General features: G+C 37.7%; 1 protein-coding gene across 1 annotated transcript; it reads left to right on the top strand.

Moving 5' to 3' along the window:
• The first annotated feature begins 11,631 nt into the window (after positions 1–11,631).
• Positions 11,632–67,664, top strand: DCLK3 (doublecortin like kinase 3). The gene is made up of 4 exons (XM_053715781.1): positions 11,632–13,329; positions 24,255–24,387; positions 62,611–62,778; positions 67,513–67,664. Exons 1-4 carry the CDS (start codon positions 11,632–11,634, stop codon positions 67,620–67,622), a joined length of 2,109 nt encoding a protein of 702 aa, XP_053571756.1. The 3' UTR covers positions 67,623–67,664.
• Positions 67,665–72,089: the final 4,425 nt, after the last annotated feature.

Raw genomic sequence — 72,089 nt, 5'->3', positions numbered from 1 at the left:
TTTTGGCACGAGTGGTAGCGATAAATAGTGCTCCTCTCATATTCTAGCCCTTAATGGGCACATCGCCCAGCTGATTTTACTATCCACCTGGCTAAAATTTAAGCTAATATTAACCGGAAATTAGCTAATATTTATTTTTTTCCAAAATGATGCTATTAATGTGAGCTTTGGATAGCTTAACGAACATTTATAAATAACATTTTTTTTATAATATTGCAAACTATTAATCTTTCCCCACCGACTACTTCATAATAGCACCTGGCTGACAAGATTTTCTGTGGAGAACACTGTATTTTGTATTTACTGTATATATAGGAACTTGGAAAGTTTAAATGAACATGAAACCCAATTTTTTTTTTCATGATTTAGAAAGAGCTTTTAATTTTTAACAACTTTCCAATTTACTTCTTTCTTCTAATTAGCTTAATTCTGTTGATATCCTTGGTTGATTTGTGGCTGAACATATGATTGGCTCACCCATGTGCTATGCTTTTACTTCATCAAAGGATATCTGAAGACAAAAGCTAATTAAATAATAGAAGTAAAATGTAATGTTTAAAACTGCAATCTCTGTTCTCTATTTATCAAGCTGTCAACCGCAAATACGCTGGAATTCTGCAGCGTATTTGTAGCGAGCCTGATTCGCCGTAGTTATCAAACCCTACAGACTGGCAAAAGTAGAATATAGTGACGTAACATACGATCCGCCGGACTCAGTCCGACACAGATCGATGGTTATGTCAACGCAAGTTCGGCACAATCTTACTACTTTTGGAAGTTATCAAATAACTACCAGGTACGCTCACCACTATTCCGGCCCAACGTACCTGGTTTTCAATCCGCCGCCCTGAAGGCGGCGGATACCATAGGAATCAATGGGAGTCTGAAAGCAGCGAAAGCTTATGTTCGCTGCTGCCCGATATCCCATTTATTCCTATGGTAGTTTCTACACCTAACACCCTAACATGTACCCCGAGTCTAAACACCCCTAATCTGCGCCCCCCCTACACCGCCTCAACTAAATAAAGTGTTTAACCCCTAAACCGCCGCTCCCGGACCCCGCCGCCACCTACATTAAATTTATTAACCCCTAAACCTAAGTCTAACCCTAACCCTAACCCCCCTAACTTAAAGATAATTTAAATTAATCAAAATAAATATTCCTATCATTAACTAAATTATTCCTATTTAAAACTAAATACTTACCTATAAAATAAACCCTAAGCTAGCTACAATATAACTAATTGTAGCTATCTTAGGGTTTATTTTTATTTTACAGGCAACTTTGTATTTATTTTAACTAGGTACAATAGTTATTAAATAGTTATTAACTATTTAATAACTACCTAGCTAAAATAAATACAAAAGTACCTGTAAAATAAATCCTAACCTAAGTTACAATTACACCTAACACTACACTATCATTAAATTAATTACCTAAATTAAAATAAATTAATTGCAATTAAATAAAATTAACTAAAGTACAAAAAAACCCCACTAAATTACAGAAAATAAAAAAATAATTTTTCATCAGCCAATCGGAATTAAGGTAGGAAAAATCCTATTGGCTGATGCAATCAGCCAATAGGATTGAGCTTGCATTCTATTGGCTGTTCCAATCAGCCAATAGAATGCAAGCTCAATCCTATTGGCTGATTGGATCAGCCAATAGGATTTTTCCTACCTTAATTCCGATTGGCTGATAGAATTCTATCAGCCAATTGGAATTCAAGGGACGCCATCTTGGATGACGTCATATAAAAGGAATATTCATTCGTCAGGTAGTCGTCGGTCTGGATGGATGCTCCACGTCGGATGTCTTCAAGATGGAGCCGCTCCTCGCTGGATGGATGAAGATAGAAGATGTCGCCTGGATGAAGACTTCTGCCCATCTGGAGGTCCTCTTCTGCCCGGATCGGATGAAGACTTCTGCCCCACTGGAGGACCACTTGTGCCCGGCTGGTTGAAGTCGTCTCAAGGTAGGGTGATCTTCAAGGGGGTAGTGTTAGGTTTTATTAAGGGGGGATTGGGTGGGTTTTAGAGTAGGGTTGAGTGTATGGGTGGTGGGTTGTAATGTTGGGGGAGTATTGTCTTTTTTTTTTACAGGTAAAAGAACTGATTACTTTGGGGCAATGCCCCGCAAAAGGCCCTTTTAAGGGCTATTTGTAATTTAGTGTAGGGTAGGGATTTTTTTTATTTTGGTGGGCTTTTTATTTTATTAGGGGATTAGATTAGGTGTAATTAGTTTAAAAAACTTGTAATTATTTTATTATTTTCTGTAATTTAGTGTTTTTTTGTACTTTAGTTAATTTTATTTAATTGTAATTAATTTATTTTAATTTAGGTAATTAATTTAATGATAGTGTAGTGTTAGGTGTAATTGTAACTTAGGTTAGGATTTATTTTACAGGTTGTATTTATTCTTGCTAGGTAGTTTATTAAATAGTTAATAAGTATTTAATAACTATTGTACCTAGTTAAAATAAATACAAAGTTGCCTGTAAAATAAAAATAAATCATAAGATAGCTACAATGTAACTATTAGTTATATTGTAGCTATCTTAGGGTTTATTTTATAGGTAAGTATTTAGTTTTAAATAGGAATAATTTAGTTAATGATAGGAATATTTATTTTGATTAATTTAAATTATCTTTCAGTTAGGGGGTGTTAGGGTTAGGGTTAGAATTAGGTTTAGGGGTTAATAAATTTAATGTAGGTGGCGGCGGTGTAGGGGGGTCAGATTAGGGGTTAGTAAATTTAATGTAGGTGGTGGCAGGGTCCGTGAGCGGCAGTTTAGGGGTTAAACATTTTATTTAGTTGCGGCGGGGTCCAGGAGCAGCAGTTTAGGGGTTAATACATATAATGTAGGTGGCGGTGGGCTCCGGGAGAGGCGGTTTAGGGGTTAAACACTTTATTAGAGTTGCGGTCGGCTCCGGGAGCGGCGGTTTAGGGGTTAAACACTTTATTAGAGTTGCGGTGGGCTCCGGGAGTGGCGGTTTGGGGTTAAACACTTTTTTAGAGGTGTGGTGGGCTCCGGGAGAGGTGGTTTAGGGGTTAATAACTTTATTTAGGTGCGGTGGGCTCTGGGAGCGGCGGTATAGGGGAATTAAACAGTTTAGTATAGTGTGGGTGCTTAGTGACTCACTAAATTGATTTACCCCCCCCCCCCCCCCCCAGTATATAGGACCTATATCCAAAGCTGTATAACTTATTTAGGGCTAGACTTCAAGTGGATCGCTACCTTAATGTGCACATGTAAACGCACGTTAAATAACCAGCCATTACAAGTGGCTGGTTAATGCTCCCATAAGCATTAATGTTCGCTAGTATTACTGAGCAGAGAGTAAATATCATGCTCATGTAAGCACAATATTGCGCTCTACTCGTAATCTAGCCCTTAGCAAGAAATATTGTGAATATTATAACTTTAATGAGATAAAGGGAATTAAAATATTCCTGTTCTCTGTAATGGCATAGCTAAATAGCAGAATAATTGTGACTCATAATGATATATATATATATATATATATATATCCTATATAATAAATGGCCAAGTATGTTTGTCAGATGTAGTCATGCGCAGTAGAGACTGCACATGACAAACATACCTGACCGTTTGGATCCTGACACTCAGCACTCAGCACAGAGCAAGGCTGAAGCGGAGTGTCAGGGAGCGTGGCCGACGGGAGCGTTGCGATGGGGGCGTGGCCGGGCATTGTGAGGGGCGTGACCGTCGGGTGTCGCCGTGATGGGGCGTGGCCGGGCGGGGTGCCGCAATGAGGGCGTGGCCAGAGAGGCAAAGGCTTTCAATGAAGACAGAGGAGAGCCAGAGAGGGAGCAGGAGAGGGGGTGAGAAGGGCCAAAGAGGGGGGACGAAGGGCCAAAGAGGGGGGGAGAGAGAGAGAGCCAAAGAGGAAAGAGAGCCAAAGAGGAGAGAGAGCCAAAGAGGAAAGAGAGCCAAAGAGGAGAGAGAGCCAAAGAGGAGAGAGAGCCAAAGAGGGGGGAGAGCCAAAGAGGGGGGAGAGCCAAAGAGGGGGGAGAGCCAAAGAGGGGGGAGAGAGAGCCAAAGGGGGGGGGGAGAGAGCCAAAGAGGGGGGGAGAGAGCCAAAGAGGGGGGGGGAGAGAGAGCCAAAGAGGGGGGGGGGAGATCCAAAGGGGGGGGAGAGCCAAAGAGGGGGGGGGGGAGAGCCAAAGAGGGGGGAGAGAGAGAGCCAAAGAGGAAAGAGAGCCAAAGAGGAGAGAGAGCCAAATAGGGGGGAGAGAGAGCCCCAAGAGGGGGGAGAGAGAGCCAAAGAGGGGGGGAGAGAGCCAAAGAGGGGGGGAGAGAGCCAAAGGGGGGGAGAGCCAAAGAGGGGGGAGAGAGAGAGCCAAAGATTAAAGAGAGCCAAAGAGGAGAGAGAGCCAAAGAGGAGAGAGAGCAAAAGAGGGGAGAGAGCCAAAGAGGGGAGGGAGAGAGCCAAAGAGGGGGGGGAGAGAGCCAAAGAGGGGGGGGGAGAGAGCCAAAGAGGGGGGGAAGAGAGCCAAAGAGGGGGGAGAGAACAAAAGAGGGGGAGAGAGCCAAAGAGGGGAGAGAGATAGCAAAAGGGGGGGGGGAGAGCCAAAGAGAGTGGGGGAGAGAGCCAAAGGGGGGGGGAGAGAGCCAAAGGGGGGGAGAGCCAAAGAGGGGGGAGAGAGAGAGCCAAAGAGGAAAGAGAGCCAAAGAGGAGAGAGAGCCAAAGAGGAGAGAGAGCAAAAGAGGGGAGAGAGCCAAAGAGGGGGGAGAAAGAGCCAAAGAGGGGGGGGAGAGCCAAAGAGGGGGGGAGAGAGCCAGAGGTGGGGGGAGAGAGACAAAGGGGGGAAGAGTGCCAAAGGGGGGGGAGAGAGCCAAAGGGGGGGAGTCAAAGAGGGGGGAGAGAGAGAGCAAAAGAGGGGAGAGAGCCAAAGAGGGGGGAGAGCCAAAAAGGGGGGGAGAGCCAAAGAGGGGGGGGGAGAGCCAAAGAGGGGGGGGAGAGAGCCAAAGAGGGGGGGGAGAGAGCCAAAGAGGGGGGGAGAGAGCCAAAGAGGGGGGAGAGAACAAAAGAGGGGAGAGAGCCAAAGAGGGGAGAGAGAGAGCAAAAGGGGGGGGAGAGCCAAAGAGAGGGGGGGAGAGAGCCAAAGAGAGGGGGGGAGAGCCAAAGAGGGGGGAGAGAGAGAGAGCAAAAGAGGGGAGAGAGCCAAAGAGGGGGGAGAGAGAGCCAAAGAGGGGGGAGAGAGAGCCAAAGAGGGGGGGGAGAGCCAAAGAGGAGAGAGAGCCAAAGAGGAGAGAGAGCAAAAGAGGGGAGAGAGCCAAAGAGGAGAGAGAGCAAAAGAGGGGAGAGAGCCAAAGAGGGGGGAGAGAGAGCCAAAGAGGGGGGAGAGCGAGCCAAAGAGGGGGGGAGAGAGCCAAAGAGGGGGGGAGAGCCAAAGAGGGGGGGAAGAGAGCCAAAGAGGGGAGAGAGAGAGCAAAAGGGGGGGAGAGCCAAAGAGAGGGGGGGAGAGAGCCAAAGGGGGGGAGAGCCAAAGAGGGGGGAGAGAGAGAGCCAAAGAGGAAAGAGAGCCAAAGAGGAGAGAGAGCCAAAGAGGAGAGAGAGCAAAAGAGGGGAGAGAGCCAAAGAGGGGGGAGAGAGAGCCAAAGAGGGGGGAGAGAGAGCCAAAGAGGGGGGGAGAGCCAAAGAGGGGGGGGAGAGAGCCAGAGGTGGGGGGAGAGTGCCAAGGGGGGGGGGGGAGAGAGCCAAAGGGGGGGAGTCAAAGAGGAGGGAGAGAGAGAGCAAAAGAGGGGAGAGAGCCAAAGAGGGGGGGGAGAGACAAAGAGGGGGGGAGAGCCAAAGAGGGGGGGAGAGCCAAAGAGGGGGGGGAGAGAGCCAAAGGGGGGGGGGGAGAGCCAAAGAGGGGGGGGGAGAGAGCCAAAGAGGGGGGGGGAGAGAACAAAAGAGGGGGGAGAGAGAACAAGAGAGTTGGGAGAGAGAGCAAAAGAAAGGAGGGAGAGAGCCAAAGAGGGGAGAGAGAGAGCAAAAGAGGGGAGAGAGAGAGCAAAGGAGAGGGGGAGAGAAAGCAAAAGAGAGGGGGGAGAGAAAGCAAAAGAGAGGGGGGAAGAGAGAGCAAAAGAGAGGGGGGAGAGAGCAAGGGGTGGGACCGCTGTACTGCAAAAAATGGCCCGTGTACACGGCTTTAGTACTAGTATATATATATATATATATATATATATATATATATATATATATATATATATATATATTGTGACTACAAAATTATGGTGGACCATAAGGCAAAATATAGTTTTAAATTACTGAAAGTAATAAAGGTGCATGGGTTACTAGTTACCTTAAAGGGACATTATTCAGGAACATTTGTATCATGCATTTATTTGTTGCATACAATATGCCTTTAAAACAGTTACCCTAAACAATGGCACAATCACAAATGATTCCAGACTGGAGCCATTATCCTATAAAAATAGCAACATATATTTCTTCATACCAACTCCATTTTTTGGACTGTTTCACTGTCAGCTTGGTTTAATTTATTGGGAATAGTCTGCCTGTATTTGCTATATGATGAAGACAGCAAGTAATGTTAACACTTGGGGGCCGAATTATCAAGCTCCGAATGGAGCTGCTCCATAATTTGTCCGCTTGCTCTGAGGCGGCGGACAGAAATCAACCCGATCGAATACGATTGGGTTGATTGACACCCCTGCTAGAGCGAATCTGCAGGGGGCGGCATTGCACAAGCTGCTCTGATGAAAAGTTTGGAAAGCTCTGCTTTACACAAACAGGAACAAGCTAGAGTAGGTAGACAACAGTCTACTTCTAAAACATTGGGGCTTGGTTAAGAGTCTGAAAATCAACACAAAGTTATTTCAAAATAAGCAAAACTATACATGTTTACAAAGAAAAATACCTGTGTGGGCTATATAAATGGATAATCTACAAAACATTTATGCAAAGAAAAATCTAGTATACAATGTCCCTTTAAAGAGACAGTCTAGTCAAAATTAAACTTTTATGATTTAGAACATACCATCCAATGTACTTCTATTATAAATGTAATTCATTTTCTTTGTATCCTTTGTTGAAGAGTAAACTTAGCAATGCACCACTGTGAGACAGAAAAAAACTATGCGCTCGCCCACAAATATAAAATAATTAAAAAATGATTATGCAGTCATTAGAAAAAACCTAAGGGGTAGATTTATCAAGCAGCGGATGCTGCAATCTACCCCCAAAGTTTCAGGTCCTCCTGAAACTTAAGATAACTCATGGTGGCGGACAGCTATCATCCCGATCAGATACGATTGGGATGATTGACACGCCCTGCTAGCGTCCGATGGGCCGCAAATGTGCAAGGGGTAGCATTGCACAAGCATTTCACCAGAAATGCTTGTTCAATGATTTAGCTATGTCGGGCGGACATGATCCGCTACAGCGAGTCATGTCCGCCTGACATTTGATAAATCTACCCCAAAGGGATATATTTATCAAGCTCCGTACGGAGCTTGATGCCCCGTGTTTCCGGCGAGTCTGAAACAGAAGTTATGAAGCAGCGGTCTAAAGACCTGAAGCAGACGTCGCCAGAAATCAACCCGATCGAATATGATCGGGTTCATTGACACCCCTGCTAGCGGCCGATTGGCCGCGAATCTGCAGGGTGCGGCATTGCACCAGCAGTTCACAAGAACTGCTGGTGCAATGATAAATGCTGAGAACGTAGGCTGTCGGCATTTATCGATGTGCAGCAGACATGATCCGCAATATCGTATCGTGTCCGCTCGCACTATAATAAATAGGCCCCAGAGTATCAACATTAAAAGATGAACTACACCAAAATGTCATAAAATGAGAGTGCAGATGATATAATCACCAAAAGTTTCTTCCTATTCTATAGTGGAGAAGCAAATGAATCCTCTGTGTCCCAGAACAAATATCCCTTTTCGTCTGCTCCTTCTCAATGTTATAAGAATTCCCACTTCTAAACACGTAGTAACCAGATACCTAAAACAGAATGTGAGAAGCACAACTACAATTCAAGGGAGTTTATTAATAAAGAAGCAGCGCAAGAAAATATATTGCACTTATTTCACATAAAATCAAGAACAGCATATCGTAAGTCCTGGAAGTAACGCTTCTTGGCAAACAGTGTCCATCTCGGTTAGTTGGTATAGGAGTACTCCTCTTTATTTTACCGGCCGGTAACAAACTTGTCCCTTGAATCGGAGCCTGTATAGGTTTACTCTTCAACAAAGGATACCAAGAGAAAAATTACAAATTGGATAAAAGAAGTAAAATGGAAAGTTGTTTAAAATTCTGTGCTTCATCTGAAAAACAAATATTTCAATTCCATGTCCCTTTAACAGGAGATAAAAAGTTGAAATATGTTAACATAACAAACTCAACAGTATCATACATCTGTTTTAAATAAGTATTTCAAAATTTTTGCTTTTTTATTTTTATTTTAAAATGACCCCCACTTCAAGCCATTGATACTGGAACTGTAGATCAAACAGTGCTGTTGGTACATGACAGCCGTTACACGTTATCTGCCAATGAATTTAAATTTGCCATTAAACTTACATATGTTCTCATTCAACAATGTAACCTTTTAATTACAATTAATGGAAAAAAAAAGAATAATAAAAAGACATATCTCATGTGATCCATCGTGCTCCATAAATTCACTAAAGATTGTATTGTGTCCTGTAAGTTTCTGAAAAACAGTAATTGAGAAGTTTAAGGTATTGATATAAAAAAAAGTATGTTAACAGCCCTCAAAAATCCTCCTTCAATGCTTAATGGGTGAATAGGACTACATCTTTTATTATGTTAAAGGCACATGAAACCTAAACATTTTCTTTTATGATTCAGATAGAGAATACACTTTTAAACAACATTCCAATTTACTTCTATTATCTAATTTGCTTCATTCTTTAGATGTCCTTTGTTGAAGAAATAGCAATGCTCATGGGTGAGCCAATTACACAAGGCATATATGTGCAGCCACCAATCAGCAGCTACTATTTATATATTCTTTTCAACTAAGGATATCAAGAGACTGAAGCAAATTAGATAATAGAAGTACTTTGGAAAGTTGCTTAAAATTGCATGCTCTTTCTAAATCATGAAAGAAAAAATTTGGGTTTCATGTTCCTTTAAATATAAAGCCAAAGAGCATGACAGGCAACACAGATTCCATAAGAAGCAGATTACTTGACAACTGAGCACCACATTTTCAAATATATAGCTAGGCTCTAAAACTCCACATAAGAACTGACACTTTTAAAAATAGGGGTTTCTTTTACATTTTAATTAAATTAATTTTTTTAGATAATCTTTAGTAAGTAGTCTTATATACAATATATCCTTAATTCCCCACATCCAATTTCTCTCTTCATTCTGCCGCAACCACCTACACAATATCCCCAAAATGTGTCAGCTTCTGAGCGCTGAAACTACTAAACAGATAATCCACTCCCTAATTTCTCGACTTGACTACTGTAATAACCTACTAACTGGCCTTCCTCTCTCCGCCTCTACTCCCCTTCAATCCATCCTAAATGCCTCTGCCAGGCTAATCCACCTCTTCAGACGGTCTGTATCTGCTGCACCTCTCTGTGAGTCCCTTCACTGGCTCCCCATTCACAGCAGAGTTAAATTCAAAATTCTCACTCTGACCTACAAAGCCCCCCCGATACCTGTCCTCACTCACCAACAAATATTCTCCAGCCCGTCCCCTAAGATCCGACAATGACCTGCTCCTTGCATCCTCTACCATCACCTCCTCCCATTCTTGACTACAGGACTTCTCTCGTGCGGCACCAACCCTCTGGAACGCACTTCTTCAAGCTGTCAGACTTTCACCTAACCTCTCCTCCTTCAAACGTTCCCTAAAGACCTTTTTGTTCAGAGAAGCTAATCACCCGACTCAGTAACAAATTTATTTCACTTACCTAGCAGTTGCCCTCATCTATCTCCTCACTAATATCATTCTCACCTTTGCAGTCCCCACCTCCTGTTTCCCATCCTCCTACCCATCTAGATTGTAAGTTCCCACGGGAATAGGGCCCTCAATTCCCCCTGTATTTGTCTGTAAAATGTTGTCTCTTATTTTATTGTTTCTCCATTTTATCCTTGTACCCATGGGCAAGGCTACGGAATCTGTTGGCGCTTTATAAATAAAGAATAATAATAGACATCTTAAAACTGCATTGTTTCATTATTAAGGATGGCCTTAAAGGGATAGTGAACATTTAAAGGGACAATAAACGTTATCATTACTTCAACATTATTATGCATCCTGTGACATTGAAAGATTCTTACTGTGCACTCACTTTTGTATACTTTATTATTCAATGAGATTTTAGCCCCTGAAACTGCCATCGTTCCCCGTCTCAGTATTACAGCAATATCCTCTAGCTCCCACGCTGGATGAAGGGACCACCACAATGGATAGTATACCCTCATCCATCGTGGGAACACTCTACTTAAATTTATGGAAAATAATAAGGTTCTAACTCTAGTGTTTTTACAACAATATTGCTTTGCTAATGTAATCTGCAATATACATTTTTTTTTTTTTAAATCTTTGCTTTTTGTAATAAAAAATAAGTTTATATTCATACTAATATTTACATGATCTTATTATAGGACATTCTAATTGTTCATTGTTTACCATCACTTTAATAATGAATGACGAGCCGGATATTGCTGTAATTGGTCAAACTGCTTAGTAACATTCTTTCAAAAAAAGCTGCTTGCCGGCTATTATGAGGAAACAATTGCTATTTTAGGAGCTAAAATCCTATTAATTAATAAAGTTTACAAAAGTGAGTGCCAAATATGCATCTAATGATGTGCACATTGTCCACAATAATGGCTGTTTCTGTCCCGTTTAATAAATGCTAAATAGAATGATGTATTCCAAGCAGAGAATAGCCTGATATATAATGCCTAGATATATTTTTTAATTATATAAGTTTTAGGGGCCAAATTATTAAAGTATGAGCGGACCGCTACTTATTAACTTTCACTTCAGGCTGACCTCAAGTGGAGTGGTTCGGAAGCAGCATCCGCTGCTTCATAAATCGACCCCATAGTGTCCATAAAGCAATGTGCATCGCCATGTTGTAACCAAGGTTTCCTTCTCTGTTGAGGCCAATTAGGGACAGCTTTGAATTGGTCACTAGTATGTAGAACGAATAACTGAGTGCAATATAGCACTGTGGAGTCTGTAGTCGGCACTTCCACTTTTAAAAAGAATTGGAAAGACCGACATTTTTAAAATTAAATTACAGGAAAAGAGGGGAAATAAATAATGAAATTATATTGCAAAGATGTTTACTACGTATAGTTTTATATATATATATATATATATATATATATATATATATATATATACATGCATATGTGTGTGTGTGTATATATATATATATATATATATATATATATATATATGTATACATAATCTGTTTTTCACACCACATTTAAAGCAAGTGCTTCATTCCAGGTAAGGACACTCTCTCTTATTGTATTATAGATTTTTTTTTCCTTCCAATTTTTGTTATTATTCCTAGTTGTCATCATTATCAACATCTAATGCATGTCTTTAATATTTTAGGGCAGCATATTTTTGACCATCATATGAATATTATGAATTCAAGATCAACAGATAGAAAATCACAAATAACATGTCCAGGCAACAGTCTCTTGAGGAAGCAATTTCCTGGAATTAGTACTAATACTTTACCCTATTTTAACTCCCGGAGTGGTTTTCACACAACACACTCTGAGAACAGTCCTGTTAAACCAAGAATTGTGACTGTAGTAAAACCAGGAAGTCCACCTTTAAGAAAAATCACCTTACTTCTTAACAAGAGGGCTGTTCAGACATTTGAACAACTTGTTGCTGACATATCGGAGGCACTGGGATTGCCAAGATGGAAAAATGACCGTGTAAGGAAACTGTACAGCCTTAGTGGTAAGGAAATACGAAGTATCTCTGATTTTTTTCGTGGGGATGATGTTTTCATAGCCATTGGTAGAAAACAACTTACAATGAAAAACATTGAAATAGTTTTTAATGAACTTTATCCTGATAAGCCATTCCAGCATTATGAAAATTTAAACTGCAAACTAAGAGGTAAAGGGTTAAATAGAGGTAGCAGCTATAAGGATATAGACATTGTCAACAACCGCAGTGATAACATCTGTATCCAAAAATTAGTGAGAACAAATGGGATCATAAACACCAAATGCGAAGAAGAAGAAAGAAGACCATATAAATATGATAGTGAAACATCTCGGAATGACAAGGAAAAGACACTTGGACTAATAAAAAATTCAGAACCATGCAAACAAAAAATGTTACAACGTAAGACATCAAATTCAAGTTTAAATTACAAAAATAGTTGTGAACAATGTAAGAAAATTAAATGTATACAAAAACTTCACAGTGATATTGAAAATGAGATATCATGTGCAGATTCCAGACATCTTCCAGATAAAGAGGGGACATCAAAATGCCATAGGAAGTCCTTAATAAGGAATTCCCAAGCAACTAAAAAGGCAGATGGAAATGTGGATAAATATATGAAACCAAATAGGAAAAATTCTAGAGTGGACAGTAAATCTGAGGAAACACTTAAGAGTGACTATTTAAAGACTCAGTGTTCCACAGTGAAGAAAAACAGTTGCAAAGTAGGTGATCACTCATCTGAGAAATCTACTATAGATGATTTTTTAGAACGACCAAAGAAGAGCATGAAAAGCTTGAAAGAAAATATGAGAATAGTGAAAAATAGCTTAAGTAATGAGATAGAAATAATGGAGAAAAGGGATTCAACAACAACAAAATGTAGAGATAGGACACCAGAACTGAAGAAAAAAGAAAATGGCATACTCAGTTTAAGGAGACCGTGTTGTATCAAAAACAAAGGAGATATAGAATATTTTTATGAAATTGGCAAAATTATTGGAGATGGAAACTTTGCCACCGTCAAGATGTGTAAACTCCGCAACATACATGAGGAATATGCCATGAAGATTATTGATAAATCTAAACATATGGGAAAAGAAATTGTTATCGCAAATGAAGTGAGAATAATGAAATGCCTTTCACATCCCAACATAGTAAAACTTTTGGATAATTATGAAACTGATGCTGAGATTTACTTGATACTGGAGTATGTCAATGGAGGTGACCTTTTTGATGCCGTTATTGAGAATATTAAATTCACTGAAACTGATGCGGCCTTCATGTTAACTGATGTGTGTGAAGCCCTGGTATATATTCACAACAAGAATATTGTCCATAGAGACCTGAAGCCTGAAAACCTTCTGGTAAGTACCATAATGATGATGATGTTTAACCTGCTAAATATAGAGGACAACCATGTGTCGAACTTCTGGGGATCCCCAGTTTGATCTGGATCCTGCAGACCATGCTGGTAACAATGAAACTTACCACTCAGTATTGTTTCAATTTTGTGGATTATTAAGGCAAATTTAAAGAGGTCTTTATAACATTCTTGGAAACTAGAATGTTGTGTAATTTAAATATTTATGTAACATTTTTATATTTATAAATATTTTAGACCTGTTCATTTCTTAAAGGGATACTAAACCCATTTCCCCCCCCCCCCCTGATTCAGATAGAGCATGCGATTTTAAGTAACTTTCAAATTTACTCCTATTATCACATTTTCTTCGTTCTCTTGCTACCTTTATTTGAAAAAGCAGGAATGTAAGATTAAGAGCCGGCCCATTTTTGGTTCAGCACCTGGGTAGCGCTTGCTGATTGGTGGTTAAATGTAGCCTGCAATCAGCAAGCACTACCCAGGTGCTGAACCAAATTGGACCGGCTCCTAACCTTACATTCCTGCTTTTTCAAATAAAGATAGCAAGAGTATGAAGAAAAATAATAGGAGAAAATTAGAAAGTTGCTTAAAATTCCATTCTCTGTCTGAATCATAAAAGAAAAAATTTGGGTTTAATATCCCTTTAACTGAATTGTAAGGAGCTCCCATTGGAACTTATTCAAGCTAATATCATTGTAATACCTAAATCAGGGAAAAATCTTAAACTTTGTACCAGTTACAGACCGATATCTTTAATTAACCAAGACATTAAAATAGTGACAAAGGTACTGGCCAATAGGCTCAAGCTAATCTTACCATCTATAATTCATCCAGACCATTTGGGGTTCATTAAAGACAGGGAGACTCCAGACAATATACGTAGGATGATTGCAGTAACCGACTACCTGACTGAAAAGAAAGTGCCTTCTCTACTGTTATCGCTGGACACAGAGAAGGCATTTGATAGAGTGGACTGGACATATATGAAGACAGTCTTAGACAGGATGGGCTTTGGAGACTCTTTTATAACTGCTATCAGGAATCTATACTCTAACTTGACTACTTTTGTCATGGCAATAGGACATCAGTCTGACACCTTTCAGATTCTTAGTGGGACCAGGCAGGGGTGCCCACTTTACCCTCTCCTTTTTGCCCTATGTATTGAACCACTAGCACTTACTAAAAGAAACTCCCAGGAAATTACAGGTTTGGAAATCGGCCATATCAACCATAAAATCACTCTTTTCACGGATGATGTCCTGTTGACTCTGACTAGACCGATGATTTCCCTTCCCAATTTATATGCTACGTTAGACAAATGTTTCACTATATCAGGTTACAAAATAAACCAGGATAAGTGTGAAGCTCTCCCAATAGCTTTACCCCAACACACAAAGAAACTTATTGAGTCCAAATTTGACTTTAGATGGGTCAAATATTCCATCCAATACTTGGGAATAAAACTGACTTCTCACTCTACCCAACTATATAAGACTAATTATACTCCTATTTTCCAAAAGATTAGGACAGACATCAACAAATGGCAGAAAGCGAACTTCTCATGCTATGGTAGACTAACAGCCATTAAAATGAACATACTCCCTAGAGTGATGTACCTATTTAGAGCTCTACCCATTAAGCTCCATAAGCCAGACATTGATTCTCTCTTATCAGCATGGGTTTCTATGAAGTAAGAAGCAGGGGAGGATCTCCTTCCAGACACTGACTTGACATAGACAGCCAATCGGATTGAACTTGATTCTGATTGGCTGATTCCATCAGAATATTCCTACCTTAATTCCGATTGGCAGATAGAATCCTATCAGCCAATCAGAATTCGAGGGACGCCATCTTGGATGACGTCATTTAAAGGAACCGTCATTCGTCGTTCAGTCGTCGGCCAGGATGGATGTTCCGCGTCGGAGGTCTTCAGGATCCTGCCGCTCCGCTCCGGATGGATGACCATAGAAGATCCCGCTTGGATGAAGACTTCAATCGGATGGAAGACCTCTTCTGCCCCGCTTGGATGAAGACTTCAGCCGGATCATGGACCTCTTCAGCTTCCGCTTGGATGATGACTTCAGCCGGATCATGGACCTCTTCAGCCCCCCCGCTTGGGCTTGGATCAGGACATCGGAGGAGCTCTTCTGGATCGATCGGTGAACCTGGTATGGTGAAGATAAGGTAGGAAGATCTTCAGGGGCTTAGTGTTAGGTTTATTTAAGGGGGGTTTGGGTTAGATTAGGGGTATGTGGGTGGTGGGTTGTAATGTTGGGGGGGGTATTGTATGTTTTTTTTTTACAGGCAAAAGAGCTAAACTTCTTGGGGCATGCCCCGCAAAGGGTCCTGTTCAGGGCTGGTAAGGTAAAAGAGCTTTGAACTTTAGTAATTTAGAATAGGGTAGGGCATTTTTTTTATTTTGGGGGGCTTTGTTATTTTATTAGGGGGCTTAGAGTAGGTGTAATTAGTTTAAAATTGTTGTAATATTTTTCTTATGTTTGTAAATATTTTTTTATTTTTTGTAACTTAGTTCTTTTTTATTTTTTGTACTTTAGATAGTTTATTTCATTGTAGTTATTTGTAGGTATTGTATTTAATTTATTTATTGATAGTGTAGTGTTAGGTTTAATTGTAGATAATTATAGGTATTTTATTTAATTAATTTATTGATAGTGTAGTGGTAGGTTTAATTGTAACTTAGGTTAGGATTTATTTTACAGGTAATTTGTAATTATTTTAACTATTTTAGCTATTAAATAGTTCTTAACTATTAAATAGCTATTGTACCTGGTTAAAATAATTACAAAGTTGCCTGTAAAATAAATATTAATCCTAAAATAGCTACAATGTAATTATTATTTATATTGTAGCTATATTAGGATTTATTTTACAGGTAAGTATTTATCTTTAAATAGGAATAATTTATTTAATAAGAGTTAATTAATTTCGTTAGATTAAAATTATATTTAATTTAGGGGGGTGTTAGTGTTAGGGTTAGACTTAGCTTTAGGGGTTAATACATTTATTAGAATAGCGGTGAGCTCCGGTCGGCAGATTAGGGGTTAATAATTGAAGTTAGGTGTCGGCGATGTTAGGGAGGGCAGATTAGGGGTTAATACTATTTATTATAGGGTTAGTGAGGCGGATTAGGGGTTAATAACTTTATTATAGTAGCGCTCAGGTCCGCTCGGCAGATTAGGGGTTAATAAGTGTAGGCAGGTGGAGGCGACGTTGAGGGGGGCAGATTAGGGGTTAATAAATATAATATAGGGGTCGGCGGTGTTAGGGGCAGCAGATTAGGGGTACATAAGTATAACGTAGGTGGCGGCGCTTTGCGGTCGGCAGATTAGGGGTTAATAAGTGTAGGTAGCTGGCGGCGACGTTGTGGGGGGAAGGTTAGGGGTTAATAAATATAATACAGGGGTCGGCGGTGTTAGGGGCAGCAGATTAGGGGTACATAGGGATAACTTAGCTGGCGGCGCTTTGCGGTCGGCAGATTAGGGGTTAAAAAAAAAATAGAGTGGCGGCGATGTGGGGGGACCTCGGTTTAGGGGTACATAGGTAGTTTATGGGTGTTAGTGTACTTTAGAGTACAGTAGTTAAGAGCTTTATGAACCGGCGTTAGCCCAAAAAGCTCTTAACTACTGACTTTTTTCCTGCGGCTGGAGTTTTGTCGTTAGAGCTCTAACGCTCACTTCAGACACGACTCTAAATACCGGAGTTAGAAAGATCCCATTGAAAAGATAGGATACGCAATTTACGTAAGGGGATCTGCGGTATGGAAAAGTCGCGGCTGAAAAGTGAGCGTTAGACCCTTTTTTGAGTGACTCCAAATACCGGAGTTAGCCTAAAACCAGTTTTAGGAGCCTCTAACGCTGGTTTTCACGGCTAACGCCAAACTCCAAATCTAGGCCTATATTTGGTATGGTGACCTAGTTTATTTGTTATGTTTATTTTATTTCATTATGAAACAATTCACAATACAGTATAGGAATGTCTATTGCTGATGTGGGATTAAGAATTAGAGGCATATTGTAGTTCACTGATGAAGAAGAGCTCACATTTGCTTTGGTGGAAATTCTTAAAGGTGTGTTCTTAGTATGTATTCTCAGATGGACCAGGTCTATCCATCTTTAGGTCTGAAGTAATGTGATTGTAATGTGTTGCTTTATTTGTATGTTGTTAAAATGTTTAATAAAAACTATTTCAATCTAAATTAATTGTAAGATGGTGCAATGACAAATTATAAATTGTATCTTCTGATTTTCAATGAAGTGCTGTATAACAATATATACATACAATCCTAAATGTTGATGTTTTGGGAAGCTGAACTGATGCTAAATGTGAGACAAATAAATGTGTATTTGAAATATTTAGGAAATAATGGCTCCTGTTCTGGTTATTTATTATTATTGTTTTGTAAGCTAAAAGCCAGTTTTGTTGCTAACAGTTACGTTTAAGCAAAAAGGGCTTTATCGCGGGTGTTTGCGTGCGTTGGGTTTACCTCTCGTATTGGCCTTAATTGTTTTTTCCACTTTATAAAGTAGGTTTATAAATATGTTTCCTATGTTGTTTAGATTTTACTTTCCAGTGGAACCTTCAAGTTGCCTTTTGCCTCATCTCTCTCTTCTTTGTTTTTTGTGGTTGGCGAATCTGAGGTTGTAGGTGGTGCAATTTTGTCCTAAAGATTTCCTTCAAAAGATATTCTACATCTAGAAACTTTTTTATTCCAGTCAATGTTTCCCTGCTGGAAAGAATTATATGTAAAAGCTGAAACAGTTCCACACAATGGGTTAGATTAAGAGTGCTGCGCTAACTGTAGCACGCCAGCGTAAATGGGTTTATCGTGGTTGTGTTTGCACGCATTGGAAGTAACGCGCATTAGGATAGCACAACTTCAGAGCTGTGGTTAAATGTTGCACAAAACACATCAAAATTACCTTTTAAAGTACAGTTACAATCTTAATAACAATGATTTTTTTTAAATGCTAAAAAAGTTATAAGGGCTCAATATGAGGTCTCAGGTGTGAAATAAAAAGGCAGGCAAAGGGCTTTAACATAGAGATACATACATATGTATGTATATGTATGAGTGTGTGTCACTGTCCATAAGTATTTATACATTTATATGAATTTACAGACATACAGTATATACACATAAACAATCAATGTGGTGTAGTGCCTGGGTAGGTTACATCGCAGTGCTTGATACTTTGGTCAGTGACTTCTGAAGCTTGAGCTAAATTTAGGACACAATTGCGGCCAAGTTATAAGAAATATTTTTATTCTGTTATTTAATATTTAAAGAATTGTTTATAACCTTTAATAAATGCGACCAATGATTGTCTTCATTCTACAAAGGTGTCTTTATGGGGAAATACGTTAACGAGGTTGCAATATTCTAAGTTTGGCTTTTTGCACACGTCGGTTTAAGCGCTTGTGTGAAAACTTTTTACTTTGAACTTACTTAAAGGGACATAAAACAAGTTGGGATAGAGACAAAATAATATAATATGCACTTTAATTACTTTACCTGCAAATGTATACTGCAGTGGCTCGCCATTAATCCTTTCTTTTTAGTTTCTGAATTATAAAGCTCTAATTCCCCCCACACATTTCCTTCTATGGCTGTATCTATATCTATTGTTGCTTTGGTAGAATACAAAAATGAATCGGGATTATCTGCTGGAGCATGCCTAGAAGCTGTGAAATACAATGCCTGTGTCTAAACACTGATAAGGGTGGGTCAAGTTGGCTGCTCCAGGCAGTTTAGCTATGCAATTCATTTTGCTTATTTTTGAAAATTATTTTAAAATAATTGCCAGCAATTTTTAAACATTTTTTTTAAAGCAAACTATTTTTAATCAATTAGCCTTTTTAGGATATGCACAGATCTCAACTTGTTTTATGTCCCTTTAAAGCTTACTTCTAGTGGAGGTAATGTGCGAGCGAGAGCGATAAATAGCGCTACACTCGTAATCTACCCCAGTATGAATAAAAAGCCTTGACTAGCTACTTGAACAGTATCTATGATGCTGTAAATAACATCTACAGCATAGCTGGATGCCTGTGGCAGAGTAATCTTATAACAGTTAATGTATGAACATGAATCTACTGGATACTCACCTGTCTTTGTAAATTGCATCTTTCATCCATCAGTTCTCATCTTCTGAAGTTGTACCTGAATTTTCTGAGGGACTTTCTTATATGACCACTCGTGTTCAATGATGCAATTGTTGCCTGTTACAAGAAGTCTGCAAATGTTCCTAAGCATAAAGTTTGAGATATAGAGGCCTATTTATTAAAGGTCTGTCGGACCTGATCCGACAGTGCGGATCAGGTCCGACAGACCTCGCTGAATGCGGAGAGCAATACGCTCTCCGTATTCTGCATTGCACCAGCAGCTCTTGTGAGCTGCTAGTGCAACTCCGGCTACTGTGAATCAACCCGATCATACTCGATCGGGTTGAATTGTGGCGATCTCTGTCTGCCTGCTCAGAGCAGGCGGACAGGTTATGGAACAGCGGTCTTAAAGGGACAGTCTAGTCAAAATTAAACTTTCATGATTCAGATAGGGCATGCAATTTTAAAGGGATACTAAACCCATTTTTTTAAATTTCATGATTCAGATAGAGCATGAGATTTTAAGCACCTTTCTAATTTACTCCTATTATACATTTTTCTTTGTTCTCATGCTATCTTGATTTGAAAAAGCAGTACTGTAAGCTTTAGAGCCAGACCATTTTTTGTTCAGCACATGGGTAGCACTTGCTGATTTGTGGCTAAATGCAGCAAACCAATCAGCAAACTCTACCAAGGTACTGAACTAAAAATGGGCCGGCTCCTAACCTTTTATTACTGCTTTTTCAAATCAAGATAACATGAGAACAAAGAAAAATTGATAATAGGAGTAAATTAGAAAGTTGCTTAAAATTGCATGCTCTATCTGAATCATGAAAGAAAAAATGAGGGGTTAGTATCCCTTTAAACAACTTTCCAATTTACTTCTATTATCAAATTTGCTCAATTCTTTAGATATCCTTTGTTGAAGAAATAGCAATGTACATGTGTGAGCCAATCACACAAGGCCTTTATGTGCAGCAACCAATCAGCAGCTACTGAGCATATCTAGATATGCTTTTCAGCAAGTGATATCAAGAGAATGAAATTAGATAATAGAAGTAAATTAGAAAGTTGTTTAAAATGACATGCTCTTTCTAAATCATGAAAGAAAAAAAATTGGGTTTCATGTCCCTTTAAGACCATTCGGAGCTTGATAAATGGGCCTCATAGCCTGGCTTCCCTGTAAGAATCTCCTTCTAGTTGTGCCCTCAAAAAAAATGGCAGAATAGCACATCTGCCCTTTTCCAGTTAAGGAGCAAATAAATTCTGTATCTTTTAAAGTTTAATTGCCTTCATCTGTGTCTATGCATCTTGTCTTTCTTAAAGGGACACTAAACTCAAAACTTTTCTTTCATGATTCAGGTAGAAAATACAAATTTTAAACAACATTCCAATTTACTTCTATTATCTAATTGGTTTCATTCTTTAGATATCCCTTGTTGAAGAAATAGCAATGCACATGGGTGAGTCAACCACACAAAGGCATCTATGTGCAGCCACCAAGCAGCAGCTACTGAGCCTCTCTAGATATGCTTTTCAGCAAAGGATATCAGGAGAATGATGCAAATTCGATAATATAGAAGTAAATTAGAAGGTTGTTTAAAAATGCATGTTCTGTCTGAATCATGAAATTAAAAAAATTGGGTTTCATGTCCCTTTAAGTCATGCCTGGACCCTATATATGTGATAAAATAAAGGTCCATTTACGTTATTTTGGAAGGAAGCTTATACTTTTATTATCAGGAATTTAGCAAATATAGCACATGGAAATAGCAAAGGTCTGACAAAGGAGGGGACTGACTGCTCCGTGTGTGCTTCCGATAGCTATGTGAGGATAAAATCCCTGTCCTGTGTTAGTTACAGGCAGCTGGTGTGGGTATTTAAAATCTCTGTTCTGTGTTTGCTACTGGCAGTAAAAGGGGGTCAAATCACTGTTCTGTGAGGTAAAAGCGTTGTATATGTTACTGTCAGCCAAAAAGCAGAAAAACTCAGTACTTGTTTATATTGGTTGTAACTAGGAATGGTAAAATAACTGCTTAGATTGGTACTGACAGCCAGGGTGATAAAATCACTGAAAATGGTGGAAGGGTCCAGAATGGGACTAAGATAGAGATCTGAGGAAGGGACACTTTGTGGCCCCAACCTTCTGCCAATCCCCAGATACCTGCAGGTTATCTGGTATTTTTGTGGAAGACAAATGGCTACTATATGCATCAAAGGAACATTCAACTACAGTATTATGGTTCCTACTCACCATGTTAGTGTTTTTCCTCTCTTTAAAGCTGTTCTCTTATTTTAACCCTTTACAGAAACCAGTTGTAAAAGAGCTGCATCTTTATACTGGTTGCTACCATCTTGGTATATGCATATTGCTCGGTCCTCTGATAGAAGCAGTGCACTTTCACAGTGATGTTACCAGCTTTTTGACTGCTGTACTTTATACGTTGGGTTTGCTTAAAGTCCCGAAAGCAGAAGCTTTACAAATTTGTATTATTTTACACTGATAAAAAGTTACATAACTAGTATAAAAATCCCTCTGGATTATAGATCAATGGAGCCACTGCAAAAAAATACAGCACTATATTGTGCACTCTAAACTGAAGTGCACGATTCAGCTTGTCAGGAAGAGAACAATATGACATGTCATAGGGTGTGAGAATACTTCAACTTCAAAATGGCGGCTCCCAGTGTGAAGATCTAGAGCTTCACTAACCAGCACTTGTAAAGGGTTAACATAAGATAATGGCTTTGAAGAGGGCTGCAGTTGTACCCTGCAATTTAATGTCCCTTTCTTTTTTTTTTCTTTTTTTTTTTTTGAAAAAGATTTTTATTTTGATCAACAAGAATAACAACAAGATCAAGTATACAATGAGCAATGACAAACAGTACAATATATCCATTGTTACATTTCAGGATACCCTTTGGCTTGAAAACATAATATCCATGTCCGTAAAGAATTTGGCCGGATGGTGAGGGCTATTGTCCATGGCTGTTTAGAGCTCCTCCGGGAAGCCCCAGGGAAGGCCAATAAGAGCTAACCATAGTAAGACAAGATTAATATTGCAAAGTTAACAGTCTCGCTACTAAATTCTTAATTGTCAAAGTGCTTAAACATTATGTAATTATGGTCGTTATATAAACAAGAAACAATGAAATTAACGAATAATAATAATAGAAAGGAGAACACAGATTGTTCTTACCAGCATTAACATTTTAACATTGGTAGAACCAAAATCAGGAACAATTAGAAAGAAAAAAAAAGACCTCTAGGCCCATGCTGGATGAAATAACAAGAAAAAAATCAAATATAAACAAAACAACAGAAAAAAAGAAAAAAAAAGAAAAAGAAAAGGGGGGGCAAGGAAAAGGAGGGATGGTGGGGTTTCATTCAATGGGTTAGGAAGGGGACAGTAGGGAATGGATGAGAGGAGCTATTCTCGGGATTGTAAAATATCCCAAACAGAGGGGCAGATATTACCTACAACTGAATGCTAATCAGGACCATACTTCCAGATCATAATTTGAAGGTCTTCAGAACCATGTATGTGAGAAACATACGATTCCATCGCTTTTACAAAGTTTAGAATATCAACAGCCTGTGATTTAATGTCCCTTTAATGCATTTTCTTATTGTGCTATTACTTGCCCATATCTGTATAATCCCTGCAAAAGGATTAAATACATAATTAAGCACTTGTCTCCTGTTTCTGAACAAAGGGGACCATAGAGAAGCTTTTACAACAATTTGTTTTATGACTGCAGTAGTTGTAATTTCAGTGAGAAATCTAAAGTTTGCGGAAAAGTTATAAATTTTTATATATATATATATATATATATATATATATATATATATATATATATATATATATTTAATTTTTTTAACATGATCATATTTGGCTTCCAAATAGTCGCATTAAATTTACCAAGATGGGCCTAGATCAATACCTTGGGTTGTCTACTTTAAATATATATATATATATATATATATATATATATATATATATATATATATATATATATATATATATATATATATATATATATATATATATATAGTTTTTATAAAAACAGAATAGCAAATTCTCTGTTTCTATTTAATCAGTGGTAGCAAAAATGCTAAGAATTCTCTGGTACTTTGGGCAAGTTTTTCTCTGAAATTCCAGGTAGTGAAGGGGTTAATGTAAGTTAGTAAGTGCACTACTGGTTCTCAGCTAAACACACCCACCAAGCCAATCATATGAATCATATATTTGTAGCCTCGCTTCACAGGCCATGTTCAGATCAGTAGCAGCAGTACATTATGGATCTGGAGTAGACTTTAACCAGACCTCCCAGCTCTCCCTATTTGAGAGGGAGTATTTCTGCTGTCTCTCTGAAACAGCCATATGTCCTTATTTGCAGAATTCCCCTTATCCCCACCCATAGATGATCCTGGCATGCCCACAAACCACCAGACACACCTATCGACAACTCCGACACACCCATTATCCCACTCACCATCCAACCATGACCCAGCCCCCTCCTGAAATGGCCCCGCCCACAAAACAATAAAGGTCTCCCTCAACCTCCCGAGTCCCTAATACCTAGCCACAAGTGTTGGGAGGTATGCTTTAACTATGTGTTTAACCTCCATGAGTGTTTAATACAGATATAGGCAAGCAATAATGCAATAAAAGCATGTCCTAATGTAATTAGCACATTTTATTATTGCAGTTTTATGTTCTTTTATGTGCATGTAAAAAAGACTTAAAACAATTCCTCGTAAAAATGTTCCCATCTTTGCAGGTGCAGAACAATCCTGATGGATCAAAAACCCTGAAGGTAGCAGATTTTGGACTTGCTGCCTATGTTACGGGGCCTATTTTCACAGTATGCGGAACACCTACTTATGTGTCCCCTGAAATTATATCAGAAAAAGGTAAATGTTAGCTCTGTTTTAATTTGCTGCGTTTATGATAATGTAAAACATAATTGTATTTGTACGATTAAATGTAAAAAAATATCTTAATTCCTATTATCCCCAATTTACCCAATTTAATTTAGGTATAATATTCACAATATTACTTTCTAAATAAGTTATACTGCACAGCTTTGGATATAGGGGCCCATATACTGTCTTAATTTTTTTAAATCCATTGTAGTGAGTACATTAAAGGGGCGCAAAAGTTAAAATAAACTTTTTAGAGACTTTTCTATTAACTTCTATTTGAAGCTTTCTTTGTTCTCTTTTTATCATTTGTAGAAAAGCATACCTAGATTTGCTCAGGAGTTGCAATGCATTAGTGGGAGTTAGCTGGTGATTGGTTGCTTTGGACATATGCCTCTTATCATTGGCTCAGTTACTGCTGATTGGTGGCTGCACATACCATGTGCATTGCTATTTCTTCAACAAAGGATATCTAATAAAATGAAGCAAATTAAATAATAGAAGTAAATTGGAACGTTGTTTAAAATTGTATTCTCTACCTGAATCATGAAAGAAAAAATGTGGGTTTCATGTCCCTTTAAGCAAATAGTTATTTGCAGGCAATAGTGCAATAATAAAGTGTTATAACACATTGGAGCATGTTTTTTGCAGTTTCATGTCCCTTTAAAATAATAATTTTCGGGTTGCCCACTTTCACCCCTCCTTTTTGCGCTCTGCATCGAGCCATTAGCTGCAAACATAAGAAATTCCCCAATCATTACTGGCTTGCAAATACAGCAGTCCCAGCACAAAATTGCACTATTTGGGGACGATGTGCTGCTGACAGTAACAAAACCACTCATTTCTCTCCCTCACATATATGACACCATACAACAATTTTCGGACGTTTCGGGATACAAATTAAATCTAGACAAATGCGAAGCACTCCCATTAAACTTACCAAAGCAGACCATCAAACTGATTGAAACAAATTTTGATTTTGGCTGGGTGAAAAGTGACTTGAAATACTTGGGGATAAAACTAACGACACACTCTTCTCACCTATATAAAGCGAACTATATACCCATGTTTAAGTCGATTAGAGCTGATTTGCAGAAATGGAAGAGTTATAACTTCTCCTGGTATGGGAGGCTTTCGTCAATTAAGATGACGATACTCCCGAGACTCCTGTATTTGTTCCGTACCTTACCCATAAGCATAGATAAATCTGACCTGAAAGCTCTTCAAACAGACCTTCATAAATATCTTAGAGGGTCTAGACACGCAAGGATACCTCATGACACACTCACTAGACATAGACAGTTGGGGGGAGTGGGACTCCCAAATCTAAGGGACTATTACTCGGCAGCTAGACTGGCCCAAAACTCTCTCTTAGGGAGAAGACAGGAGGACATACTATGGCCTAAATTAGAAGCACTCGTAGGGGGCTATGATGACCCAGGAGATATACTATGGGGTAAAAATACTGATGAGAGACTTAAGATTTCTCAGAACCTAATTACCAAGATTTTTACCGGCTAATTCTTTAATAAGACCCATAAAATATATAGTTTCCAGAGAATCTAGTCGCCTCATAGATAAATGGGCACACAAAGATTTATATAGAATAGCAGACTTCTTGGTCAACAAGAAAATTATAACGTATCAACAGCTTCAAGATAAACTTGGAATGATACGCCTTCCCTGGTTTTTATACTTACAGATAGCTTCGGCTGTTACATCATATCTTAGGTTTGGAATGGAGTCCAAAGGCACAACCATCTTTGAGAGGTTGTGCAGTGCGGACTTTAGACAGAAAAGTGCGGTATCACATTTATATTTACACATCCAAGAATCACACACAACAACAAAATCTCCTGTCATTCTTCGGTGGGAAGCGGACTTAGAGAGAACATTTGACTTAACAACATGGAACCAGATTTTTTTAAACTCAGCTAGAGGCTTACTGGGAGCGGATCTGAGGGAAAACAATATAAAGACAACTTTTCGCTGGTATTTGACCCCTCTAAAAACAGCGCACATGGTTAAGGGAGGCACCACACAGTGTTATAGAGGTTGCACGCAATTAGGTACATATTTTCATATGTGGTGGGAATGCCCAAATGTTCAGAGGGTTTGGCTAGACCTGTCCAAGATGTTAACCACCATATTAGAGGAGCAAGTTATATTGACACCTATGCAGGCACTACTGAACGTTGATGATTTGAGGTTTAACACACCAATAAATAAGTTAATTAGAATCTTATGTACAGTGACCCGCACAGCTATAGCAAAACACTGGAAACTAGGGGTGCCAGAAAGGGGGGAGATACTTGGAAGGATTAGAAACATGTTTGACATGTGTCAGACAGCTGCTTACATACAGGATACAGTTGAAGTCTTCAACCAAGTTTGGTTCTATTGGATTCTAAATGAGAAGCAAATATAAGGACGAGATAACAGGAGAGACAGAAGGAGACAAAGATATGAGTATAGGAGAAGATGGGAGGGATTGGAAGGTGCGCTCTGAGGGTTCATAAGGTACGATGATCTGTTAAGAAACGTTTATTGTTCATTTATTAATATGATTTATGCAGTTGACTGGCATAGGGGTTACATTAGTTAAATATGTTGATTGTTATATATGTTTAGATACAGAAAATTAAATAAATAATTGTTGGCTTCAATAGGAGCTATGATTGACGACACATGGTAAAGAGTGACTAACAGAACTCACTAAAAAGGAGGAAGCGGTGGACCATTAGAATCTGTTAAATGGCTTACATTTGTTTGAAATTTATCAACTGTTTTTGTTTTCCACCGAACTGACCCATGTATTGTTCACACTGTACAACAATAATAAAAATTATTTCAATCTAAAATAATAATTTTCCTTTAGCCTTTGTACGTGCTTCTGATATAAATTAACTAAGGGGTTGATCATAATCTATTGTTTAATAAATTATAATTATTAGGGATGTGCCAGTTGCTTATTAAACTAATGCTGAAAATGGCAGCATTCTGCAGTATTCGGCTCTTTTCAGCTCCAGATATATATTGTACAAAAGTGCAACCCACAACTGTGCAAATCCAGATATTTGTGTGTTGCACTTTTGTACGAATATATCAGCACCAAAAAGAGCTGAATGCCGCAGAATGCCGCCATTTTCAGCATCCCCAATAATTCTCTGTATGTTAATGGCTGAAGAGTCCTTTTTAACGCAATCACAAAAAAACACATTTTCATTGTTTATCTATGCCACTTTTTTTTATTATTAATGGTTTGGAGAAATATGATCCAATACTTAATGTGCCAGACCTGTTTGGTTGATCACAATCCAAATTCATGCTAATTAACAACACATTTACAAGACCATTATTCACTTAAAGGGACACTGTAAGTAAATATTTTCTATGCCTGTTACTAACTAACTACCCCAAATACACTTTTTATCAGTAGCATTTCATTAACATATCTCTACCGTATATCAGAAATCTTGTCTGCAAATTTAATTGTTTTCCAAACCCACTCCGTGGGTATCCTTTGCTCTGTACCAATCCGTTTACAATACCTAGGTTTCAAAATGGCGCTTTAAACACAAAGTTATTGGTTTAAGTATTTTGAACACGCAGTGCTGAAAATAGTGGGCAGGATAACGTGACATCATCGGTGAATAAAAGATATAACTTTTAGAACGTTATGAAACTTCGTTTTGGCGAAAATATAGGTCAGTAGGTTTTAATTGATGTTTATTAACTTTAATATGTTAGTTGTTTAGCTTAAAAATTATAACAGAAAGTAATCCTTTAATGAATTCCACAGTTAAAAGGACTTGATAAAACACCAGACAACACTTATCAATGTACCCCAAAAAGAATGAGAAAGAATCATATGTTTTGTGCATGCTTTAAAAAAAACAGAAGAACATTCAATTTATTATATTCTGATGTTAAAGGGATACTAAACCCATTTTTTTGTCTTTTATAATTCAGATAGAGCATGTAATTTTAAGCAACTTTCTAATTTATTCCTATTATCCATTTATCTTCTTTTTCTTGCTATCTTTATTTGAAAAGCAAGAATGTAAGCTTTGGAGCTGGCCCATTTTTGATTCAGCACTTGGGTTGCACTTGCTGATTGGTGTGGCTAAATGTAGCCACCAATCAGCAATTATCCAGGGTGCTGAACCAAAAGGGGGTCAGCTCCCTAGCTTAGTTTCCTGCTGTTTCAGATAAAGATAGAAAGAGAACGAAGAAAAATTGATAATAAGAGTAAATTAGAAAGTTGCTTAAAATTGCATGCTCTATCTGAATCATAAAATAAAAAAAATTGGTTTAGTATCCCTACAAGAGACTCTACTTTTCTTCTTCCTCTACTAGATATAAAGGGTCAGAAGGCCCTTTACAACTAGTATAACTAAATGTAAAACATTTTTAAAATATGTAAAATACACATATATATTCAATGAAGTAATGTGAATATTAAAAAATGATGCTGACTTTAATAGTTTATATATAAAAGGTGGCCTAGAGGGATATGGCTGCACCTTACTGATGAGGCCCACAATAGGCCGAAATGTATGTCTGGGGTTTTGCTGTTTCTCTTGTTCAGAAAGGGATTGCCTGGTATTTCGGGGCTGGACTGTACTTTTATGTCAGGATCAGACTGATATGCTTCAGGAAAGTTCTTCTCTGTGAAAGGCACATGTTGAGCAAAAAGAGGCTGCTTTTTGGGTCGTAACTGGCCATAGAACAAGCTATTATGCTATTGCTCCTTCCCAGGTTGAGCACTTCTCTCTTTTTATGTATACAAATTATGACTCTTGGGGAAGTCTCCCTAAGTGTGATGCGGGAATCCAGACGTGGACCCGTTGCTCAGTGTGCCTAGAAGGATATGACTGCACCTCACTGACGAGGCCCACAATAGGCCGAAACGTACGTTTGGGGTTTTGCTTTTTCCAGTGGAGGCTACTCCATTGGAGCACACTCGCACGTGCCCCCCCACAGGCCAGAGGAAAGAAAAAAGAAAAAAAAAAACAGAAAAAAAAATATAATTTTTCAATAGCCCCCTATTGAAAAAAATTATATTTATTTTTTACCCCCAGAATAAAAAAAAATTTGTTTCAATGTTTTTTTTAATAAATTATTATTATTTGTTGTGCCCTGCCTGGCCCCCTACTGTTTGAACAATCATTACACATCATCAGTGATCACACACCCAGCCACTGTACTGCTGTAGTAATCAATCCAGTCCCTAAGCGCACGTGCGATAGAGAATCTATGGCACTGTGTCTGTGCGCATGCTAAATTTGGCTGCTGCGCAGCTCCCAGCCTCCTCATCCCCTTAGACAGCTGATCGCACACTTCAGCCTGTGCGAGGGGTGGGAGGCGTTAAGAGCTCAGCCCAGGCAGCAGCCAGTGACACAGCCCACAGGAGAAGAGCTGAGTCTGAGCGTCATCACTAACAGTCACGTGATGACGCTTGAGACGCTCCTCCCAGCTCAACGGCGCGAAATCTCATTGCGGAGATAGTCGTTGAGCTGAGAGGAGCTCAATTTGTGTTGTCTTATCTGAGTGACACTGTCTGCCCGCTCTGGCGATATTTTGAGTCTGACTCAACGATATATCATTATCATATAATACTTAGGCATTAATTATCTTATCCAGCAATTGAATTATCCATCCCAGGATTCCCATCTCAGTTTCATCTGACTCACTTAGTTAGATTAGTTAGCGGCAGCAGGCAGGCTGAGGCCTGAGGGTGAGGCAGGAGGCAGTTAGATAGATAGAGTTAGTTTTTACAGGCGCTCTGACGCTCACTACAGCAGCAGCAGCCAGAAGTTGACCAAGGTGCCAGGGGCAGGCCAGCTACACAGTACAGAGGCCTGCAGTGCAGAGCAGCCATAGACTGTCTGAGACAAGACAGAGTAGAGAGGAGTTAAGTAGGACTCAGGGAGAGCCTGGAGACCATATTTAATTAATAATTTTTTAGACTCTAGACTAGAGATAGAGAGACTGAGTTGAGAGTGGACAGTTTAGAATTTTTTTTGTAAAAATTATTTAAATTTACTAGTTTAAATAACACAGCCAGCATACTAATTTTAGAGATCTTGAGTACAGACCATATTTAAGTTTTTAATTTTTTTCCTAGTTTTTTAAAAAGCAGTTAACTGCTGTAGCCTGCAGATAGGCAGTAAACCTGCATAGATATAGTTATATATTTATTTTTATAACAACAAAAATACTTCTTAACTACAAGTTAGATATCTTACAACAGCAAAACTTTTTACCTACAAGTTATCTATTTAAGAACAGCAAAAATACTTACCTACAAGTTAGATATTTTAGAACATCAAAACTACTTACCTACAAGTTAGATATTTTAGAACACCAAAAGTACTTACCTACAAGTTCTATATTTTATATCAGCTGTAAATCTAATTACCTACAAGTTAGATATTTTAGAACAGCAAAAATACTTACCTACAAGTTAGATATTTTAGAACAGCAAAACTACTTACCTACAAGTTAGATATTTTAGAACAGCAAAACTTTTTACCTACAAGTTATATATTTTAGAACACCAAAAGTACTTACCTACAAGTTCTATATTTTATATCAGCTGTAAATCTAATTACCTACAAGTTATATATTCCATAAAAAACGCCAAACGACTGGCCTACTAGTTTTAGACAGTTGACCGTTGACAGCTGTCGCGGCTGCTGCTTGCTATAATTAGAATACTATCAAAGTATTTTAGTTGTTAATTATTTTCATAGTTTTTTACAAACTAGTTAACTGCTGCAGACTGCAGATAGGCATTAAACCTGCATATAGTTATATATTTTATAACAAGAAAAAAGCTTACCTACAGTTAGATATTTTAGAACAGCAAAACTTTTTACCTCCAACTTAGGTATATATTTTAGAACAGCAAAACTTTTTACCTACAAGTTATCTATTTTAGAACAGCAAAAATACTTACCTACAAGTTAGATATTTTAGAACAGCAAAACTACTTACCTGCAAGTTAGATATTTTAGAACAGCAAAACTTTTTACCTACAAGTTATATATTTTAGAACACCAAAAGTACTTACCTACAAGTTCTATATTTTATATCAGCTGTAAATCTAATTACCTACAAGTTATCTATTTTAGAACAGCAAAAATACTTACCTACAAGTTAGATATTTTAGAACAGCAAAACTACTTACCTACAAGTTAGATATTTTAGAACAGCAAAACTTTTTACCTACAAGTTATATATTTTAGAACACCAAAAGTACTTACCTACAAGTTCTATATTTTATATCAGCTGTAAATCTAATTACCTACAAGTTATATATTCCATAAAAAACGCCAAACGACTGGCCTACTAGTTTTAGACAGTTGACCGTTGACGGCTGTCGCGGCTGCTGCTTGCTATAATTAGAATACTATCAAAGTATTTTAGTTGTTAATTATTTTCATAGTTTTTTTTACAAACTAGTTAACTGCTGCAGACTGCAGATAGGCATTAAAGCTGCATATAGTTATATATTTTATAACAAGAAAAAAGCTTACCTACAGTTAGATATTTTAGAACAGCAAAACTTTTTACCTCCAAGGTATATATTTTAGAACAGCAAAACTTTTTACCTACAAGTTATCTATTTTAGAACAGCAAAAATACTTACCTACAAGTTAGATATTTTAGAACAGCAAAACTACTTACCTACAAGTTAGATATTTTAGAACAGCAAAACTTTTTACCTACAAGTTAGATATTTTAGAACAGCAAAACTTTTTACCTACAAGTTAGATATTTTAGAACAGCAAAACTTTTTACCTATAACTTATATATTTTAGAACAACAAAACTACTTACCTACAAGTTCTATATTTTATATCAGCTTAAAAGCTAATTACCTACAAGTCATATATTTTATAACAGCTGCAAAGCTAATTACCTACAGGTTGTATCATTTATAACAGCTGCAAAGCTACTAACCTACAAGTTTTATATTTTATAACATCAAAACTACTTGTCTAAAAGTTATATATATTATAACAGCAAAACTACGTTGTCTAAAAGTTATATATATATTATAACAGCAAAACTACTTACGTACAAGTTATATATTTTATAACAGCAAAGGACTGTTCTTTGTGTGTAAACTAAGAGTTAAGATGGCACTTAGTAAAATTAGTGTGTCTGAGCTAAAGCAATTACATTTTTCAACATTGCCCATGGAAAGAAAAATGGAAATTAAAATGCTCCGGCCAACACCTAGGCTTAACCTTACCCAGGTAACAAAATGTAAAACTAGAGATTTCAGAAGAGAATTCAAACCCGAGGTATATGATAAATATCCATGGATTTGTGGCTGTGAATTAACTAACAGGCTCTTTTGTTTTTTGTTTTTTAAATTCACTTTTTTATTAAAGGAAACTGAACATATACAACAGTACAATACAATACAGATCTTCTCAGGCATACATTGCATATCCTTTTTTTTTGTTGTACAATAATTTATGCATGACAGTAGAATGCAACATATGATAATAGCATTGGCTTTATGGAGGTAATAGCAATGAGTCTTTGCTGTTGTATAGCATGATTCCAATGTCTGTTCTCGACGAAGTGTTCTGTTCCTTTAAGTTTTCAAACATTTTAAACCAATTAACTAGTTATATAACTAATTACAATTAGACACAGTTAAACAAAGGTCAATTGACAAATAACAATTGGTGGGTTGGCTCTCTATTGTTGTTACTCTCTATCTAGACTCAAGATTGAGGTTGACGGGTAAAGGAAAGATAATAGTGGTGGGAAAGCTGAAGGGTGGAGAGAAAAAAAAAAAAAAAAGGGGGGGGGGGGGAGGAGAGTCCCCCTCTCCCACATTGTTCAGAACAGCATCACCTCCAGAGGTTCGTGCATTTGTGTGTTGCATACGATAACTTGTCTATCCTCCCCACTATTCATTTGTAGCATAGTGTCTAAGTGGGCGAATGGTTTCAGTACTTGCGTTCGTATAGATGGGTCTAATGTATCTATAAATATTTTCCATTTTCTAAGAAAAGGGCGTAATCTGCACGCTGTGTCTAATCTGACATCATATTGCTCTATGAAAAGCTGTTTAAGCAGCATATGTTTTAATTGCGCCATTGTTGGGGGTAGTTTAGAGATCCACCTTTTGAGAATACACTGTCTAGCCTACAGTGAAAGGAATCTGTGCAGCTGTCTATATGAATCGTCCCATCGAAGCAGAAAAATTTCTGCCTCTGTGAATGCTATCTCTGTCTGATATGTGATTTTTAGCCAGTATTGACAGTGACCCCAGAACCTCCTAATCTTTGGGCAAGCGTAAAAATAATGCCGAAGTGACGGAGCTGCCGCCCCGCATTTGATACACTGGTCCGGGATTCGGCGATCCCATTTGGCTAGTCTGTGTGGAGTGATATAGTCCATGTGTAGGATTCTGACCTGTGATTCTCTGAGTGAGATCGAGAGTGTGGCCTGTCTTGTTCTTTCAAGACTCTCTGTTATGTCTTGTGCCGTTAAGTCTAATGTGCAGTTGTTATTTTGTTTTGTCAGCAGTTTTGTTAGGTTCATTGGTACTTTTTGTTGTTGCAAGCGTGTGTATATGTGAGATAGTGAGAATGACCCCACCCGAAATAGTGTTTGAGCTATTGCAAAGGGTGGTGGTTCCCAAAATCCTGTATTGGCCGACTGCAGAGACCCTACATAGTGTCGCAGCTGCAAGTAGGCATAGAAATGCCCATTTGGGATCTGGAATTTGGTTTTTAATTCCTGAAAAGAACGAACCATGTGCAGCAAGGGGTCTAGAACATCCCCCAATACTTTGAGACCCGACCTCCTCCACTCACGGAAGGGTCCCTGGTCCAAACCAGCCGGGAAATCAGGGTTTCCCACAATGGGAATAAATTTTGGGGGGGGAGAGTTGATCCCTAGATATCTGTGTATTTTGTGCCAGGCTCGGAGTGGATCTCTGTATACCACATTTTGAAGGATATCTGCGGATAGTGTCTTTCCATTTCCATAAGGTAGATATGCCAGTGATATTGGAGCAACCATCGCTGCTTCCAGTCTGGTTTCTCCAAAGTGTCCCGTGTCTAATTGCCAGTCAAGTACCAGCCTAGCCAAGGCTGCCCAATTATATAATTTGAGGTTCGGGAGGGCCAGCCCCCCCGCAGAGTATGGGAGATAAAGTTTCTCCACCGCTATTCTCGGCTTACCCCCCTTCCAGATTCCTTGGTAAGCCGCTGCAAGTCTGTGTGGGTCAGGAGATATGGCAACATGAGCATTGGGTATAGAATCTTGGGCAATACCGTCATCTTAACCAAGTTGACTCTGCCCGATAATCCCAGGGGAAGGTTAAGCCAATTCGCTAGTTGTGACGCTAATTGCGTGCATTTGTTGGAAATGTTCAGTCTATAGATTTTCGAGGGGTCTCTGTGCAAGTGTATGCCCAAATAAGTAAGACTTTCCGTGGTTTCCACAAACGGGAATCTATGCTGGAAGTGGGGATGTCTACGAAGCCACAAGACCTCCGATTTGGAGGCGTTTATCTTATACCCCGAAAAATCGCCGAATTTCTCTATGGTCTGGAGGATATCATAGATGTGTGCCTGTGGAGAATCCACAAACAGCATCATGTCATCGGCATATAGTGCTAGATGGAGGGGGGTATTCTTTATGACAATACCCGGAAAGACCTGTTTAAGCTTTGTGGCCAATGGCTCCAGCGCAACGTTGAACAATAATGGGGATAGGGGACATCCCTGTCTGGTACCCCTCTGGAGGTGGACGTCCTCCGAGAAGATACCGTTAGAGAGGATCCTGGCCACTGGGGAGTCATAGATTTTGCTCAGTACCTTTAGAAAGGGGCCCTGAAAGCCGAACCTGCGCAGCGACTCCATCAGATGAGGCCATTCTACTCTGTCAAAGGCCTTCTCTGCATCCAAAGACAGCAGGAAGGCCTCCGAACCAGGCCCCTCGCTCTCGCACCCCTCCCCTCTCCAGTAATGGTCTATAACCTGCATCACCCTACGGAGATTCACTACCGATGAACGTTTGAATATAAAGCCCGTCTGATCCGGGTGGATCAGATCTGGCAATATGATCTTGAGTCTGTTTGCCATTATTTTCGTAAATAGCTTATAGTCCACGTTCAGAAGTGAAATAGGTCTGTAAGACTCCGGTAAAGAGTGATCTTTGCCTGGTTTGGGGATGAGTGTGATGTGTGCCGCCTTAAATTCCTTTGAGGGACACGTGTCTGTTTGAATGAAGGAGTTAAACAACCTGACAAGTGTAGTGGTTATCTGTGGTTGCAGAACCTTGTAGAATTCGGATGGCAGACTGTCTGGTCCTGGGGTCTTGCCCAGAGGCAAGCCTTTTAGAGTGCTAGATAGTTCATCTTGCGTAACTGGGGCATTCAATTTGTCCAATTGATCTGCGGAGATCTGTGGCAACCTCACTGAGTCCCAGAAATGTGCCTGTGTTTCTTCAGAAACAGGGGCTTGCTTCGTGTATAGTTGTGTGTAATAGTGTTTGAAACATCTCAGAATGTCCTCAGGTGTGGTATATGACCGCCCTTTCCAGCGCAGGGTAGCAATATGAACCCTTGCCATCTGCGCCTTGGTTAAAGCCACCATCAATTTGCCCGCTCACCCCCCAAATCTATAAAGTCTGCCCGCTGTCTTTAATAATCCTGACGCTGCTTGCTGATTGGCAAACGCATCTAAATCCGCCTTTGCAGCTATATATTGATCATACATTGCTTTCGAGTTGGTTTGCAAGTATTGTCGATAGGCCGGCCCTAACTGTTTTTGTAAAGTTCTATGTTTGTGTTGGGTTTTGTATTTGACTTTGGCAGCATATGCAATTATGTTACCCGCCAGCACAGTTTTGGCTGCATCCCAAAAAAGTGTTACATTATCAATATGAGCGGCGTTATCTGTGACATAGTCTGTCCATGAGTGTTGCAGGAATTTGATAAAAGTTTCGGATTTTGTCAAGTATGTGGGGAAACGTAGTATGTTTCTGTTAGTACGGTGTTCCCTAGCTCCTATTCTCAATTCTACAGGTGCGTGGTCGGATATTAATATATCATGGATCTTGCAATCTTGTACTTGGTCAATCAATTTATTGTCTACTAGGAAGATTTCTATCCTAGAGAGTGTGTGTTTGGCTTTAGTTAAACATGTGAAGTCTTTGCCCTCTGGGTTGAGCAATCTCCAAACATCGCTGGTGTTAAGGTCTGTTTCAAACATGCTAAAAATTCTAGCTTCATACCTAGCCTTATAATTTCTCCTGGGGTCTTTAACTCTATAGGGCGCCAGCCATTGTCTATCTAGGGTGCTTGTGGGGGAGATATTGAAATCTCCTCCGACTATCAGGTTAGATCCTAAGTGGGGTGCTAGGTGTTGTATCAGGTCTTTCCAGAATTTTAAATCTTTATGGTTGGGTGCATATATGTTACATAATACATAGTCAGTAGAATCTATATTGGCTTCCACTATCATGAATCTGGCTTTAGGGTCTAAGTGTGTGTGTTTAATATTGACCTTCAGGTGTTTCCCGAACAATATGGCTAGTCCTCTGCTGGCTTTGGTGTGTGACAAATAGACTACCTGATTCACCCATTCCCTCTTTAATTTTTGATGCTCTATGTCTAGTAAGTGCGTCTCCTGGAGTAGTGCGATGTTGGTGCCTAGCTTTCTAAGGTGGTTTAGAACAGCTTTACGTTTTATGGGGGTGTTGAGACCCCCAACATTCCAGGTTATAACACTAAGAGGCATCATTGTGAATTTGTGTTGTCAGAACTATCAGTATGGGGAGAGGGAGAGAAAAAAAAAAAAAAAAAAAAAAAGGGGGGGGGTAGGGGTGGAAGAGAGAGAGAGAAAAAAAGCAGAGGGTGAAAAGTATCACTGTAAGAAAGAGGAGCATGACTACAACTCTCCATGATTTTTAAAGATAGTACCCAAAGCAACACATGGACAAAACAGAACTTCCCATCATAGTATCACTTTGTTGAGTGGTTAAAGATTTTCCTTCTGAATTAGTCTCCTTTACTAGGTTAGGCTTTGTTAAGCATACTGAAAAGATTCTTATCCTATACCATGATACAAATTTCGTCAACATTTTGAGCATTTTAAATGTTCTAAGTATTCTAAGCACTTCATACTAGTTCTAGCATATTCTTTATAACCTTTACTATCTATAGTCATCATATATAGAGCATTGATATGAGCCTTTCTGAACTTATACAATAATATTATAACCATATTAAACCTTACAAACCTATCTGCAGATTTCAATTTAATCTTCACATCTTTAGATATGTGTAGCAGCCTTATTAATAAACTATAACTTAAACCTTTTCAACATAATGAAAACAAAACAAATAAATAACAGTAGCACAAATCAAAGTGATAAAACTTTACCCCGAGGGGCTGGACTAGCCCCTCTCCTTGATTGTTCAATGTCCAGGCCCAGAGGCCTCTCACTATTTTAATGTTATGGATCATCAAAGCTTGCATAGCTATTTAGTGTCACTGTGGGATCCTGCAAGGTAATCCCCTATTCCTATCACAAAGGGGGTCTGGAAGGGCTGCGGTGTTGTCCTCCTTCTGGGGGTTGGTGCTGTTCCGTGGCCAGGAAACTTTTCAAGGCCTGTGGCGAGTGGAAGAATTTAGTTCCATACTGTGTTTGCAATCTTAGTTTCGCTGGAAATAACAAGGCCACCTGTGTCCCCTGTTCGTGCAGCCTGGAGCACAGGGGGGCAAAGTCCTTTCTCTGTTTAGATACTTCCATGGAATAGTCTTGAAAATGAAGGAGCTTGGAGCCTTCAAATGAGGTTTCCTTGCATGCTCGATAAGCTCTCAGTATTTTGAGTTTTTCCTGAAAGTTCAGGCACTTGAATATAACCTGCCTTGGTTTGCTCTTTGTTTGTTCTAACCCCTTATCCGGGCCTATGCGGTGTGCCCTTTCCACGTCTATTGGCAGGACGTCGGGATGTATGCCTAATAATTTTGGAAAGGTCAGCGCAACAAACTCTAGGAGACCTCTGCCCTTGATGGATTCTGGCACACCTACTATTCTAAGATTGTTGCGCCGGCTCCTGTTTTCTAAGTCGTCCACTCGGTCTTGGAGCAGTTGCGTTTTCTTCACCAATTGTTTAATAGTTGTGTCTGCTGTTACCTGCCTGTCCTCTACATCAGAGATGCGGGTTTCGGCTGTGTTTAGTCTGGCGGCAAATTGACGTACTTCACATGTAAGGGTATCTACACCCGTTTGTAATGAGTCCATTTTGGGAAGAAAAAAGGACTTCAGCTCTTGCAGCAAGGCATTGTGGTCCAGGCTTGAGGAGGGTTCTTGAGTCATCAAAGCTGTAGTTTCTGTGTGAATTTCTGCCATGAGTTTTTGCTGTTTCTTATTGTCCAGGTTCTTTGCCCTATGTGACATGTCTGCTGGTATAGTAGGTGGAAGCTTGAAGAAAAATTTGTCCACTTTCATCAGGGCCCCAGAGAGCTGCAACGTCAGTGTTGCCTTCTGTGTGTGTGTCTGTTGTTTAGTCACCAAAAGGATGTAAAGGGAGAGTGTGAAGCGGTGATTCAGGGTATAGGTTAAGAGAGCAGGGGTCTCCCCTTTCAGGCAGGTTGTGTCTATAATTGGGATACAAGCTTTAGTAGTGATGCTTTCCACGCAATCTGGGGTTATGGTGTTATAAGACTATTCCAGGGGGTTGCTTTTAGTGCTCTTGTTGGCCTCCAAATGTCTTACAGAACTGCAAGCGACTTTCTGGTTTCAATAAGCAGCAGGGCCCCGACACGTGGGTCTGAGGCCCTGTATAAATTTAGGTTAGGCTCTTTCCATGCAGGCTCTTGATTAAACTATTCAACTCTGCTGCAGGATCATGTAGGGGAAATGAAAAGGCAAGATAAAGGCCACAGACAGAAAGTTTCAAGTGTCAGGTGCAGCTAATAATAAATGCTTGGGGTGTTGCAGGTAACAGGCCCTGTTCACGTGGCTGAGATAAAGTTCCTGCACTCTCTCTGTGCGCCCGCTTATCTTTATATATGTATAAGGGTACAGTTCTTCATGCCCCTGTGGTGACCCGTTGTTCTATGTGTCTCAGATATCCCACTGTATTAGCCCTTGACAGTAGCTGGGCGCTGCAGGAGGTTTCACCCCACTCTGAGATATGGTGCTGACCCACTATGCTGCTTTCCGTTTTAGCATCGGTACTCTTTCTCCCCTATGTTGCAGAGACACTTTCTCCGATTTACCTGTCCGAAGCACTGTGGTTTTTACTCGATCGGTAACAGCTGGGCCCTTCAGAGTGAGCGCCGCTCTATTCTTTTCCTCTGGGAGATACGCGCCAAGATGGCGTGTTGCAGAAGCGTGGCACTTAGTCTGTTTGCTGGGCTCCCGGTCGCTAGATCTGTTGTTATGATCCTCACACTATGGCAATAGGTCGGCGGAGTGTTGTACTTCCCGACAAAACTTTAGAGTGTGGGGCTAGGCAGGATAAAAAGTGTAATGTTCGTTTTTAATTGAGCCCAGATGCGGAGCTCAGCGTTCTTGCTGCTGCCTAGGAAGCCCGCCTACCGGAAGTCACCCAGGCTCTTTTGTTTTTATTGTCTCCTGTTTGCAAAACAAAGTGGTGAATCAAGCTGGGGGAGTTCTGGTGTCGCCGATTTATCACATTTAAGTCAAAAAATAAATAAACATAGTTGCTCCCAATCACATTTAAACTCCACATTAGAGTTTAATTTGTTAGGAAGGGTTGATATTCGACAACAACTTGACAGTGCATATCGTTTAAATATTAAAAAACATAATGAGCAAGTAACGAAAAATCGTTATGTTCTTTCGAAAATAATTAATTGTATTTTATTTTGCGGCGCATTTGAACTTGCACTTCAAGGACATGACGAACGCGAGGATTCATTAAATCCAGGCATTTTCAGAGGTCTTATAAACTTCTCAGCAGAACTTGATGCATCTCTAAAAGAACATCTTGCTAGTGCCACTGTTTTTAAAGGAACGTCAAAAGAAATTCAAAACGATTTATTAGACTGTATGCTTACTGTTTGCCAGAACCAAATAAAAAAGGAAATCTCAAAAGCAAGTTTTGTAGCAGTGATAGCAGATGAAACAACTGATGTTTCATCTGCCTTCCAATTGGTTGTTGTTTTTCGATACATTATAGGTAACGGTCAACCGGTTGAGAGATTCTGGGAATTCACTAATCCAGCTGGACATGATGCAGAATCTATAGCTACATGTATCCAGAATAATTTGGAAAAAGTTATAGACAACCCAGAAAAATTGATATCCCAGAGTTACGACGGTGCAAGCGTGATGAGTGGTCAGCATGCAGGTGTTCAGGCTATAATTAAACGTACCTACAAGAATGCACATTTTGTGCATTGCTACGTACATCAACTCAATTTGATTGTCAGCCAAGCAAGCAGTCAGAATCAACAAGTTCGAGTATTTTTTTCTAACCTAAGTGACATTACTAACTTTTTTAGTAACTCGCCACAACGGATAGCTATTCTAGATGAAACTGTTAGAAGAAGGATACCTCATGGTTCAGCCACCAGGTGGAATTTCAAGAGTCGAACCGTCAATACAGTGTTTGAAAACAGGGAACAGTTAATTGAATGTATGGAAAAAATAGAGTCAACATCGAAAAAAGAAATAGCTATAAATCAAGCAGGGGCTATTCGGCGTATGTTACAAGACTCGGTATTTGTGTTTTGGCTTTCAGTTTTTCACAATATTATGCCACATGTAGATGTGTTATACAACCAACTTCAGAAAACACTAACAGACGCGGCACTTATTCGAAAACATGTTAACACTTTCCAGCAGACAATGGAAAATGAAAGGAAAAAAATGGACACAGTGATCATGATGATATCAGAAACAGAGGAAACATCAAGGAAAAGGAAGAGAGAAAATATTCACATTACTCAGACTGTGGCAGCTAAAGAGATATGCGATGTTATCACGAATCAAGTAAAAGATAGATTTTCTTTTATAACTCACTACTCGGCTGTTTCTCTCCTCCAAGCTGAAAAATTTGCAGATTACGAGAAAATTTTTCCAAATCAGCTTCTTGAACAAACATCAGCTGTTTATGACATATTAAAGAAAGATCGCCTGAAAACGGAACTAGGAGTAATTTACAGAAGACCAGATTTCCGAAATATGAATGGTGCCATCAGTCTTCTACAGTTTGTAATAGAAAATAACTTGGACAGTACTTTCTCGGAGACCTACAAACTGTTGCAAATTATTTCGACTATTCCCGTGACAACTGCTGAGGCTGAGAGATGTTTCTCAACTTTAAAACGAGTTAAGACATTTCTAAGGAGCACCATGACTGAGGAAAGACTGACTGCTCTAGCCATGCTCACAATTGAAAAACAATTGATCAATGACATGCATACATTCACCGAAAATGTTATTGATTTATTTGCCTCAAAAAAAGACAGGCGGATTGACTTAATTTACAAAAATTGTACTTGAGTTATCAACATTCTGTTTTAATCTTTACCTTTGAAGTTAATTATTAAGCACTAGTGTAATAGAAATAATCTTCTTTTGTAGAAAGTAAAATGTTGGTGTATTTATCTTAATGTTGCCACAGCCTTTTTTGGCTGCAGTATTGCCTAATATCGAACAATGGGGGCTAGGGCAACAATAATTGAGATGTGGTTTTATTTCTCTATAAAGTGGAAGGTTCTTTAAATCCAGGAATATATATATTTTCATAAATTTACATTCAAGATAATTATTATTTTGCAGCTTTGATTAATCATTTGGTTAATATATATGTTATCATATAATTTAACTGAGCATGTATATTTTAAGACTAGACATGGGTATACTGAAGAGTATGGATTCTTGTATATTAATTTAAATATTAGACATGGTCATAATATTAAATATTATATATATATATATATATATATATATATATATATATATATATATATATACTTACTACTGATAATATCTTAAGAGATTGACTTAATAGTCATTTTGCAAAAAGGATCTTCGTTTTATTGTCTCCTGTTTGAAAAACAAAGTGGTGATTCAAGTTGGGTGAGTTATAGTGTCGCCGAAACTCCAAAAATATAAATAATTGCTACCAATCACATTTATAATCCCCATTTCAGTTTATTTTGCTATGAAGGATTGATATTCGCCAACAACTTGTCAGTGCATATTGTTTGAATGTTAAAAAACACAATGATCAAGTAACCACAAATCGTTATGTTCTTTCCAAAATTATGAATTGTATTCTATTTTCCGGCGCATTTGAGCTTTCACTTCGAGCCAGGACATGATGAACGCGATCATTCATTAAATATTGGGAGACTTAAAAGGATTGTTATTTAAGACTTAGTTAATATGATACTAATAATCAGCTATACTATTAACTATTTGCAAAACAACTCTCAAATGACCTAAAAACAAAGATTGTTCAACATCATGGTTTAGAGGAAAGGCTACAAAAAACGATTGCATAGATTAAAGATGTCAGTGTCCACTGTGAGGAACATAGTCAGCATGGTGAGAGGATATGGAAGACCACAGGCACAGTTCTTGTTAAGGCCAGAAGTGGCAGGCCAAGTAAAATATCGGATAGGCAAAGGATGATAAGAACAGTCAAAAACAGCCCACAGACCACCTCCAAAGACCTGTACTACTGGGAATATTGTTGAGGGTCTCATGGATTCCACTTAATATCAGCAGATACTTGAGAATAATGTTGAGGAATCAGTCACAAACTTCAGTTGCAGTTACCCCCAGGCCGGGGCTGGATATCTCAATAAGACGATGACCAAAAACACTGCTGGTTCAAATTGGTGGGGCCATTTGATGGGCGTGACTTAAAGGGGTGTGGCTTTTACAATGGGTGTGGCTTGATAGAAGGGGCGTGGTTTTTAAAAGGGGGCGTGGTTTTTCCAAGGGGCGTGGCTTTCTAATAGGGGCAGGGTCTTGTGCACCCCCATCCTAAAAATTCACCAGCCGCCACTGGCTTTTTCTCTCATTCAGAGAGGGATTGCCTGGTATTTCGGGACTGGACTGTACTGCGAAGTCAGGATCAGACTGATATGCTTCAGGAAAGTTCTTCTCTGTGAAAGGCACATATTGTGCAAAAAGAGGCTGCTTCTAGGGTGGTAACTAGCCATAGAACAAGCTATTATACTATTGTTCGTTCTCAGGTTGAGCGCTTCTCTCTTTTAATTTATATATAAAAGGTACCTATAAATATGAATATAAAATGTATTACATCCTGAAATATGATAAATTAAATAATTATTCTATAATTAAGATAGTGTTTAAAACCATGAAGACAAATATATTAACTTAACATAGGAGCCTAACATAGATGTACATTTAATCAATTTAATTCATATTTTAATATTAAATACATTTTATATTAATTCAATGTTACATTTTTAAATATATTTGCATGTCTGTTGCTGCTGAATTGATCACTGGTGAAGGTTGTACAATGTACATGTGAAACAAGACTGTTTTACAATCAGGTTAGCAATGCTCAGCAACAATTAGACATTATTCATTATTCTAAAAATACTAAGTGGCTGAACAAGAAAATAGGGGTAGGGCTATGCTTAAAAGGGACATGAAACCCCAAATTTTTCTTTCATGATTCAGTTAGAGAGTACAATTTTAAACAACTTTCTATTTTACTTCTATTACCTAATTTGTTTCATTCTCTTGGTATCATTTGTTGAAGGAGCAGCAATGCACTAATGGTTTCTAACTGAACAAATGGGTGAGCCAATCACAATCAATATATATATGCAGCCATCAATCAACAACTAGAACCTAGGTTCTCTGCTGCTCCTGAGCTTGCCTAGATAAACATTTCAGCAAAGGATAATACAAGAAGGAAGCAAATTAAATAATAGAAGTAAATTGGAAAGTTGCTTACAAATGTATTCTCTATCTGAATCATGAAATAACATTTTTGTGTTTCATGTCCCTTTAACGAAGGAGAAAATGTTAACACCCTTACAAAAAGGAATAAAACTGCTTAGGGCTGGGGCATCCTTGACAGAAAGGTAAACACTCACTCATGGTGTGAAAACTATAATTTTCACAGCAGTATTTTAAAAGACCAAGCCACCTATTATGGGCTAGATTGCAAGTGGCTGCTCGCGAGCGATAAGGGGTATTTCATGGCTCTTGTTGAAAGAAGCACTCTTATTAAGAGTTGAAAGTAATTGAGTTCAATCAAATTTAACGTGCGTCGTGTTAGAGCGACTTCAGAGCTCTGATTAACTGTTACGCAAGACAGAAAATCATCAAAAGTATTGTTATATTCATAATAACACTGTCTGATAAAAAATATTAAAACAAAACATTGCATTAAAAAGTTATAAGGGTTAAAAATCTCAGGTGTTAGAAAAAAAAAGTCCTGCAAAGGGCTTTAATATTGAGATACATACATATACATGTCTAAATATATATATGTGTGTGTGTGTGTGTGTGTGTGTGTTTAAATGTGTGTATATATGTATTTATATGTGACAGACACATAAATACATATGTATACATAGACAAATATATATATAAGTACATTGAAGCCCTTTCCAGTCAAATAGCTGAACTCTTGATAAATTATATTTATGCATTATTCATAATTAATAAACTCCTAGAATACGAGTTTTGAGTGCTATAGGGTAATTAACAAACGCAACAAAAGGGGCATTATTTAATCCCCTATAGCGCTGCCATTACAAGTTTTAAAAAACCTGGCTTGTGCGGGCGATATGGGGTTTTCAAGCTCCATACTGCACCAAAAACAAATGCTGTTTTGACGTGCTCGTGCGTGCACGCTTTCCCCATAGACATCAATGGGGAGAGCGGGTCAGAAAAAAGTCTATGGGGAAAAGAAAGTAATGTTTAAATCTAACACCCTAAAATAAACCCCACGTCTAAACACCCCTAATCTGCTGCCCCCGACACCACCGACGCCTGCCTACAATTATTAACCCCTAATCTGCCGCTCCCGATATCGCCACCACCTAAATAAAAGGTATTAACCCCTAATCTGCCTCTCCCGATATCGCCACCACTATACTAAAGTTATTAACCCCTATTCCACCGCACCCCAACATTGACGCCACTATATTAAATTTATTAACCCCTATTCCGCCGCTCCCTGATATCGCTGCAACTAAATAGAGTTATTAACCCCTAAACTGCCAGCCCCCCATCGCAACAACCTAAATTAAACTATTAACACCTACCCCTAAACCTAACTCTACCCCTAACGTAACCCTAACCTTAACACCCCCTAACTTTAACAAAATTAAAATAGATCTAAATTAAATTTTCAATTATTAACTAAATAATACCTATTTAAAACTAAATACATACTTACTTGTAAAATAAAACCTAAGCTAGCTGCAATATAACTAATAGTTATATTGTAGCTAGCTTAGGTTTTATTTTAATTTCACAGGTATGTGTATTTATTTTAACTAGGTAGACTAGTTAGTAAATAGTTATTAACTATTTAATAACTACGTAGCTAAAATAAATACAAAATTACCTGTGAAATAAAACCTAAGATACCTTACACTAAAACCTAAAATTACAAAAACATTTTTTATCTATCTTGATCCCGGCTGCGCTGAGCAGGTCCATCCTGAAGACATCCGGCACGGAGCATCTTCTTCATACGGTCGCCGCCGTACACTGAATCTTCAATGCAAGGTACGCGATTCAAGATGGCGTCCCTTGCATTCCTATTGGCTGAAAAATTTGAACAGCCAATAGGATTTTAGCAGCTCTCATTCTATTGGCTGATAAATTAGAGTAGTGTTAGGATTTTTTTAATGTGTAGTTTTGTTAATTTAATTGGTAGTTAGTTTAATTTTAGTTTAATAGTTATATTAGTTTTATTGTTAGTTTAAACTTATTTTTTTTAATTTGACAGGTAAGTTTTTATTTAATTTAAACTAGGGAAATTGTATTTTTTTTTTATATATTTTTATTGAGGTTGTGCGAATAATACAACATGAATGGGTTACCACAAAATACACAAAACATAATAACAAGAACTTCATATAGACATTCAACAATATAGGTTGATATGATACACCAAAGAAGACATAGTAGGGATACATCTGGAACCTCAGTTTTATAGTCTCTACTTTATATGGTTTCCTCATATGGCACATAAGGTCACTCTTGTACCTGAAAACACTTATATATTCTGGAGGAAAATTAGTTTTTGAAATGGCCGCTTTTGGACCTGTAAATATATTTAATATGAAATAGCAACTGATATTCTAAATGCTTTTACATATAATTAGTAAAATAAAATAACACGTGAACCAAGGAACTGTGGGGATTATGAGCAGAAGGAATAGACCAACTGTAACTAATGTCTGGCATACCATAGAGAATACAGACTCAAAAGCTATAAGCTATAAGGCAGCGTCATCCACAAGAGCAGTGTAAAGTACACATACAAAAAAAAAATATATAACCCACTTTTTGACAGCTAGGTATGGAATTTCGCTAGTGAAGGAGGATTGAAAGACTCAATTAACCTTTGTTGGGGACAAAGTAAAGCAATTGCCTGCAAATTAACCCTCTGACTCATATAGGCTTACTATATAAGGAATAACAAATTGACATCTGTTAAATACTGCTGTGCAATGTTAAGTATAAGGGGCCCCTAACGCTTCGGCCGCTGGCGCTAGGACCATCACTTCCAAAGAGCAGCATATGCAATAATAAAACTAAAGGGCAACCATATCTCTTATAACATTTTATACGTTATGCACTATTATCAGGGATAGAAAAATGAGAAACAATAAGAGTCTACATGCAAGACAACAGTGTGGCAAGGTCTTCTATTACTTATCAGACATGTCTTCAAACTTCAGGGCAGACCTATGAGTAATAGAACCCCTAAGCTTGTTGGGAGGGGCTAGAAAAGAACCAATATATACTTGCTTTATAAATAGGTGGAACAACTGATGGGGATATAGGCAGGCATAAAAAAAATAAAAAAAACAGCTTAATAGGAAGCAAAACATAGGCTGGTGCTATATGACACAGTTAACCCCTAATAGCCTCAGAGATTTAAGTCCACTACCATTTTCAACTCTTTCTGGAAGCTAAGCTTAATGTCAGAAACAAAAATAAAATATAGAGCTTCCACTGTACTAACACTTAATGTCCCCAAAAACTTTAGCCCACTCCCACCTTCAGGCCTTTTGAGGAGTGATGGCTACACTAAAAAATATCACATGGGGAATGCTGTGTGGGCCGATGAATATTGGGGTAGTGCAAACTCAGCCAAAGAATATAACCTATCCCCACTTTCCTTGTCGTATTGCAAAGTTAACCCACCCCATGTCGAACAGCTCCAGGAAGTGAGCAGTCTGGTGCTTTGCGAAAGGTGTCCCAATTTACAGCACTCAGAGGCACACCTGGTGCGTGGAGCCATACTACCAGGAGCATCCTCATATTTACTAGTAGGTACCTTCTTGGAGGGTTCCCGAATAGCAGTCCCACAGTTGACCTGGCCTGAAGATCGTAGGTTGCAAGCTTCATAGGGTTATTCCCAATCGGAAAACAAGTGCAAATTTGATCTACTGTAGCTGGTATGCACAGATCTTGTGATCGTCGGGGGAGCAAAGGTTTGCCGCTATAGATTTTCCTAGTAGGACCCTTCCCTATAGTCTCCCACAAACCAAAAGCATTAGAAGTGTCCTTGATAGAGTCCGGGAGCTTCACAGGCTGTCCCACTTCTATGTCGCTATCTCCATGCTGTAGAAATGCTTCCTCCTCAATTGAGGTATCGGGAATAATGGCTCCGTGATCTCTTACATCTGAGGGAGTGGCTGTGCATCCCATCTCAGGCAACTGCTCCATAGGGCCACATCTAAAGCTGCAATTAACTGGAGGGATTAGTGTGCTCCATCTATACTGAAAGTTACCCTTGGAATTACTTGGCGAGGGAAAAATTGTGATCCCCAAAGTGGAAGACTTTTTCACCTCAGCCAGTGGAAAGGAGGTCGATAAGAGTTCCCCTGGTAACTGCTGTTTTTGGGTGTAGGACCTGCACTGTGCTCTTAGTGAGTTCCGCTCTGACTCAAGTACTGTATAGATCTCAAGGAAATGAGCATCCATAATTGTCACAAGCCTTTGTAGAAGTGCGTCAGCTGCCACCATTTTAGATGGGTCTATTCCTGGTCAAACTTATAGTAGCATCTTGTGCTTGATAATTTAGGAGTTTTTAGAATCACACTTCTCCAGCTCAGTTTTTAGTATACTATTAGCAAATGACAGTCTGCATATGACTGCATTACCCCCACGTCCGTTGGGGGGGGGGGGGGGGTCTGAGATCGCGTGTTAGGCATCCACTTGCAATCTCAGTGGTCCACATCAGGTCCCAGCAGTCATGAATACACCGGAGCTTGGATCAAAGTTGTTCACAGACTCTGAGATATTCCTAAATATAAATCTTTATCCAGTTGACCCGCTGTGTTAGCAATAACTGGCGGTTTAGCTAAATCTTTGCCAGAGCTACTGATGTTGTGACCGATCGTGGCCGCTGCCCAGACACGCCCCCCGGAAATTGTAATTTTAATATAACGTTAGGGGGGCGTTAGGTTTAGGGGTTATTAGTTTAAATTAGTTTATTGTGAAGTGGGGGGCTTTCGGTTTAGGGGTTAATAGTTTAATTCATTATATTTCATTGTGGGAGGCTTTCGGTTTAGGGGTTAATAGGTTTATTATAGTGGCGGCGGTGTAGAGCTTAATAACTTTAGTATAGTGGGGGCGATGTGGGCGGACGGCAGATTAGGGGTTAATAATATTTGAAAAACTATTTGCGATGCGGGAGGGCAGTTGTTTTGGAGTTAATAAGTTTATTATAGTGGTGACGATGTCGGGGAGCGGCGGAATAGGAGTTAATAAAAAAAAATTAGTGGCGGCGATGTTGGGAGTGGCAGATTAGGGGTAAATAAGTTTAAAATAGTGTTTGAGCTGTGGGAGGGCCTCGGTTTAGGGGTTAATAGGTAGTTTATGGGTGTTTAGTGTACTTTGTAGCAGTTTAGTTATGAGTTTTATGTTACAGATTTGTTGCGTAACACTCATAACTACTGACTTTAGATGGCGTTACGGATCTTGTCGTTTTAGGCCGTAATCTGTTTTTTTTAGCCAGAACGCAAAACTTGTAATACCAGCGCTATGGGAATCCCATTAAAAAACGTAATTTTTACGTGTGCGGTACTGACGTTGCATTACTGGCTAAAAGGCTTGCGGTACACCTATACCGACAAAACGTGTAATGGCTACGATGCTGTTTTAACTCTGAAAATACCATATTTTCCGCATTAAGAGCCGTAACGCACAACTCGTAATCTAGCTTTAAGTGTTTAACTGTGTATGTACTGTAAATATTTCACATTCCAATGTTCTTCAGGTAGGGGAATATTTTTTAAGTATTTTTAAATATATATTCCTATATATATCTGTATATCTACCTATATATAATCATATATATATAGGTATAGATGTATATTTTATCAAAAAAACATATATATATATATATATATACAGGTAGTGCAGATTTATTAGGCAAATGAGTATTTTGACCACATCATCCTCTTTATGCATGTTGTCTTACTCCAAGCTGTATAGGCTCGAAAGCCTACTACCAATTAAGCATATTAGGTGATGTGCATCTCTGTAATGAGAAGGGGTGTGGTCTAATGACATCAACACCCTATATCAGGTGTGCATAATTATTAGGCAACTTCCTTTCTTTTGGCAAAATGGGTCAAAAGAAGGACTTGTCAGGCTCAGAAAAGTCAAAAATAGTGAGATATCTTGCAGAGGGATGCAGCACTCTTAAAATTGCAAAGCTTCTGAAGCGTGATCATCGAACAATCAAGTGTTTCATTCAAAATAGTCAACAGGGTCGCAAGAAGCGTGTGGAAAAACCAAGGCGCAAAATAACTGCCCATGAACTGAGAAAAGTCAAGCGTGCAGCTGCCAAGATGCCACTTGCCACCAGTTTGGCCATATTTCAGAGCTGCAACATCACTGGAGTGCCCAAAAGCACAAGGTGTGCAATACTCAGAGACATGGCCAAGGTAAGAAAGGCTGAAAGACGACCACCACTGAACAAGACACACAAGCTGAAACGTCAAGACTGGGCCAAGAAATATCTCAAGACTGATTTTTCTAAGGTTTTATGGACTGATGAAATGAGAGTGAGTCTTGATGGGCCAGATGGATGGGCCCGTGGCTGGATTGGTAAAGGGCAGAGAGCTCCAGTCCGACTCAGACGCCAGCAAGGTGGAGGTGGAGTACTGGTTTGGGCTGGTATCATCAAAGATGAGCTTGTGGGGCCTTTTCGGGTTGAGGATGGAGTCAAGCTCAACTCCCAGTCCTACTGCCAGTTTCTGGAAGACACCTTCTTCAAGCAGTGGTACAGGAAGAAGTCTGCATCCTTCAAGAAAAACATGATTTTCATGCAGGACAATGCTCCATCACACGCGTCCAAGTACTCCACAGCGTGGCTGGCAAGAAAGGGTATAAAAGAAGAAAATCTAATGACATGGCCTCCTTGTTCACCTGATCTGAACCCCATTGAGAACCTGTGGTCCATCATCAAATGTGAGATTTACAAGGAGGGAAAACAGTACACCTCTCTGAACAGTGTCTGGGAGGCTGTGGTTGCTGCTGCACGCAATGTTGATGGTGAACAGATCAAAACACTGACAGAATCCATGGATGGCAGGCTTTTGAGTGTCCTTGCAAAGAAAGGTGGCTATATTGGTCACTGATTTGTTTTTTTTTGTTTTTTTGAATGTCAGAAATGTATATTTGTGAATGTTGAGATGTTATATTGGTTTCACTGGTAAAAATAAATAATTGAAATGGGTATATATTTGTTTTTTGTTAAGTTGCCTAATAATTATGCACAGTAATAGTCACCTGCACACACAGATATCCCCCTAAAAAAGCTATAACTAAAAACAAACTAAAAACTACTTCCAAAACTATTCAGCTTTGATATTAATGAGTTTTTTGGGTTGATTGAGAACATGGTTGTTGTTCAATAATAAAATTAATCCTCAAAAATACAACTTGCCTAATAATTCTGCACTCCCTGTATATATATATATATATATATATATATATAAATATGTATTTATGAATAAATAGAACATATTCTGCTATGTGTAGAACATTGGAATGTGAAATATTAATATTTCATGTCGGGTTAGCACACTTGAGTAAACGTGATCGGGTTATAGCACAAAAAAGCGTGTTTGTTTTTATCCCATTTCGCTCTCCATTTAAGTCAGTGAGGCCGATTTATTAAGAAGCATATGCTGTCTGCATTTATTGATGTCGGACGAACATGATTCGCTACATTCGCCATTTGTTAAATCTACCCCTATGGGGAAATACATTAATTGGGGTTTCGTTTGCGCTCAATTCAACTTTTAATACGAGCACAACCCGACGCTCGCAAAATGCCTCCATCTAGCAAAGTTAATGCATAAATGGGAGCGCTAAATTGCAATTATTTCAATAAGCTAAATAAATGTTTACTGCCTGTTAGGTGTTATTTTCAGGGGGGGGGTGTCAGTTAGCACTTACAGTATTCTACAACTCTACCTGGAACTGAATGGGTTACCTGATGAGATATCTCGGGAATAGAAATCAGACGACACGCAGCAAGAAAGGTCTAATTACTGTTCTGTTTATTATAAGGTGCACAATACTTTTATAGACAAGGGTACAGCATATAGGGTTAAACAATGACGTACTCATAGCTACAGTATTGCTTAGAAACAAAAGAAGCTCATTAAAATATAATTGAGTAAAAAGAAGTATTTTTTCATAAGCGGGGAGTGTTAGATATAAGTATATCTGGGTGCATTGCCCAGCACAAAGCAAGGCCATTAGACATCTTAGAGATAACGGGGCATCCAGGCGCATCGCCAGGGACATTCACAAGGCCATTCTTGATATACAAGTATTCCTAACATCAGCATATTTCTCACAACATAATAAGCTGTTATAATAAACTATAATAAACCATTCTTGACCAAATGGATGCCTAAAGACATAATGGCGTCAGTATTGCTAAATATATTCTAACATACCACCCTTTTATTCTACCAGAATAACATACTATAAGAATTGAATGACTATACAGGGAGTGCAGAATTATTAGGCAAGTTGTATTTTTGAGGATTAATTTTATTATTGAACAACAACCATGTTCTCAATGAACCCAAAAAAACTCATTAATATCAAAGCTGAATATTTTTGGAAGTAGTTTTTAGTTTGTTTTTAGTTTTAGCTATTTTAGGGGGATATCTGTGTGTGCAGGTGACTATTACTGTGCATAATTATTAGGCAACTTAACAAAAAACAAATATATACCCATTTCAATTATTTATTTTTACCAGTGAAACCAATATAACATCTCAACATTCACAAATATACATTTCTGACATTCAAAAACAAAACAAAAACAAATCAGTGACCAATATAGCCACCTTTCTTTGCAAGGACACTCAAAATCCTGCCATCCATGGATTCTGTCAGTGTTTTGATCTGTTCACCATCAACATTGCGTGCAGCAGCAACCACAGCCTCCCCGACACTGTTCAGAGAGGTGTACTGTTTTCCCTCCTTGTAAATCTCACATTTGATGATGGACCACAGGTTCTCAATGGGGTTCAGATCAGGTGAACAAGGAGGCCATGTCATTAGATTTTCTTCTTTTATACCCTTTCTTGCCAGCCACGCTGTGGAGTACTTGGACGCGTGTGATGGAGCATTGTCCTGCATGAAAATCATGTTTTTCTTGAAGGATGCAGACTTCTTCCTGTACCACTACTTGAAGAAGGTGTCTTCCAGAAACTGGCAGTAGGACTGGGAGTTGAGCTTGACTCCATCCTCAACCCGAAAAGGCCCCACAAGCTCATCTTTGATGATACCAGCCCAAACCAGTACTCCACCTCCACCTTGCTGGCGTCTGAGTCGGACTGGAGCTCTCTGCCCTTTACCAATCCAGCCACGGGCCCATCCATCTGGCCCATCAAGACTCACTCTCATTTCATCAGTCCATAAAACCTTAGAAAAATCAGTCTTGAGATATTTCTTGGCCCAGTCTTGACGTTTCAGCTTGTGTGTCTTGTTCAGTGGTGGTCGTTTTTCAGCCTTTCTTACCTTGGCCATGTCTCTGAGTATTGCACACCTTGTGCTTTTGGGCACTCCAGTGATGTTGCAGCTCTGAAATATGGCCAAACTGGTGGCAAGTGGCATCTTGGCAGCTGCACGCTTGACTTTTCTCAGTTCATGGGCAGTTATTTTGCGCCTTGGTTTTTCCACACGCTTCTTGCGACCCTGGTGACTATTTTGAATGAAACGCTTGATTGTTCGATGATCACGCTTCAGAAGCTTTGCAATTTTAAGAGTGCTGCATCCCTCTGCAAGATATCTCACTATTTTTTACTTTTCTGAGCCTGTCAAGTCCTTCTTTTGACCCATTTTGCCAAAGGAAAGGAAGTTGCCTAATAATTATGCACACCTGATATAGGGTGTTGATGTCATTAGACCACACCCCTTCTAATTACAGAGATGCACATCACCTAATATGCGTAATTGGTAGTAGGCTTTCGAGCCTATACAGCTTGGAGTAAGACAACATGCATAAAGAGGATGATGTGGTCAAAATACTCATTTGCCTAATAATTCTGCACTCCCTGTATAAAAGGCACAGAAAATTAGTAAAACTATTAACAACAATATAAACCTAATACTTCGGTATAACATGAATCTATGTTATAATACTGTAGATAAATGTATTCACATTTACTGCTATAATATATAAACAAAATTTAAAAACTGAAGATAGGCAAATAGGGCACAATTTGTCACTGCACATAGGTATGGTCTCTCCAATACTCTCCGTCTACCTCCCAGCATCCCCAGACTACCGGTCTATCTGCACAAAGACCCAACCTGCCCCCTCTCTACTCCCAAACAACGCTGCATCTTTATGTCTCAACCTGCATAGCTAGCATCCCCAAATAGCATTGACAGTTTCCTGCTTTGTACACTCTCCACAGTGAAGCATGCCATGGGAACAGCACAAGTATCTCTGGGTGGTCTCTGATCACTTTAAGAACAGTCTTTGTCCTCTGAGAGCTCCACCTCCCTCAGACACTCTGCTTTAATACCAAAGTCCATTTTCAGTAGGGGTTCTTTGCAAGTGTCCATCTGCAGGTACATGCTGGAAGTTCAATGGTTTGTTCATAGGGTAGACAAGGAAAGCAGGCGGATCCCCATAGCAAGCAGACACCCGAGTCAGAAGGAGTCTAAGATGGAAACAAAACAGCACAAGATGAGCACACACCCTGATACAATCACAATTATGTCCAACAAAACTTATTTCACTTTTTTGTAAGCATCACCATTTCCTTTAATAGCTTAACTTATCCTATGTCATTTAAAACCAGGAAAACATTGTGGATATATAATACAAACTAAATACATTGATTATACTTTTACAGAGAATAACTCACAGCTTCTCTATACATTTTAAATGATACCTTAAACATGAATACTAAGCAAGTAAAGACTACTAGACTTCATCAAGAGGCTGTATGGCTATACTAAGTCACTGATGCTAAGGCCTGCCCTGCAACAAAAATGAAAAGTAAAACAGTCAATAAAAATATTTTCTTTAAAATTAATCTCTTCACACTTTCTCTTTGAACTACTAAAAAGTAAAGCATAACCTAGTGTTGGTTTATTCTGCAAAGCTACTATATGTAATGTTTATAATTCTTCAAATATGATCTTAATAGAATCAGCTGTCTCATCTGATATGAACACTACTAATTCACTAATTGTTTTAGGCAACCTAAATTCTCTCACACTCCTGTATGAGGAAAGAATACAATCATAACATTATTAAAACTACAAAATCTTTTTAAAGGTAAACATAACTTCATGGTAAGATAATTCCTTTCAATGACAAACACCTGGAATTACAAAACTCAAATTGCAGATACCATACCAGTTAATAAAGGGGAAAAATACATTTGCTTTCATAACACAGATCCAATAAGAGCCATTGTGGATAGAAAATATACCATCAATACCATTATAATTATACTACTGTCAAAACTCATTTTTCTCTGTATAATAGATATAAATTTCTAGCTGAGACGTGTCCTCACTCTCTTTATTTCGAGTAGTTTGATAATATACTAAGGAATGATTAAAATGGGAAATTCCTACAAAAACTTCCTATTCTCATACCTTTCTCCACTGCAAGACACATATATCCCTTCTTTGCGATATAACCTTCTGTGTTCTACAATGGTGAAGGGTCTAGAATATTCTAAAATTTTGCAGCATTTTCTTTTAAACTATAAAGGTGCAAACATATTCTCTATACTCAGTGGGCCCTACAATAGGTTACAATACTGCAAGGTTTTGAGTTACACTTATCTAGAGGGTTACTTTGTTTAAGTACATAAACTATAATGTGTACTAATACAAATAAGGCATACTTTTCTGCAGACAAAGCTATATGACTTCTTATAACTGATATGATCAATAAAAATAACACAATTACAAGAGAATACAAAACAAGCAATATAAGTAAACAAGTTAAAACAATACTCCCCTAATTTAATTGTGGATGACTCTGTAACAGCGTAACAGGTCCTCAATTCCAACAGGCAATGCACAGTCAAGAGAAGGATAATCTTTATGTTCTGAAGACACACATCATAGGAAACAGTCATAGATTACCCAGAGTCCAGTTCTGGGGCTGGTACCAGCTTGCAAAGCAAAGAATGGATCCAAAAAATAGTTCAGCAACTTTCACTGCAGTATGGTGGTTAAAACAAACTTGACAAAAGGTCTTTTATCTTCCTTTTCCTTTCCTTCACCTAGGCACCAGGCATCTCTTCATTTAAAAGGTTTACTTGCATTCAATCTTCAATCTTTTGGATAGTGCACTATGGAATATTATCTGTACAGATTTACCTAAATATAAAAACTCAAAAATAATTTAGTTAGTGTTTTTACTTTCTGGATACAGCTTCATGATCTCATCCTGCAGATACAAATATTGTGTTAAAAACAAAAAAAACATTTTAGGTTTATTTTCTTACTTAAACCCCCCATTGTTCGCGTGAAGCACCTTATGTGTCACGCAAACACAATATGACAGCAAACTAAAAGACAATCCATGCACTCCTAAAATAAGTAGTATACTATTCTTAAAATCAGGCAAAATCAATATTCAATATTCCATTTATACAGCACCCTTCCACACGCATTCATTAAAAAAAATAATCATATATAACATTCTTTTAAAAAACACCCAAAACCAACTGTCCATTACTCAAAACAAAACATTAACAACCGGCACAAACTTTTAACACCCACAATCAACTTGAAATTCAACACATATACTTACATTCACTGAAACACAGCACTGAGAAATACTACATTCTAGCAAAACACTACAAATAATTTAAATCCTATAACAACCTTCTATGCCCTGGTTTTGCAAATTCTACCATGCACAATACTATGAAATCATACTAATAATGCAATCACTTTAGAAGATCAATAAACTCTAGTTGCACATTTACATATAAAATCCCTAACCGTAAATTTACAAAGGGACACACAATATCATACTCTATAAAAGGTCAGATAACAATGGCACAGCCATTGTTCTATATATTCCCTGCTTGCATGCACAGTGCAAACCCACTGTTAAAGGGAGAGGATACTATAAAATAGTTTTTTCCTTAATGTGTTTCCAATTACTTTTTTTACCAGCTGCAGAGTATAAAATGTATGACATTTTAAGGTTTATTTGTGTATATGAATTAGCTGATTTTGTGTTTTGAAGCCACAACCTAATAAAATGGGTTGAGCTTGTAGGTATAATCAGTTCTCATTATTTTATCACATTGTGTACCTATACCTTCTTCTTTATCTTATATCTGTCCATAAACCAATCACTAATACTTGGAGAGAACAATGGAAAATTAACATTTTATTACCTTATATCTTCTATAACCCACTGGGAGTGTAATTTCTTCTACTGGCTGTGTTAATACAGCTTGGCCTCTTGGCCAAAAACTTTCAGGATGGGTGGGGATACCACAGGCTAAATAAACTATTTCAAATGCAAATATAAGGTTAATGGAAATACTTGTAAACAATTTAATACACTCCAGCAGGTAAAGTGGATAATTGGGAACATATCAAAGGAGAGAAAATGTACACTGTCCCTTTAAATAAATCATGTTTGGCATAAATAATTTGTGAAAAGCTCTAGAATCCAGTCCACACTTTTACATAACCAAGATTTTAATAAATACACAATTATTTGATTTATTTTTTTGTATATAATTTGATATTCAACATTTTGCAGCTCTCTGACTAAATACAACAATTGTATACAACAAAATGAGCTTTCTAAACATAATAATAATAATAATTTACACTAATAGATTAAAAGGACAGTTTGCCCAAAAATTTCCCTTTAAAATTGTTCCCAATGATCCATCTCACCTGATGGAGTGCCTTTAATTGTTTCCAAATAGCTCCTTCACCCCTATTTTGGCATTTGAAATAACTGATTCAGCCTGTGGTATTTTTTTTATACTACACAGCTGGCATAACAAATCATTGAAAACACATCAACATAAACACAATTTCACAGTGTACTGTCCCTTTAATGACTGACCATTTATAACATGTATATTACATATATAACTTAGCCATAATTAGGAAACTTGTATTATTTACCATTAAAATTCTACTTCTTTACTGTATCATAACCTGCATATTTAAATAAGAGCCATCACAACAGAAATAATATTACACAGCAATATGTTACCAATTAATATTAAAACTCTACTGGATTACTCTGCTTGCAACAGAAACAGACCCAAATAATTTAGATACATTTAATAACATACAGCGTATAGTCTTTTCTTTTTTTCCTTTTTTTTTTTTACTCCTTGCATGAATCTTACATTATACACATGACATACTTAAATCAACCTGCCAGAAAAACTCTCTTTTATTTACCAGAATGTGACCGAAAGTCACACACATCCTCGCACTTACAAATCCCTTAATTAGTTCACTTGTAAAAACAATATATTTATATGCTTCAACAGGTGGAAACACATTTAAATCTCTCTTCAGTCTTTATTTGTATGAAACAAATATCACTTAAAATTGAAAATGCTATTAATAACACACATAATTAAGAACATACATATAACTTTAAAATCAAGTTACAGCAATAACACTTTAAAATACTTCATTACAGCGTCAGATTTCTTAACTAAGAAACACTTTTATATACACACAGCTCTAGTCTGAATAATTACCATTCAGGAAAAAAATGCACCAAGGTCAGTTTTTACATTGATACACACACAAAAGCTTATATCAACTTGCATACTGTAAATTCACTCCCAATATTGAGCAATTTTAACATAGCAAACTTTTTTCTTAAGACACTGAAAACATATTTTATTAACGTTCTCTCTTTTTCAGGAAAACATATATTTCAAACATACCAAAGACAATTAGAAATACAATAAGATCATCTTTCCACTAAATTTAAAATGTATCTGAAAGTGTCCGAATTTGCAAGGAATCACCATTTTCCCAGCAGATTGAGACATAAACAAATTATTTTCAGACAGGATAATAAATCCTCAGATATTTAGTGGGAAGTAAACCTTTTACACGTAACACGGGACACAGTGAAACATCAGACAGACAAACACTTCTTACACATAAAATACACAGATTCTCTGTTTCGTTACTGCAACACATACAACAAATGAAAGAGTTTTCACATACCAAGCTATTTTTGTAAGATACATCCTGTCATGACACATTACAGCATTATGTACAGGGATTCAGGAACTTTTTTCATGAGCACAGTATGCAACAAGCAGCTACAACACTTATCACTAAGCCCTTTGAACAGAAAACACATTCACAACACAATAATAGCAATGAAATAAGCAATTAGACATATCATTTGTGACCATTTTAAGATATGTAATAGCTCCCATAGGGTACTTCACAGGGTCAGGTCATTTAAGTGCCCAATCCATCAAACGCTCTGAGTCAGGGGCTCTAATCATGGTTTGCTCACCTATAGTTACAAACAGAGCTTCTGTAACTATATGTAAGTTTTTTTCTCTTGTATTTTTGCATTTGGCCCCCCTTTCTGTGCCCGTAACATTCCTGAATGCAGAAGCAAACTTTAATTTACAGGGCTGTGATTACTGACAGTTTGGAGTGCACAGCTCCCTACCTTGAAATGAAACAGTTAACCCCTTCGTAGACATTAAAGATGCAATAACATTCTTCTCTTCTCTGTGCATTATTTTAAGCAGTTAGTGAGGGATACATTGCATGCGGAGGAGCTGATGGGGCATTTTGATATGGAGGGGGCAGGGTGTTACAATCACACAGAAAGCCTGACTTCTCTGTACCTCAGCATTATATCAAACTTTTGTGCTGTGAGCAGACCCCATTTTAACAACACAATAATGGCAGCAATAAAATAATATCAGCAATTACTTTAATCTTCTTAAGCACAGCACAGCACAAATGAAAAAGCCTTGAAGCACAAGCATATTTCTCAGAACATAATAAGCTGTTATAATAAACTATAATAAACCATTCTTGACAAAATGGATGCCTAAAGACAAAATGGTGTCAGTATTGCTAAATATATTCTAACACTGCCTTTTTAAATAGTTTCAGATATTCTATGTAATCTAACAAAAATATGTACATATTTATTATGTACCACTGTTGAGGCCACAAGTACAAAGTATGTATTTTACAGAAGTAGATCCTAATATTGTACAGTTCCTTTAAGGGTTCATAGTTTTTACTCTTAAACTAGTCATATCCTGGTTACTACTTTTTAATAGCCGGTTGAAAGGAATATTAGAGCTATATATCTCTTTATAAAAGAAAATCATTTTTTATAGCGTAAAGACTAACCATATATCATATTTATATATAAAATCTAAGTAAAACCCAAGCAATGCGTGATTTGAAATCTGTGTAAAAAATGAAATATTGAAGCACCATTAAATACAGTATAATTGCATAAACAACAAATACATAATAAAATAATGCCATGACACTTTTGAATTTCAAATGAACAGTAAAGTTTTTTCAAAGGTAATTCCATTTTCCCTCCCCCTGTATCATGTGACAGCCATCAGAAAATTACAAAAATGCATATGTGCATACACTGTGCATCCTTGCACATGCTTAGTAGGAGCTGGTGCCGCAAAAAGTGTGCATATAAAAAAGATTTTGCACATCTTGGTAATGGAAGTAAATTGAAACATTTTTAAAAATTGTCTGCTCTATCTTAATCATAAAAGTTTAATTTTGATGTGACTGTCCCTTGAATGATGATTATGAATCATAAAAAGCATGCAATGAGGGAGGTTTGTCAATGTATGTAGGAATATCACTATAGCTGAAATAAATAGACATTTAAAGGGATATGAAACTCAACATTTTTTTTCATGATTGTAAGAATATAGAACTATAGTGCTGCCAATTTGTATCTAAGAAGCCATTATGAATTCTTTGTTATCTTGTTTCTCTAGGATGAATGTCACCATATTTATACAAAGGATTTTCTGTCTGTTAAGTTGTATTAAAGGGACACTGAACCCAGATTTGTTCTTTCATGATTCAGAAAGAGCATGCAATTTTAAGCAACTTTCTAATTTACTCCTATTATCATTTTTCTTCGTTCTCTTGCTATCTTTATTTGAAAAAGAAGGCATCTAAGCTTTTTTTGGTTCAAGACTCTGGACAGCACTTTTTTATTGGTGAATGAATTTTTCCACCAATCAGCAAGAACAACCCAGGTTGTTCACCAAAAATGGGCCGGCATCTAAACTTACATTCTTGCATTTCAAATAAAGATACCAAGCGAATGAAGAAACGTTGATAATAGGAATAAATTAGAAAGTTGCTTAAAATGTTATGCTCTATCTGAATCACGAACGAAAAAATGTGGGTTCAGTGTCCCTTTAACTAACTTGTAATAGGGGGCATGTATAAAGACCCTCTGTGTCGTTACATGTATGTGATTTGTAATATATAATCCAGCCCTGCTAAGAATAAACCAGAGCAGCTTGAAGCCTTGTCGTGTGTATGTCTGAGTTGCTCTCCAAGGCCTTGAATGTGAAATACTCAATTCCAGTTATAAGTGTAGACTACTGATTGGTATTATGAAGATTATTAAGTGGTACCCCGGCGCATGTAAACGTCCAAACAATGATTCAGATAGAGCATGCGATTTTTAAATTTTCTTCATTTTCTTGGTATCTTTTATAGAAAAGCAGGGACCTATGCTTAGAAGCCGGCCACATTTTGCAGCACTAAATGGTAGCATTTTTGAAAGAATGTTATTCATTTGCAAGAGCACTAGACGGCAGCACTATTTCCTGCCATGTAGTGTTCCAGATGCCTACCTAGGTATCTCTTTAATAAAGAATATTATGGAAACAAAGCAAATTTGATAATAGAAGTAATTTGGAAACCTTTTAAAAAAGGTTTGTTCTGTCTGAATGACTGAAGAATATTTTTGGGTTTCATATGCCCTTAACTTTGTATAGGTTAGAGTCTCTAGATATGTGTAATGTTCCAAAACATTACAGTTAATTTAAAAAAATGTATGAATAGAAGTTAAAGGAACTCTAAACACTAAATACATTTCATGCACCTCCCTCTAATCATGGGTGCTGCCATTTTCTAACCTAGGTTACACTGCAGATATCTGAAGGGGAGTTGCTGCACATGTGCAAACCGGTCTGCACTGAAATGTAAAGATTACAGATTTCAACATGGCAGCAACCATAACTAGAGGGAGGAGGGGAATAACCTCAATACATTTTATAAGCATAGTATTTAGTGTTTAATGTCCCTTTAAAAGCACATTTGAGTAATTCAGTGTCTGAGTGTCGGGTTTCTTGGTTAAGTATGACCAGAATTTATATAGTTTCTATGCTTTGATGTCCTGTATTCTGTGGCTTCATTAACCATTTCTCATTGTCATCTTCAGGATACGGATTAGAGGTGGATATGTGGGCTACAGGAGTCATTTTGTACATCATTCTCTGTGGTTATGCACCCTTCAGAAGTAAGGACCATAAACAGGAGGAACTCTTCAAAAAAATACAGCAAGGAGAATATAAATTCCATTCACAGTATTGGGATAATATCTCAGAAGGTAAAGGCATTATGTGTTTTTTATAATAATATATATCATAGAAATCATTAGCATATTCAGAAACTGTGGTACAATAGGTAAAATCAGTACAAGAGATTTCTATGAATTTTAAGTATACACAAGTGGTGACTATTTCCAAGCATTCCCACCAGATACGGGCCAAGGATGGAGCTTATTTTTAATTGTATAGTTTAATAATATTGGTTTATATATAAACAAGAGCAAAATACATATTGGGTTTGTATTTGGTCTATAGATCTGTCATTTTGTTCACAGTAAAATTTCCTGTCATTTTTGAGTTGTAATTGTTTTTTTTTTTAATAATATCAGATGGAAGGACTAAAGAAAGGTTCTCCTCTATTAAGGGTACAATTGAGCTAAAAGAAACTGCACCCTAAGATGCCACTATCCTGTAGGACAAAGCTACTATATTTAAACATTATGTTGAATGTGGATGAAGATTTTAATGATGGCAATAATGTTGACATTTATAGATTAATATATACACATGTATGTCAAATAATAATATGTAATCAATAGGAGATAACAGAGTAAATGTGTTAAAGGGACATTAAACATTAAGGGCCAGATACGAGTGGAGCACTATCTTAACTTGCGACTGTAAAGGGACAAATTTGCCCGCTTACAGGTGCACGTTGAATAACCAGCCATTATAAGTAGCTGGTTAATGTGACCAAGAGCTGAAGGTTTCACTTTGCGCTAAGCGCAATTAACCAGATGTCAGACCTCTGGTTAAAAATAAAAAGTTGCCCCCAAAATAAAGAGGACAGTACATTAACATGATCAATTAAAATGACCTTTTTAAATATATATGTAAATGTTTATATTCATACATATTTATGTGTATATACACATATTAACACATAAATATATTTGTATATAAGCATATACATATATATTTATTTATTGCTGCCCAACGCTCCGTGATTTGCCCCCTGCGCTGCGCTAGGTGGTTAGCGTTGACTGCCAGCATGAAAACGAGGCTCCCATTGGAGCCTACGGAAGCGCACCCTTGTGAACACCTGTAATACCAGTGCACATTTACGTGCGATGGTATTACTAAGTAAAGCGCAAATATCTCATAAGCATAAGTGCAATGTTGTGCTCCACTCGTAATCTGGCCCTAAATAAATGCTAGATAAAATGTTTTGATAGCAAACATTAGCCTGAGAATAATACTCAGATGTATTTAAATGGTATTGTTTCAACATTGAAAAATTACAAGTGTAAAGTTGTTTTCATTAAGAAATTGGATCCGCCATGTTGAAACCTAGGTTTCATTCTCTGCTAAGGGTTACTGGAGAGAGATTTATAAGTGGCTCACTAGAGTGCACTTCTACTTTTAACAGGAATTTGAAAACTGACAATTTTAAAGTTAACTTTGATAAATAGGGGACAATATAAATAATAAATGTATATTGAGAATGTTTCATGATTAACCCCTTAAGCCAAATGGACATAGGAGGGGGAAGGGAGGGGAGGGTTCCCTGTGCTAGAGAAAAAATGTTTGGTGAGGGAGGGGGAGGGATGGTTTCATTACGCCACAGAAAGGGGTTTTGACAAGGAAAGGGGGCCCAAAATGATAATCGCTTGGAGGGGGATCACTACACTACAGAAAACAATTTATTACAAATAAATGATATTTAATAAAGAAATAATTTCTTTAAACTGGGTACAGCTGGCAGTACCTAACATGGTGTCTTTATATTGAAAGGGGGAGGGTAAGAGAGCTGTTTGGGAGGGATCAGGGATGTGGGAGGATAGGAGGGATCCCTACAATCATTTAAAAAAAAAAAATAATTAAAAAAAAATAATTAGAAAAAGCCATAAAACTGCATACTGAAAGACTGTCTGCCAGTACCTAAGATGGTGGTGACCAGTGGGGGGTTGTGAGGGAAGAGAGTTGTTTGGGAGGGATCAGGTAGGAATCAGTTTGTTAGGAAGTGTCAGGTGGGAGTAAAATATCTACTCTACAATAATATTACACTTGCTAGCTAAATAATTAACCCCTTCACTGCTGAGAATAATAGAAATGTGGTGCGCAGCTGCAATAAGTGGCCTTAGAATTACAAAAAAAGCAATGGCAAAGCCATGTATATCAGCTAGTTGTGCACAAGGAGATATCAGAGAAGCTTTTACAACCATTTGTATTATGACTGAACAAGTGAGAAACCCAAAGTTTATGAAAAGTTAATTTTGTTTTAATATTATCGCATTTGACAGTGAAACAGTGGCATGTAAATATAAAAAAAAAACAAGGCTCTATTTCTATTTAAATGGAGTGATAGCAAAATTCTAAAAAATTCTCTGGTACTTTGGGCAAGTTGTTCTCTGAAATTCCATGTAGTTAAGGGGTTCAAGTAAGGATACATGCAGTATAGTATATGCAGTGTTCAAAATATAGTTTTTCAGACAAATTTAAAACACTTTTAATTATTTTTTTAACGCAAAATATATTCTTCCATTATACGTCACATCCTTTTATAATTCTAAAATAGGGAACTTGATCAGAAAGTAACTTTCCTTATTTATGGAATTTCATATACATTTATAAGAAACCATCCTTTATTATGATTTTGATGAATTAGTGCCCGTTTTTTAATAATCATATTAACAACAAGGGCACTTTAATTAATCAAAATTGACATTTTACTAGTTTTCTTCAAAACCTTACCTTTTAATCCTGGCAGCCGCTCCAGCACTTCCTCCGCCCATCGCAAGCCGTCTTCAAGGGTCCAAAATGACCAATCCAACTTCCTCCGATCATGGCGTTGCATCAGGCCAAGATTCCCCCGGGGGGGGGGGGGGGGGGGAAGCCATGATTGGAGGAAGCTGGATTCATCATTTCTGACGTCTGCAGAGGCTTCCGACGGCCGTGGGAATCGCTGGAGTGGCTGCCAGAATGAAAAGGTAAGTTTTTGAAGAAAAAGAGTGAAATGTCAATTTTGATGAATTAAAATGCCCTTGTTTTTAATAGGATTATTAAAAACCGGGCACTAATTCTAATTCATCAAAATTGACCTTCACTTTAATGTATTGTTAAGCTTTTAAATGACAGATTATGTGACAGATTGTGCATAGTCTTCAGTAACTGAAAAAATAAGAGTATATATAAAAATATATAAATGTTGATTCTTTGTTTATATGCTATTGATTGTAATACTTTCTTTCTTAATCAAACGTGTTGGAAAAAGAAAATATATAAATGTATTCACATCCACACAGCTGTGTTTAAAACAAGGGCAGGTCTACATTATGTCACAACAGACAGTTACAGAACTTTTCTTAAAGTAATGGTAAATCCTATATAATAAAAGGCCAAGTGTGTTTGTCGGAAGCTGTCATGCGCAGTAGAAACTGCGCGCGAGGAAAAACACACCTGGTCTTCCAACTGACCTGGTGTCGTGTGGTGGAGTGGGCGTGGCTGTGGCGGGTGTGGAGTGGGCGTGGCCGGGTGTGACGTGGGCCGGCGTGACGTGGGCGGGATGGGTGGGACGTGGGCGGGGCCAGATGCCGAGAGACAGAGAGCTCTAAAGAAGGGGGAATAGAGGGAGCAGAAGAGGGTGGATAGAGAGAGGGAGAGAGAGACAGCAAAAGAGAGAGGGAGAGAGAGACAGCAAAAGAGAGAGGGGGAGAGAGACAGCAAAAGAGAGGGGGGAGAGAAACAGCAAAAGAGAGGGGGGAGAGAGACAGCAAAAGAGAGGGGGGAGAGAGAGACAGCAAAAGAGAGGGGGGAGAGCGCAAAAGAGAGGGGGGAGAGTGCACAAAAGAGAGGGGGGAGAGTGCGCAAAAGAGAGGGGGAGAGAGAGAGAGCAAGGGGTGGGACCGCTGTACTGCAAAAAATGGCCCGTGTGAACGGGCTTTTGGACTAGTATATACATATTTGAACAAATATTTCATGCCAGCATGTTATTAACAAACCGCTAAGTAAATTCTTTCAAGTCACTTCTATTTTTGTTTATTTTAATATTTTAGTTTTTTACCGAGCTCTGCTTGTTCCTTTGCCCGCTCATATGTCTGTGTTTAGTGATAGTGTGACATAGAGGGCGGTCCCACCTGCTCTCTACGTATTGATGGATGGAGTTATTACAAGGGGCGGGATTTAGGTAGTGATAGGCACCAGCTGGACCTATTTCTCATTGGATATAGAAGAAAGCGTCAGAAAAAAAAAACGTGCTTCGGGAGGTGGATGGGGGTAATGGATAAACGCTGCAAAGCAGTGTTAAATCATTAATAAGGCTGGTAATAAAAAATTATAAATTAAACTTAATCTTAATTTTTGGGGATGATTACGCTTCTTGAATGTGAGTGACTATCTTTTACCATCACTTTAAAATCCATGCCCTTTGTGGTAACTGTTGAAAGTACATGCAGTTTCAGCACCCATTTGGTGCCTCTTTCAAATATGAGGAATAAGGATAAAGCTTCACTGACCTGTGCTGGTATTGTGTAAATACTAAAGGATTTTAAAAAGGACCTTTATTAAAAGTGACATATGTACAAGGAAATCAAACGTACTTTAGAAATGTATACAATAGCACCACCTAGAGGACATTCTAAAGGATTACACATCAAAATCTTTTTCACTATGTACCATAATATGCAAATATGTGTTTGCTTTGCACACAATAATCTAATAATCATTTTGCAGAAAATATTATTGTATATTTATGTGAATTTTATCATCTGATTTTGATCTCCTTAAACATACAGAAGCTAAAGACCTGATCCGTAGGCTGTTGGTACTGGATCCCAAAGAGCGGCTGTCTGCAGGAAGTGTTCTACAACATGACTGGATCAGAATGAATAGAAAAGTAGACTAATAAGACTTGCAAAAAAAAGAGACCATTAACACTTGGAACAAAACGTGGAAAAATTACAAATATAGAAATGACAGTAAAATGTATTACATTTATATAATTATGTTTAAACTTAGCGGAAGTAGCCATAAGACAACAACATTCTACAAATGTGATTACATTATGTATGTAAACAACTGTATTACAGGGTATGTACAGTGTATATAGATAGCTAGACGGACACATATATATATATATATATATATATATATATATATATATATATATATATATATATGTAATGCTTTCTATATTCTACCATTACCTTTTTATATCTAAATAAGTCATTTATTATAATAGCTTCAAGAACTGACTGTACCTTTCTTAGGCCTAAAATGCATTAGTTTAAAGTTTAAAGGGACTGTAAAGGGATTTGAAACCCAAAATGTTCCTTTCATAATTCTGATAGAGTATGTGATTTTAAACAATTTTCTCATTTACTTATATTATCAATTTGTCTTTGTTCTCTTGGTATCTTTTGTTAAAAAGCAGGGACATATGCTTAGGAGCGGGTTTATTTCTGGAGCACTATTTGGCAGCAGTTTTGCAAGAATGTTATCTATTTGCAAGAGCACTAGATGACAGCACTATTTCCTGCCATGTAGTGCTCCAGATGCCTACCTAGGTGGTCTCTTCAACAAAGAATACCATGGGACCATTTCTGATAATAGAAGTAAATTGACATTTTTTTTTACAAATGTTATGCTCTTCCTGAACCACAAAATATTTTTTTGGGTTTCATATCCCTTTAAACACGTTTTAAATACAGAACTTTTCTCCAGTCTTGCAACAAATTTATATTGTTTGCTTCAATTGTTTTTCAGTAACTAAACTACATCCACTATTTGCCTTATTTGGAGGAGCTAATCTAAAACTGTTAGTAGGAAAGACGCATTTATTTTGTTATCAAAAGCTCCATTGTTTTGCAGTTCCTTTTAAGATCAACCCTGCTGAGGCCAGATAGGGACAGTAATGGAGCAGGGTTAGGCTTATAAAGTCTGCTATGTGCACTTACAATTCTCAGAATTAGAAAGTCCACAATTTTTATGACTTTACTATTACGAAATAACAGGAAAAGAGGAAAAATTAATAATGAAACTGTATTTTCAAGTTGCTTTTCAATACAAAATGAAAAATGTTTTCTTACCATATTAAGGGTTAAATTACAAGTGGAGCACTAATTTATCACGTATGCTTTTATACATATATATTTATGTGTTAAATATTGTATTGTATTTGAATCAAAACAAACATTACATTGATAATCTGCAGATTTTTTTTTTATAAGGGTATCACAAGAGTAGAAATTCCAGGGGGTAGGGACGATAAAAACCCAACAATAATTCATAAAAATAGTGATGAGGTACAGCTGGAGAGAGTAGCTTGTTGTACACACAGGGTAAAAAATTTTTTAAAAATAGTGGTTGATTGGCTTAGATTTAAGGTTACCTTGGTTACATAATAGAACATAAAATAAAGACTTCTGAAGATAAGTTTCAAATGTTGTGTCCAAAAACGGCAGAGCAATGCAAATTTTGTTAGCAAAATGGTAGTTTAGATGTGTTTAAAACAAAGGGTGACCATGTTTCCGCTTTAAAAAGGCACACATATGAAAAATACATATGCCAGGGTTCTTATACAAAACATTTCTTAAAACAGCCCTGACATATGTATTTTTCATATGTGACCCTTTTTAAAGCGGCAATAGGGTCACCCTATTAAAACATTTATTTTATATATATATATATATATATATATATATATATATATATCTTTTGCAATTCAGCGCCTGCCTTTAACTATCCATCAAAAAATGTATTATTAAGCAACACAGTTATCCTTCATGTTACATAATCCTTGTTGATTTATTTAATTTTACTAAATTTATGATGACAATTGTTCCTTGTATCACTCCAGAAAATGTAAACCAATATAATGATGCCAACTGATTGTTAGCTACTTAACTGAAAAGATATGCTAGCATAGGGGTTTATCACAATCAATGTTTTCCACAAAAGCAGGTTTTTGGCTACTTCCAGCACCTGCAAACTCATTTTTGGCTCACTGTGAACAGCCTTATTTTTAACATGGAGACAAAAAGTTCTCAGCGATCATAGTCTATTTTCAACACCTTTTCAACACCTCAAGGCACTTGATAAAGCCGTGAAATGGCCTTTTGTCCATCTTTGTTAGTGTTCCTAGACTATTTGAAACCATTCTATTATATTGCACATGCGCAAGACTCTCTCTCTCTCTCTCTCTCTCTCTCTATATATATATATATATATATATATACATACACACACATATATACATACATATATGTTAATTTACATATGTATATGTGTGATACCCAATACAGCTAAGGGGATTTGCAGGAAAAGTGACATCAGGAACCCAACATCAAGAAATGCCTTGGAGCAATCATCTGTTAAAGTTTCTTTCTAAGTCATACTTGCACTGTAGTGATTGTTCACTATTAGTACAAGCGTCTTCATAACCAGGCTTTAAATTAGGATTGTGCACTATTTAGTTTAAAAGGAAACTACTGGAATCCGATTTCATCCTTATTGAACTAAACGGATTTGTGCCTTTGTGAATAGGAGTTTAGTAGTAATGTAGGTGCAGCACTGTAAAACTCACTGTCATGAGCGTGTTTGGATTTTGCATGCACTAAAGGCACATTTCCTATAAATACATTTTTACAAAGGCACAATCTCATTTGAGCTTCTTCCAGTGGCGTATTTAGGTTTTGTGCTGCCCTAGGCACACAAAATTCTGCTGCCCCCCCACACCACCCTAGGTTTTAGGCTTTTTTTCCACCATAATATTTTTTGGTCAGGGTATAATTTCACTTTTGTTTAGAAAATGTTCACCCCAGGACTTGCATGTTGCATGTATGTATGTATGTATATAAATATATATATATATATATATATATATATATATATATATATATATATATATTTATATATACACACACTGTGTGTGTGTGTATATATATATATATATATATATATATATATATATATATATATATATATATAGTGTGTGTGTGTATGTATATGTGTATATATATATATATTATATATATATATATTAAAAAAAAAATATATATATATATATAGCCTTCTTCTTTGCTTATATTTACAGTTTCAGAGCTGTTAAAATCCATTATAAGAAGATGATATAAGTCCTTTTAATAGAAACCCGTTGTCTTCTTCTTGGTTTCAGATGTAGATCAGACCAAACCGGAAATAGTGCTTTTAAATTCAATTAATGTAAATATTGTAAAAAAAACCAATGCTTTAAAACAAAATTAAAAGTATCAATATGGTCAATGAGCAAACATACTGAGTATGCCCATCATGACTACATATAGATGGCATTCAGAGGGTTTAGCAGTGATGATGATGGCTTTGGATTGCAATAGGTTAAATGTAAATGAACATTTCCCTTACACAGTGAACAAAAGGGTTAATTCAAAATAACTTTACTGTTACCTAAAGAGGTGTGAAAGGACCATTGCATATGTCAGTTTCAATTGAGTTTCCAGTTTCTATTCTGATAAGACCAAGTAAAAAATGTTTTTTTCAGGAACTTTCCTTTTAACACACGGATACATCAATTGACTTTTCAGTTTCTATTCTGATTAGAACTGGTTAAAAATTGTTTTCAGGAACATTCCTGGTAATAATGCATTCTTGGTTCAAGGCTTTTAACACACGGATACATTTAGGATTGTGATTACTCAAAAAACACACTGATCAATTTACCCACAAACCAAAAAGCCATTTCTGGAGTAAATAGACAATAGATTGTGGTTGACCCCATGGTCTTTTGAAATAAGGCTCCATGGTCTTCTGAAATAAGGCTACAGGAGGCAAAGAAAGTTCTTTCCACCCATCAGATGAAATCTTGAAGGCAGTATACATTATAGTAAATTAACACAAATTGTCACAAATGTGTACGCCTGCCTTTTAAGGCTTGACAACAAATGATTTTGATAATGTAAATGACCACACAAGCACAAATAATCCTTTTTGAAGGGTGGAAATGGAGTTTGAGGCTATTACAAATTTAATTTTTTTATGTTTTTTTAAACCCCATTTCCATTTATTGTCATGGATTTGCAGAAACTACAGCTAGACGGATAGTTATTCACTTTTACTGTAAGCTTAGTGTATATTAGAAAAAAATGTCAACTAAAAAGATGAACACACATTAAAATGACTACAGTAAACAATTATTTTGTTAGTTGCATATGTTATTGAATTTGTAAGATTTGACCTTATTTCTCAATAGACAAAATAAAAATATTTTTTGCAACAGGGTTTGTATGTCTTGCTTTCCTAATTTTAAACGTTATGGTATTTTATGGTAAACACAATGCAATATGTATGGTCAAAAAAATAAACATTGAGCCTGACA

Source organism: Bombina bombina, chromosome 5, assembly GCF_027579735.1.
Source record: "Bombina bombina isolate aBomBom1 chromosome 5, aBomBom1.pri, whole genome shotgun sequence".
NCBI classification, from domain to species: domain Eukaryota; kingdom Metazoa; phylum Chordata; class Amphibia; order Anura; family Bombinatoridae; genus Bombina; species Bombina bombina.
Note: the sequence above shows the minus strand (reverse complement) of the source record. Positions and strands in the feature narration are given on the sequence as shown.

Coding starts and splice junctions, on each gene's coding strand:
- DCLK3 (XM_053715781.1), top strand. CDS start 11,632: ATGAATATTATGAATTCAAGATCAACAGATAGAAAATCACAAATAACA. Junction 24,388..62,610: donor TGAAATTATATCAGAAAAAG/GTAAATGTTAGC, acceptor TGTCATCTTCAG/GATACGGATTAGAGGTGGAT. Junction 62,779..67,512: donor TTGGGATAATATCTCAGAAG/GTAAAGGCATTA, acceptor TTAAACATACAG/AAGCTAAAGACCTGATCCGT.